This window comes from Colobus angolensis, unplaced genomic scaffold (assembly GCF_000951035.1).
Source record: "Colobus angolensis palliatus isolate OR3802 unplaced genomic scaffold, Cang.pa_1.0 Scaffold212, whole genome shotgun sequence".
Classification (NCBI taxonomy): domain Eukaryota; kingdom Metazoa; phylum Chordata; class Mammalia; order Primates; family Cercopithecidae; genus Colobus; species Colobus angolensis.
In genome coordinates, this window is record NW_012115289.1 from 2655066 (window position 1) to 2727154 (window position 72089).

Genomic DNA, 72089 nt, shown 5'->3' on the forward strand with positions numbered 1-72089 from the left:
CAAGGCTGAACCATAAGGATCCTCATGGACAACTTCCACAGTCAAATATAATCATCTCAGTAGTTAGGACGCAAGTGATTGACTTCTTTCATTAGCGTTCCTCATTATATATTCATATTTGCACCACTCATTTCTGCTCATGTTTCAGTTTGTTCTGAATAAAGCACCCAGCCTTAATTTCCACTGCTACAACTTGAAATTAAATATTTTCCCTTTCAAAACATCATTTAATATTCTTTATTTTTACTCTCCAAATTCTCATACATGGCTGGCACTGAATTATATGATTAAATAATTGGAGTGGGAGATGTGAAAAGATTGCCTGTAGAGAACACTTCAAAATTCATAGCAGGGTTTATAGTTGTACACACTGAATAATTATGGCTTTTCTCCAGGTCTGAAGCAGGAGGATTCTTGAAGGATTTCTTTTTCAGTGTGTAGATGAGTTAAGGGAGTTTTTTTGTTCACTCCTCTTATCAGATTTATTTCATTCCTCTTTTTCTTGAACTCTAGCTTAGTAAGAACGTAAAGGTAATCAAATAGCAAAGTAAAGTTTGTTGTTGTTGTTTTTAATCAGAGTCTTGCTCTGTCGCCCAGGCTGGAGTGCAAGTGGTGTGATGTTGGCTCACTGCAACCTTTGTCTCCCAGGTTCAAGTGATTCTTGTGCCTCAGTTTCCCAAGTACTTGGGACTACAGGAGTGCACCAACACTCCAAGTTAATATTTGTATTTTCAGTAAATATGGGGTTTCACCATGATGGTCGGGCTGGTCTCGAACTCCTGACCTCAAGTGATCTGCCCACCTTAGCCTCCCAAAATGCTGGGATCACAGTTGCCACTGCACCCAGCTTGCAGGAAGTTTTGATAGAAAATAGAAATGCTAATAACTAAATTTAGTTGTTTATATTACTTAGAAATTATCTTTTTTGTATTTATTAATGTGTTAATCCCATCTAGAGATCAGTAGAATGCAAATACAGCATTAAATGTACACATATGGAACAAATATATTGATGATGCTAATAGGAAAAGGGAGGGAGAAAAATGATGGCTTGTGCTCGTGTGTGAATTTGAGAAAAACTAACAAGATAAAGTGGCAAGGCGATTGTATTTAGAATCAGAAAATCTGGGTATGCACCCTATCTCTTTTAGTTACTAACAATTTAGCAGCAGTTAAACGAAGGCACTTGAATTCTCTAAACATCAGTTTATTTAGGTTAAAGAGGAGCCTCAAATCCCTAGCTGTATAATTAGGTCACTATGAAAAATGGAATAAAATAAATGAAAGTACTTTTAAAATTCAAAGGCATGAGAATGTGAAGTAGTGCTATTAGAGTGCCTCAGTAGAAAGTAATGTGTCCCTTTTAGCTAGAAGAAACACACAGGACCTGCATGTGAAGAATGCCATCCCATGTCTACTTTAGATGCTCATCAGCCTCCTTTATATGATTAGAATTCATCCAACTCAAAATGCAATAAGTGGACCCTTGGGTTTCACTTGTAACTCTTCCATTAATTCAGGAATAAACGTTGTCAAGTTATTTGACCTCCTGGGATTATTAGAACCAGTTACCTGATATCGTCCAGATTTGCTCACTCTGTCTTACCTTTAGTCAGTGGGGAGAGTTCTTTCCATAAACCACATACAGAGCTAGATAACTATCTTAGGCTGGGTTCTCCAAGAAAGCAGACTCTGAGACAAGAACTCAAGTCTTAGTAGTTTATTTGGGAGGTGATTCCCAAGAAGTGCTGAAGTCAGTACAGAGTTGCATTCATGAGGAAATTAACACTGCAGACAGCTGGGGCTCAGTCCATCTGGGGACCTCTGGGAGACTGTATAGAACATAAACTGTCCCATCGGAGGAGGGAGGAAGTTGGTTATTTTTCTTCCAATTCCCTTCATAGTCACTGGCTGAAGGCTACTGTGGGGGCAGCAACTTCCTCACCCTCTGGCCTGCCATGCATGCTGGCCAAACATGTCAGAGATATCATGCAGTGATGTGTCACAGGTGCCTACATAAGAAAGCCGTTGGCACACATGGAGAGAGTGAGTAGAGAGGAGACATGGTGGAGCCTTGACAGCATATGCTACAATGCAGTGGCTGACAGGGGGAGGAACTGCTCAGATGCCCCTTAAAGACCAGATAGCTTCTCAGCTTAAGAATAGTTAGCTGACAGCTTCCAACTGTTAGTGCCTTCAGAATCCTTCTCAGGTTTGTAGCTGAGCTGTTGCTATTCTTGGGGGCAACCCCCAGCCAATGATTGAACAAGGCAGGGGTATAAGGGCTTGTCTGTTTCTGCTCAAAGAAAGATTCCAATAGGCAATCTTTACTCCATGGCCCCTATGGTAAAGACTTGCCTAGGTACATCTCAGCCTGACAGATCTCTACATAGTCCAGCTTCATGCCCTTTCTCAGGGTTACTACCTAGTAAACCTTTTGCCACCTTAGCTCCATCTTGATTGGCATCTGCTTCCTGGAGAACTCAACCTGCAACAGATACCAATTCTAAGGGAAGGTTTGGAAAATGTCAGTCTCTGGGCTTAAAGAAGGATCTACGTTACATAGATCAACAGGAAAGCTGGACTGAAATTTTTCTTTCTATAGTAGGAATAGATAAAACAAAGTCGCCTCTATATCATTGGAAGTCAGCCAGACAAAAACACAATCGACAAAAACAGTATGGAAAATGTATTGAACTTATGGAATAAATGGTGAATCTACACTGGAGGTTTGTTAGACATTGAATAAATAGTTGAGGGGACTGATGGATTTTTTTTTTCTTTCTTTCTCTCTCTTTCTTTCTTTCTCTCTCTCTTTTCTCTTTCTTTCTTTCTCTCTCTTTCTTTCTTTCTCTCTCTCTTTTCTCTTTCTTTCTTTCTCTTTCTTTCTCTCTCTTTCTCTCTTTCTTTCTTTCTTTCTTTCTTTCTTTCTTTCTTTCTTTCTTTCTTTCTTTCTTTCTTTCTTTCTTTCTTTCTTTCTTTCTTTCTTTCTCTTTCCCTTCCTTCCTCTTTCTCTCTCTCTCTCCTTCCTTCCTATTTCTTTCTTTCTTTCTTTTCTTGGTTTTTGAGACAAAGTCTCACTTTGTCGCCCAGGCTGGAGTGCAGTGGCGCCATCTCGGCTCACTACAACCGCTGCCTCCTGGGTTCAAATGATTCTTGTGCCTCAGCCTCCCAAGTAGCTAGGATTATAGGCACCCACCACCACGCCTGGCTAATTTTTGTATTTTTAATTGACACGGGGTTTCACCATGTTGGCCAGGCTGGTCTCAAACTCCTGGCCTCAGGTGATTCACCTGCCTCGGCCTCCCAAACTGCTGGGATTACAGGCGTGAGTCACCACGGCTTGCCTGGAATTTCTTTCTTTAAGCACATTTTAAAGGATGGATTACTTATTCCATTGAGGTAGTGGTCATCTTCAAAAGTTTTATTACAAATAATATATTTTTAAAAATCTTGCAGATGACTGTACCTCTTAAAGAAAATAGCAGAAGCATTCAGGACTGAATTGCATTAGTCATTGAAATTGTCCACTTAGCAGTATAATAGGGTGAAAGGCTTGAGCAAATATCTGTATTTAGATTCAGCTGCTTAAAGGGAAAGAAAGGGAAGTAATATGTTTGAGAGCTTATTATATGTAAGAGATTCTAACAGCTTCTTTTATTTATTCATTCACATAATATTATTTTGAACATGCACTATTTTCCAGGCACAGTTCTAGGTACTGGAATGTATCAGTGAATGAACATACTATGATTTCCCACCATCATAGATCTTATATTCTAGGGGGAGAAAATAGACAATAAATATTAAAATAAAATAAATATATGATAAATAATCTTGAAGGCAATGCATAATATGCAAAAAGTGAAAAGAATAGGAAAGTAGTTCAAGGTAGGGGTTGGGTTAAAATTTAAATAAGGTGGACAGGATAGGCTTCATTGGGAAGATGATATTTGGGCAAAGACTTCAGTAAGGTGAGGGAATTAACTGTGTGGATAATTACAGAAAGAGGAATCCAAGCATAGGGAATACAGAATTTAGAGATCTTTGATCCTAAAGCACGTCAGAGGAACAAAAAAAGAAATCAATGAGGAAATAGAGGCTTTTATAGAAACTAAATTGCATTTTCAACTTTCATAGCCAGTGACCTTAGGTGCTCATTCAAATCTATCTGCCTTCAAAACCCACCCTCTTCTTGATCCTGGCTATAGCATTTTATAAATTGGAGGAAAATCACCTCCATTTTCAATTTGCTAGAGGTGATCCTTTCTTTTATAACCATCAACTAGATGGAGTTTGATAAGATGATTGCCTAACTACAATCTACGCTGACATCTACAGATGCAAATGTACATTTTCTTTGCTATATCAGAATATTCATAAATACATTGAGCCAGATTAAGCCGGGCACGGTGGCTCAAGCCTGTATTCCTAGCACTTTGGGAGGCCGAGACGGGCGGATCACGAGGTCAGCAGATCGAGACCATCCTGGCTAACCCGGTGAAACCCCGTCTCTACTAAAAAATACAAAAAACTAGCCGGGCGAGGTGGCGGGCGCCTGTAGTCCCCGCTACTCCGTAGACTGAGGCAGGAGAATGGCGTAAACCCGGGAGGCGGAGCTTGCAGTGAGCTGAGATCTGGCCACTGCACTCCAGCCCGGGAGACAGAGCGAGACTCCGTCTCAAAAAAAAAAAAAAAAAATAATAATAATAATACATTGAGCCAGATTAAAGAATAGAGCTTGAGAGGTATCATGTGCAATCACATTGCATCTGTGGTTTTACCTGTTTGCTATTTTTTCCCCTAGAACACTCATTAAGTGGTAAATGGTAAGCATGACTTAAGCAGGTGTCGAGGAAACCAAACAACTGGCCTGAGAGTCAACTTCACTGAACCCATTGGAAGGCCTCACCAGCTGTTTTGGCATTGTGGAGACCAACCTAAATGATCTGCCCTAAGGCCAATCTTCTTTCGACCATCTCAGCCTAGGCTGTTTATTTGAACTGATGTATTTCATGATTGCCCCCAGTGAATAAGGCTTTTCATGGAAACCAGTGCTAGTGACTTTAACTAGAAAACTAGTAACATCTCAGCTTTCTTGTTCAGAAGTGTTCAAAAGACACACATTTCCCAACATAATTAAAAATATACTGGTTGACCATCTTTGCTTGAGCAGAATTTTTATTGCAAGCTGGAGAGCCCCACATCCCCATAAAAAACCCACCATTTAAATATCTTTGATCTTTTTAACCATCTGTCAAATTCCTTTTTTTTTTCCTCTCAATGACTCCAGAATGCAATCTCTCCTGAAGAATATCCCTGGAATTAGAAATGTATTAAATTGAAATTATTAGCATCCCCTTGCTATGAGAATAAAGCTGAAAAGCATCTAGTTATGATATGCATCTTATATAACAGATACAATGGATTTTTTAAAAATGAGATTCATTTTATGCACAAAGTAAAATTTTTGGAGTTTCTTAAAAAATAAGTACTGTGTACTTTGAAATTGCATTATATAATCAATGGAAAAAAGATAAGACATAATTGCATTTCCAAAGCAGCTTTTCCCCAGGAGTTTCAAATGTGCTAATGATATGAACTCATTAATCTTCCTACTCACCTTTTAGTAGTGAAGGGTCAGATATTATTTTCCTGATTTCACAGACAAGGACTCAGCCTCAGCCTCTGGCTGTTCAATGACAGAGAGGTGTCTAGAAATTAAAACTCTGTATCACACATACTGCTTTATCTGGGTTTAAGCAGAAATCTATCTCCTTCATCTTCCAACACTATATTTTTTTTGTCTTTTGAAAAGCATACAAATTCACACACATACATATACACTTTTTTCCATGACTATAAAATATGAATTTGCAGTAGAGGTTACTCTCCTGCTGAAACAAAATTGTTTTGCAAAAATGAATGGAAGCCATTTTTACTCTCAGTTTTTCAGAAAAAAATGATAACTTGATAGTATCTAATGATGGTCATAATATTGAATAATGGGCACACGGATGCATTATGGATGAGGAAATGAATTGCTACAAAATTTTTGGAAGGTTAACTGGAAATTCATATTAAAATAAATATATTCCCATGCTTTTGCTTTGGGGATATATTCTATTCTACACAGAGAAAAGCATCAGTATGTAGCATCCGTATATACAAACATGTTAATTTCAGCATTATTATTATCATTATTATTATTTGAGACAGAGTCTCACACTGTCACCCAGGCTGGAGTGCAATGGCGTGATATCGGCTCAATGCAACCTCTGTCTCCTAGGTTCAAGCGATTCTCCTGCCTCAGCCTCCCGAGTAGCTGGGATTACGGGTGCCTGCCACTACACCCAGCTAATTTTTGTATTTTTAGTAGAGACAGGGTTTCACTATGTTTGCCAGGCTCGTCTCGAACACCTGACCTTGTGATTCACCCACCTCGGCCTCCCAAAGTGCTGGGATGACAGGCGTGAGCCACTGTGCCCGACCTCAGCATGGGCAAATAAACAAACCAAAAACACCTAGGAAAAATGTAAATTCCCATCAATGATTTCATGAATAGATAATTTCTAGTTTATTCATTCTGGGCAGACAATTACATAATCTTTAAAGGAACAAATTCCTTCTGTAAGTATTTACCTGGAGGGATAGCCATGTAAAGTAAATGCAGAGTTCAAATGGAAGATAATATGAAGTTGAGTAGAAGAACAGGTGCCAGGGAGATTTGGGACTTTATTTTAGTCAGCTTCTCTGTATGAGTATGTATTATTTTTGAAATTTGAAATAAATATCTTACAGAAAATATTTTTAAGGGATCAAATAAACAAACAAAAAAAGAAACAGGAGACTGACACAGCATGATGAAGTAGAAGCATGGGGTTTTGGAGACAGCCAGATTGAGTTAATAACTGCAGAGTTTCCTCATGTAAAATAGAGATGATACCTACCTCTACACAAAGCACAAAGGACACTTGTGCTTGGTAGTCATTAGGCAGAAACCAAATGCCACTGGTGTTACTGGAGGAAGAAAGTTTTCTAGGTAGGAGTGGAAGGAAACCGGGGATATAGGATGGGCAGGATGGGAAATCGATTTTCCTTAAAATCTCCAGGTCAATTCACAGAATTAGAAATTTGGAACTGTGGTACCAGAATGGAGCCTGCTGAGACATACTTATGGACACAGTATATTTGAGCCACTGTTCTCTCAGTAACCCTAGAATTTCAGGCTAGCAGCTGAGAGAAACTGATGGACTCTACTTCCGAAGTTTCCATCACTTATCAGCTTTGAGAACCAAGTGGCAAATTGTTGATGTCTCTGAAATTCAAGACTCTCATTGAAAGATTTTTCAGTTTGTGACTTGGAAAAGAGGCCAGTTGTATTGCTTCTAGGGTTACAATGAAAATCAGAAAGCAGAGAAGAAAGGGAGTAGGGAATAACAGAAATGTTTCAATTGGCAAATAACTCTGTTGAGCATCAGGTAGGTAAATTACTGCTGGAAGGAATTCATTCTAATGCTGCTGGGTTCTGTCTCTTGATGGCTTACAGTTTTAATCTCAGAAGCAGCTAACCTCAAGGTAAAACACAGGGCGGAGGTAAAACCAAAGTTGTGCATAAAAAATGCACGAGTGGTCTCAATGCAGAACTAGAAGGAACCAATCTAGAATGATTAGCCAATCAGGCTCAAGACTACTAGGAGGCAACCCAAGAATTGCCAGCAACTACCAGGAGATAGAAGAGAGAAGAAAGGACCCTCCCCTAAAGCCTTCAGAGACAGGAAGACACTGCCAAAACTTGATCAAATGTCTAGCCTCCAGAATTGTAAAAGAATACATTTCTGTTGTTACAAGCCACCAGTGTGTGATGCTTTGTTAGGGCAGCTTTAAGAAATTAATACAGATTTAAATCTAGGAGTTAAAAAAAAACTCTAGCTATGACCTCCTTCTTTCGGAGGTAAGCTTTAGGACTTAAAATTGGAGAGGCTGGTTATTGGTTAAGAAAATAAAGATTTCTCTATCTTATTATAGACAGGACACGCATGTCATTTAAGAGCATAAATGCTGTTCCTCACAAACAGCACATCTTTTTCACCTCAAATACTTTGTAATAATAGTTCCATTTTATTTGGCAAAAGGGCATGCTAACAGAATTCTATACAATAAATGGAAAAATAGAAATTTTTCTTATAGAAAACACGCATTCTCAGAGGAAGTGGGAGAATAGACGTCATCTATTTATATCCCTGTCTTATCGGTTCTAGTTTGTCAAGCTCTGGCAGGGAATTTTTTCAATGCCTTAACTTACATATTTATATATGTAAATATTTAAGATCACAAGATAAACTTGCAGCAAGAATCTGGTAATTCTCCCTAATTGAGTCTGGTGTCCTATACAGTTCTATTGACCTTCTTCTGGGCGAGCCATGGAGGTTTCCTGTCTGACGTAGTTCTGTGACAGAATGCATCTGGCTCATTTTAAAGTTCTCACCATTATTTGCAGACAGCTTTTTGTCTTTCTTTCAGCACACACTCAAAGTACTTTTTGTAAATAGTCTTGCAGAGATTTTGCTTTCCTTCAACATATTCTGCAAAATACTGTATCTTGTCCTATCTGCTTATCTAGATGATAGCATTTTAATCTTTTTTTAAACTTGAACCTCACAGGAGCATAAATACTGTGTTTTCTTTGCCTGATGCAGTATTTCTCACTATTTGCATTTAGATTTTGTCTTTGGTAGACAGAAGGCATCAAGCACCATCATGGGACTTCCTGTGTAACACATTAAATACTCTTTAGCATCCTCAGCTCAATTCATGTCTATTTTACCTGTAGCAAAAGACGATCTGGATTTAGTTAACCCATTTGCCATTTTCCACTGTAACAAATAAATAGAAAAACTGTTTATTCTCATGAAATTATCTCATATTTTGAACGACCCTTATATTTCAAATGGAGGCTGTTATTTCTGCATAATTTGTTCATGTGATTAGTACTTTGAATTCCTTTAGTTTATCATGAAATAATATTCCAGTTAAAGTGCAAACTATTATTTATTCCAATAGAAATACCTGCAGACACAAGCTAACATGTGATCCATGAATAGAGCAGTGAAATGTAACAAATTCCTGGTATCAACAGGGTTATCAGTCACTCTAATTCATAGGCGAAAATGCATTATTATTTACATTCTAAACCTGGAAAAATTTTCATTAGCAAATTTCTATTTTTCCATTTATTGTATAGAATTCTGTTAGCATGCCCTTTTGCCAAATAAAATGGAACTATTATTACAAAGTATTTGAGGTGAAAAAGATGTGCTGTTTGCGAGGAACAGTATTTATGCTCTTAAAAAGCAGAGCTACTTAGTAAAACTGATTTGTTTAACATCTGTTTGTGTATAATTTACAATATAACCATAATATCTAAATATTTAAAGCAATATTGGACAAAACAATGATCAGGGACCAGAATTAATTAGGAAAGGCTTCCTTAAACAGAATTGAACCCAAGTTTGAAGGAAGTGATAAAGTAGATTGGCAGGGAGGAAAGACATCTAGGAAAAAGGAGACCAGAAGTTTTAGCTTAGCTCTAATACATTAAGAAGTCTGCTCTCTGGTAACTCACCTAACCTATATGGGTCCTTGTTTCCCATTGAAAAAAATAAATTGACTGGAGTTCATGACTCCCACAGTTTAAATCTGTTGATATTCTATACAGAAGGATAGAAAGACAAAAGTGACAAAAATGATTTTATTGGAGCAGAATTTATTTATTATCCATTCTAAGTTATTTTCTTGGAGATAGAAAGATACACATTTTTGTTGGTAGGGTTTGAATATCTATTTAATAATATTATAGCTATTTTATTACATCAACTTACCTAAGCTCTTTTTTATAGTTTCCCTTTCTCTATGGTTCTGGGTAAGGGTCAGCCACAAGATAAATGAGCGGGAGATTTGGAAGGAGGAAGGCAAAAGTGAAGCAGCTGCCATTGGAACCGGAAGGTCTATGCAGGGTACCAGGTGCTGCTGCTGATCTGCTGACCACTGACTGTCTTGGGACAGGGGCAGCCTCTGCTGACTGATCTTCTGCAGCATCTCTGAGTCCCAAGCCACTATGTGGAAAAGTTAAAGAAGACACATTTTTCAAATAAAAGTACAGGAAGCCCAAGAAAATCAAATTTAAGATAAACAATAAATAATTTTTTAGTGTGTGTCCAGGCAATATCTGGGACATAATTATACTAAAATTAGTTGTTGTTTATCTTAAATTGAAATTAAATCAGGTGTGCTTATTTTGTCTGGCAATTCCCAAAGGTGTCAACTTCTGTGGATCCACCACATGCATTGTTGAAACTCAGGTCAGCGAGAGCTGAATGTAGATTTCAGTTTGCTTTTGTAGGTCCTATTAGTCTTCACTCTTTCCCACTTCACATTTACCTTGGCTTCCGGCTAGCTCTGCTGACCTACAGTGACTTGCAGAAGCAGGAATAAGCACCTTCCATATGCTTGTTCACCAGCTCTCCAACTAGACTGTGATCCTTGGCATCAAGGCTAAAAATCAGAATTTGTGGATCTCTTTATTCCTAGCACGTATGTTAGTTTTCCAGGGCTTCTGTAACAAACTACCGCAAACTGGGTGACTTAAAACAACAGTACTGGAGCCTAGAAGTCTGAAATCAAGGTACTGGCAGGGCTGTGTTCCATCCGAAGGCTTTAGGAAAGAATTTTCTTTGCCATTCTAGCTTCCTTGGCTTGTAGGTCTGTAACTCCAATCTCTGTGTCTTCACATGGCCTTCTCCTTTATACCTCTGTCATTTCCTGTCAGTCTCTTGTAAGGATACTAGTCATTATGTTTAGGGTCTACCTTGGTAATCCAGGATGATTTCACCTCAAAATAATTAATTATATCTGCAAAATTCCATTTTGCAAATAAAATCACATTCACAGGTTCCAGGGGTTAAAACATGGAAATATCTTTTAGGGATCACCATTCAATCCACTACAGCATCTAACATAAGTTTAGTCCTCAATAAATGTATGTTGATTTCATGCTTGAAATTACACTTTCTCTCCCTTTGCTGAAAACTTGCTACCATTTTGGAAGGAACTTTTAACTGGAAACTTAGTTTCTGTATGAATTTGCAAGTCAGGATGATCAGGGTTTTGTTTTGTTTTGTTTTGTTTTTGAGACAGGGTCTCACTCTGTTGCCTAGGCTGAAGTGCTGTGGTGCCATCTCAGCTCATTGGAACTCTGCCTCTTGGGCTCAAGTGATAGCAAAGCCTCCTGAGTAGCTGGCACTATAGGCATGGACCACCATGCCTCACTAACTTTTGCATTTTTTTTGTTGTTGTTGTTGGTAGGGATGAGGTTTCACCATGTTGCCCAGGCTGGTCTCCAACTCCTGGACTCAAGCAATCCTCCCACTTTGGCCTCTCAAAGTGCTGGGATTACAGCCATGAGCTGCCTTGCCTGGCCAAGATTGTCAGTTTTGAACTTCCATTTTCTCACCTAAAAAAGAAAAAAGCTTTACATTTTTCATTTAGCTTTATGAGAAATACGACTATAAAATAATGAGTAGTAGTAGATCATCATTCTAACTTTTATAGCCTTCTCATATTTAATCCCAGCACCCCCCCTTACTGACAATGGAGTATTTCACAGATGCAGCTGTATTTTCTTCCCCACCCCCTGGCTACATATATACCTCATGTGAACTAACAGCACCTGTGGAGAGATAATTGTGGCACAACAGTCAACACACGGGGGAGAGCAGGAGGGCTCGAATGTGAAGCAACTTAGGTTGTTTCCAAGAACATCTAAAACTGAAAATCTGTCACATTTTCAGTTGTATTTACTTAATGATCTGTTAAGTAGATGGGGAGGTAGGATCCCCATACTAACTTGTCCTTTCTCTCTCTTCTTTTTGTTTTGTTTTGTTTTGTTTTCCATGGTTGGAGGAAATGCCCTGAATACCATGACTCCAAAATTTGAAATTCTGATATGCATGAATTTTTAATGCTGCTTTTTGTTCTTCTCCCTGTGTCTGCCAAACATGACAGTATATTGCATCTTTTAAAGAGTACTGAATGGAAGTGGCTCCTGTGTAGCATGCCAACTTCAAGATGGGAGATGTTGGTTTCTAAACTGGCTCTTCTACATGTTCACATGGGATGTTAAGTATGTCATTTAAATTGTTTGAGCTTTGATTTCCTCATCCATTAATGGATAGTAATCAATATTTCATAGAGTTGGAATGAGAGATAGCAAGATACCACATGTGTAGTAGGTGCCCACTGTGTAATGACGGAAATCTCCGCCCTGTAGGTCACATATATGCAAAATTCTGCTATGCACAATTGCAATGAATGATGCAGTACCCAGTCACCGACACATTCCCAGTGTTTGAACAGAAATGCTCAACGCTACTTTGGCAGAGATTTATCAGAAATTGTTTGCAAATTTGTTTTGAAGTACAAATCTGTTACTATGGTTTTCTGGTAAAGTCTCACACTTCTGGTCTCCCTAGGTATGCAAGAATTGGAGACTTTATTTTTCTTCTCCAAGTATATTTCTTCCCACCTGTTATATGCCCATGCAGTGGCCTGTATTTTCCTTCAATTACACCTGTGTACTTTTAATGACTTGCTTCATGTTGTCTTCAGGGAACACATCTGTTTAGAGCTACATATCCAAAGTCTAGCTCAGAGAGTAACTGCCCTATTCTGATGCTCAGCGTATGTAGGAGTACATATGTACTCCAAATGTACAAGTACATCTTCATGAGTTTACTGTACCAAAACCCGGGTGTTCTAACTAATCAATTATATTTTTAACTTCTCCTAGCCTCAAAGGCATTGAAGGATTACTGGAAAGCACTGCTTCTTCTCTGGGAGTAAACAAAATAGCACCATCTGAAGAGAATAGCCTACACTAGAGTTCCCCAAACTCTGGTTTCCCTGGGATTCTCACGCAGGTCCTCTAAGGGCCCAGCCCTCTCCTTGATTTGATGACTGCTGGGAGTCTTCTGCATTGCCTACTGCACTGACTGACTTTCCAGACTTCTCATTCCATCTTGGTGTTCCTATTCCCACATCCTAATGCGTGAGTCCATCAGATACAAAATGACTGCTCTCGCAGGATGGCAGGGGAAGTGGTTCATGATCGTCATCCATAACATCCGTGTTTCTTCACTTCACATCCTAACAGAGGAAGCTGCTGACTCCCGCGGGTGGGCTAATGAATGCTGGCTAACACTGTGCCCACTCTGTATGTGGATGTGGCCTTAAACTCTTTAAATATCCTTCTCTCTGAATTCACCCATGGCTTCTCATTGCTGTCCCTTGTCCTGAAAGGTAAAGAAGGCGAAAGGTAAAGACACTTCCCGAGACACTAGGGATGGGAGTGGTGAAGAGGCAGATGAAGGGAAGGCAATGCTAAATTTGGCTTTAATATTGCCTTTTAAGGCTGGCACACAATTGGCTGAGGTCCTGAGGAAGAAGCTCTCAGTTTCTGATTTCTGCATGCTACATTGGTCCATCTAATCCTGCCGCTTCTTGGCTTCTTTTCTAAACCTCACTGGCTGTCTCAGCTTTGCTGCTATGTCAGTCCATCAGAGCACAGTAATGACTGCTAATGGGCGAGGGCATGGAAGATGACAACAACAACAACAAGAAAAAAATCACTCCCGATTGACAAAGCACCTTTCAAGGGCCTCAGCACATTCTGCATGAATCACCTCATTCATCTTTACCACGTCCCTGGTGACAGGAGGGGAATTGCAATTATATAATTCTACTTTATAAAATATTCAATCACAATGCAGAAGCTGTGACTTGCCCTAGACAGTAAATTTCAGGAATAGAATCTACACATTCTGTTTGTTATTTCTGTGTATTAGGTATCTTCTTAGTGGAGACTGGAGATAGCAACTACCTCAGAGACATTGCCATTTGGTTCTAGACCACCACAATAAAGGAAATATTGCAATGAAGCTAGCCACACATTTTTTTTTTGTTTCCCAGTGCATACAAAAGTTATGTTTACACTGTACTATGGTCTAATAATGTGCAATAACATGATGTCTGAAAAACAACGTACATACCTTAATTTAAAAATACTTTATTGCTAAAAAATGTTAATGATCATCTGAAGCTTCAGTGAGTCATAATGTTTTTGCTGGTGGAGAGTCTGGTCTCGACAGCGATGACTGTTGACAAATCAGGGTGGGGGTTGCTGAAGGTTGGGGTGGCTGTGACAATCTCTTAAAATAAGACAGTAATGAAGTTTGCCACATCAACTGGCTCTTTCTTTCATGAAATACTTTTCTGTAGCATGTGATGCTATTTGGTTGCATTTTACCCACAGTAGAATGTCTTTCAAATTGAAGTCTATTCTCTCAAACCCTGCTGCTGCTTTATCAACTAAGTTTATGTAATATTCTAAATCCTTCATTATCATTTCAACCGTGTTCATGGCATCTTCACCAGGAATAAATTCTATCTCAATAAATCACTTTCTTTGCTCACCCGTAAGAAGCATCTCCACATCTGTTAAAGTTTAATTATGAGATAGCAGCAATTCAGTCACTTCTTCAAATTCCACTTCTAATTCTAGTTCTTTTGCTATTTCTGCCACATCTACAGTTATTCCTTCACTGACGTCTTGAATCCCTCAAAGTCATTCATGAACGTTCAAATCAATTTCTTACAAGCTCCTGTTAATGTTGATATTTTGACCTCTTTCCATGAATTATGAATGTTCTTAATAGCATCTAGAATGATGACTCTTTTCCAGGAGGTTTTCAACTTACTTTGCTCAGATCCATCAAAGGAGCCACTATCTATGGCAGTTATATGTTTATAAAATGTACTTCTTAAATAATAAGACTTGAAATTCAAAATTACTCCTTGATTCATGGGCTGCCAAATGGACATTGTGTTAGCAGGCATGAAAACAACATTAATCTCCTTGCATATCTCCATCAGAGCTCATGGGTAACCGGGTGCATTGTCAATAAGCAGTAATGTTTTGAAAGGAATTTTTTTTCTAAGAAGCGGGTCTCAACAGTGTGCTAAAAATATTCTGTAAGCTGTACTGCAAACAGATGTGCTTTCATCCAGACTTTGTGTTTCCACTTATAGAGCACAGGCATAGAAGATCTTGCATAATTCTGAAGGGCCCTAGAATTTTGGGAATGGTAAATAAGCATTGACTGAAAGTCACCACCTGTGTTAGTTCCTGGTAAGAGAGCCAACCTTTTCTTTGCAGCTTTGAAGGTAGGCATCGTAGTTCCTGAAAGAAAGTCAGCCTCTCCTTTGCAACTTTGAAGCTAGGCATTGACTTCCCCAGCTAGGAAAGTTGTAGATGTTTCTTCCAATAGAAGGCTGTTTTCTCCACGTTGAAAATCCATCAATATTATTGATGAATATTTAACAAATATTTATTGATTGCTGCCATTACAAGCAGCTGCATTGGAATGTTCACACCAATCATTAGAGGAAATATTTTGGTGCCCAGAGGATACAGTAAGTAGGCGTACTCCTTGGGTCAGAAAAGCACTCAGGAAAGCACTTAGAATAATTCCCATACTTCTAGATCATTATTTGTGTGCTCCAACATCTACAAATGAGTTTCACAAGCCCTGCCACCAAATTATATGCAGACATGAATATGGGAAGAGTGTTTGCAACTTTATTTTAGATTCTTCCATGTTTCCATAATTTCCAAAGGTTAGGAACCACATTCTTAGGATGTTGTCTTTATAAACGTTATTCTTATCTGGCCATGTTGGCTGTTATTTATGCACCAAAGCTTTTCAAGAAGTAGTGGTAAGTAGCTTGGGGATAAGGTAGAGATTTGGGTCACTAGATGCAGCTACTGACAATAGCCATAAGAATATGGCATGGCATGATAGCATAGGAGGAGAAGAAGAAATTTAAAAAGCAGATCTAATAACTTTAAAACACTCTACTCTGGCACATTTCAGAGAGGGGTAAGTGGCCTTCCATACCCCAATAGCTCATCAAGGTGTCACTGTCTGCCAGTACTGAAGAGTCATACATGTTCACAAATATGGCAGTTTCATCTAGAAAACATGAGACTCTATTTTCTATCCTCTTTGTATTGCACGTTTTGGAAACAGTTTACCCCAAAATAGTAATAACAATAAAAGTTGTGATGCTTAAAGGGGAAAACACCAACAGTCTGGAGTGTTTCTATACTTTTAGCAACACATTTTATTCTAAATCTAACCTTGAGACAATGGGTATGCCTGAATTCAAAAGTTTGGTGACCTGAATAGTTTAGTGTGGTTAATAATATAGGTAAAAGTAACAGTTCAGGATTTTTCTTCATTTTTTTTCCCTATGTTTCAATGATAGCAACATATTGAACATCTCATGTGTGGTGTTCTTGTTTGAAAATCATTGACTCATCTTATCATCTTTAAACACATTTGCAATTTGCTTGTTCGCTATGATACCTTCTATTATATGCTTTTCCCTCCTCTTCCCAGTTGAGTTATTCCAATGTGATTATAGCCACATGGTCTTTTTCAGCATGGCATAATTTGGTTCTTTATCATCAGAGTCAAGTCGTGTTTTGTGAAGGGAGGTAGGTGACTTAAGACTGGAAAACGAGGCAGGGTGGTTTCAAGGTTAGCTAGGTTTTCTTGTTCCTTAAATACAGGCATATTCATTTTGTTGTGCTTCACTTTATTGTGCTTCACAGATACTCTATTTTTACAAGTTGAGGGTCTGTGGCAACCCTGCATCAGGCAAGTCTATCAGCATTATTTTTCCAATAGCATGTGCTCATGTTGTGTCTTTGTGTCACATTTCTGTAATCCTATAAATATTTCAAATGTCTTCTTTATTATAATATGTCTTATGGTGGTCTGTGATCAGTGATCTTGGATGTTACTATTATGTTTTGGGGCACCACAAACTGTGCCCATACATGATGGAGAATTTAATTGATATATGTTGTATGTGTTCTGACAGCTCCACTGATCAGCCATTCCCCCGTCTCTCTCCCTCTCCTCCAGCCTCCCTCTTCTCCAGCCTCCCTATTCCCTGATACACAGCAATACTGAAATTAAGCTAATTAATAATGTTACAATGGCCTCTCAGTGTTCAAATGAAAGGAAGGGTCACAAATCAACAACTTGAAGTGATTAAGTTTAGTGAGAAAGTCATGTTGAAGCCAAGATAGGTTGAAAGCTAGATCTTTTGTGTCGAACAGCCAAGTTGTGAAAGCAAAGGAAAAATCTTTGAAGGAAATTTAAAATGCTACTCCAGTGGACACATGACACGAAGAAAGCAAGACAGAATCATTGCTGATATGGAGAAAGTTTTAGTAGATAGAGGATTAAGCCAACCCCAGTATTTCTTTAAGCCCAAGCCTAATCTAGAGCAAAGCTCTAACCCTCTTTCATCCATGAAGGCTTCAATCAGGAAGCTGCAAAAGAAAAGTTTGAAGGTAGCAGAGTTTCGTTCATGAGGTTAAAGGAAATAACCCATTCCTATAACATAAAAGTGCAAGACGAAGCAGCAAGAATGATATAGAAGCTGCAGCAAATTGTCTAGATCTACCTAAGTCAACTGATGAAGGTAGCTACACTGAACAATAATATTACCTGGGATTAGAAAAAACTTGTGAGATTTTATAAACATAGTAAAAGAATTAGAAGTGTCTGAATCTACACTATGGAATGAGAAAAATACACAGTCAACTGAGTCGTGAAACCTATATAATTTATAAATACAATGTAGCATGATTCTTTAATTGTTTTTTGATTTTATTTGAAGCTAAAGTCATGTGTGGCTTGCGCTGGAGTTCCTTCTTCACCTCTCATCCAGATTTGGCTTTGTCTGCCCTACTACTTTTGGAACAGCCACTTCCTCTAACCAGGCCCATGTTGCTTCCACCAGGGATGCTGAACTTGCAATTGTTTGAAGGTAAGAATTATTATAATTTTGTATTTGTTGTTATCTGCATTTCTAAGATCTAGAAAATGTCCAGATTTGCTGCATGCCAAAATTTAAGGTCTCTCCACCTTATAATGTACTTTCTTCCAACTGCAAACTGATGTTATCCAGGGAATGGTTTCATTCAACTTGTGTGACCCTGGATATTCTCTGTTTCTATGAGCACCCTGAAAATTTTGGTTTTGGGTGGGAGAATAGCTTTCTAGATAAATGCAACTTAAAAGTCTTCTCTTTGATGGGAAGAAGTTATAGTTCACATTTCTTCTCTGGCTGTGACCATTTATGGCCACGTTTGTGAAGACTGTTTAGTCAGTCAGTGTAAAATAGGTTATGCTGCAGTAATTAATTATCTCTCAATCTTCAAAGACTTAAGACAACAAAGGTATTTCTTACTCATGCTATATGTCCAATGAACAGGAGCAGAGATACTCCATTTATGGTAGTCATTGAAGTCTCAAGACTTATGAAAGCCTTGTCTTCACATATCTTTTCTTGATATATTCATAGAACTCTCACAATTCACTGGCTAAAGCAAGTCACATGATTGCGCTCAAATTCAAAGAGGGTGGGTGTTGAAGTCCTACCACATTCTAGGAAGTAAGAGGGCTAGAAGATTTGTGAACAATCTTAAAGACCAACACAGCTTTATATACAGATTTGCTGATTCTCATTTCGGTTACTCATAGATTTTTAACATTTTGGATTATTTTCTGGATATGAAAGGTTGCTAGATAATTGGTTTTTTGATCATTGTGCTTTGCTCAAGAATGTCCTGGAGAGATATCATCTTTGTTAAAAGATGTCCTTTAAACATATATCCACTGGACACTATAACTATTTCGGCTCTAACTTCAGTTGACAGTGTGTCACCAACTGTGAATGAACTTTCCCCTTCAACTTTCTCCGCATGGAAAAAGAGATCAGTGGTGGCTCCCTTTCTTTCCTGAGCCTGCCTAATAACTTGACATCTTAGAGATTTTCTTTCTTGCTTTGTAAAGGTTTTCTAGTCTTGCAAGTTGAATCTTTTTAAAGGAGTCCGGTTATTTGTGGAAATAATTGGAGACTTGGGAGACTTTTCTAATTATAAGACTAAATGGACAATTTCAAGAGGCTCTATGGAGGCTGAGCGAAGAGCAGGAGGAGGTGATGGCCCTGTCCAACATGGGTGTGGGCAGTAAGGTGTGCATTGCCTGAAGAGAATGTAAAAACAATGATAAACCCACTGAAATGCTGTCAACTTTTTATTTCCATGGCACAGTGGCAAATCAAAAAGATGTCAGCGATAAAGTACTCCTCTGGGTCAGAGCCTCCCCAGCCTTCCCCATATGTCACTGACTTAACTATCAACCTCAGTAACATTAGTGCTTAAAATCTTTTGTTTTAAGAGGAAAAAATCTGTCACACAATTGTACACAGGATTAATTGCATACTCATGTCACAAAACATGACACAATGGGGAATCACATTTCTAGTTTAACAAAGGTTTGAACTCACACATGCCCAAGACCACGGAAAGAAATTAAAATGGAAGGTGAATCCTAGCATATTATCAAAACCCAATAGGGCTATACCAGAAAACAGAAGATTTAAAGACTCAAGCCAACAGAGATGAACTCTGGAGAATCTGTCTAACTTTTACCTTCTTATATCTATCTTTTCTTCTTTCTCCTTGGACTTATTAAGCAGTTTTAAAAAGTCCTCGTTTGCTAACTCCAATAGCTAGATCATCTGTCTGTCTGCTTTTACTGTCTTTTGCTACCTGTTTATTAACGGTCATATGGTTTTACTTCTAGGAATATCTCATAATTTTAGTTTTCTCTCTGCATATTGTATTTAAACAAATATCAGTGGCCCTAGATAATCTTATCTTCCACTTGAAAAGATCCTCTCTTCCTTCTGAGAGTCATTTAAGGTGAGGAGGAGAAAGGATTAACTCCTCAATTCTATCAGAGACTGAGTGTGATTCCAGTTGGGCTGTAGTTTTATTAAGACTCAGCCAACTTCCAATCTACCCTGTTCTTAGGGCATGTCCCTCCTGAACTTCTATGTGAAAGTCTGATGGGTCTTTGTCTCCTCAGTCCTGAAAGGCTACAGAAGCTTTGTTCATGCCCTTCAGAGATTATTTTGCTTAGCTCCTGCGCCACGTGGCTTTAAATATTTGTTAAATGTCTTGAAGAGAAGACTGATCATAGATTTTCTAAGCGCTACCGACTTTGGGAGTTGTGTTCTGTTTTTCAGAAGTTTGTGTCCTGGCCTCCCATCTTTTCGCGCAACCTCAGGATTCAGCAAATGTCCCATGGAGAAAACTGGAAGCGCTCTAGAGCTTCCATTGCTTCACGCTAGCCCAGCACTAAAAGCTTTGCTGGTTTTGCTATCCCCACAGCAGAGGTTCTCTGGCTGGGCCATATCTGATCATTAGCCTAAGGACAAAATAGGCAAAACCTTCTGGGAGACACTCGATGATCAGCTTTCCTTAAAAAGGTTCTCCTCTCTCTTGAATTTTAGTTCATTTAGTCTTCACTGCTTCCACATCACTCAATTACTTTCAAAATACTATATTTATAATGTATCCAGCTTTTTCTGGCTGTTGCAGCAGGACCATTGACCTGCCTATTCTAATAGCAAGATGGAATTTAAGTACAGTATGTTAAAAAGCAAAAGTAGGTGTGACTTTTGCTCTGAAAGCCTCAGTGACAGGAATGACATTTGCTAGTATCCGGCTATTAGTCCTTGCTTCCTAAAGATCTTAGAAAATAAATTGTACCTGTGCCCACATTTATCTAAAATATTCTTTAACTATTTTCAATAGGAGTACTTAATCACTAAAATATTTTTTAAATTCCTGGAAATGGAATAAATAATAACAATGTACTTAATTAGAGTAAATAAAAAGATGTTTAATTGTCTGAACAAATATACTTTGACAAACAAAACTTATGTAGAAGAAAATAAATGTAGCCTTCAGTTGAAGTTACTGAGTTAAGGAGCACTCTCACTTAGGCAGAATTCATTACTCTTCTAAAGACGGATGAAGTTTTATGAATTTTAGAGTCACAAAGAAAATGGCTCAGTGCTCTCCCACCCAGAAGTATCTTACTTGAAAAGCAGTTATGGAACATTCCAGGCAGAGAGCAGAGGCAAAACTGAGAATGACATAACCAGGACCAGTAGACAATGAACAAATTTCTCGAGGAATTGGAGGAAATAGGAAAGAAAGTTGTGATTTTAAAAATAACAATTTTAGGTTTGTGTTTTTTTTTTTTTTTTTTTTAGTAGAGACAGGGTTTCACCATGTTGGCCAGGCTGGTTTCAAGCTTCTGACCTCAAGTGATCTGTGCACCTCTGCCCTGATTACAGGCATGAGCCACCGCTCCTGAAATTTTAGATTCTTAATAGGACTTACGTAGAAAATTGGTGGTGATATGAAAGTGATTGGGCCACTCCCTAGAGGAACAGCAGAATATGTGGGAGGCAGAGCTAAGCAGCATGGGTATTTTGATAAGCATATTCAGTGTCTCAATAGCTTGAATTTCTTTTAAACTTGGTAGTTAATATATTTTAAATTGTCAAATATCACTAAAAATGTTGAGATTTTATGCATATTAAGATGCATTTTACAGAGGATAAGACCTATTATTTTAGTTAATATAGAAATTGATCTTATGGTATTAATTTTGCAGATGACCAATATGTAAAATAGAACAAACTATAAGATTTCTATAAAAAATGAGCCATAGTTCCACTGGTTTATTTCAATTTTATTTGAGTATTTTAATCTTCTTAACATGTTGTCACACTTTTAATCTACCATACAAAAATTTTAATTACTTGTTGTTTGGTTAGTAGAAAACACCTGTTTTATTGCGTCTAATTAGTGCTGCCAACTTAGAGGGCCAATGTATTCAGTAAAAATAACACCAGCCAAAAACTCATGAGCAATTCTTCCCTCACTAGAGTTTAATGAGAGTAAGATCAGTCAATTTAATCAGAATATTTTCTTCTTTTATTTTAACCAATGTTTTGATATATTCAAATTCATGGTAACAGATCACACTATTAAGAAGCCAAAAATAAAGGTGAAAACAATAACCAAGGTAAATTCCTGGTGAAAAAGAGATGATGGTTCACTAATTTCACCTTGGAAAGAAAGTGAAATGAATTAACTGCTCTGTTCACGTAACTGGAAAAACATTTACTTCTTGAACATTCTCCTCTTTAAATATGACAAAGAGGTTTATAAAAAAGACTTATTAACTGACTGCATTGTGTATGAAACATGTTCTCATCTCTCCCCACAGGATAATGGCCACACAATCTAGAATTGCAAAAAGTGATAAAGTAAGGTAGATATGTGATAAAGAATCAACAGCTTCATAATTTATTCTCAGCATAATAGTGGAGAACAGAAGTTCTGATCATGTGTTTAGTAAGTGAAGAGGTTGTCACCCAAAATACATTATTGTGTAGGGCAATACACTCTAAAGTGGAGTCTGTGTGTGACCACGTGGGGCTGCATTTGGGAGGGGGGGAAGAGAACAGTCCGGGTGATTATGATATATCCCAAACAGTAATCCCCAGTTAAGAACCACTGTTCCAGGATATGTTTGTTGTCATTTTAATATCTAAGGAATTTTTTTTTTTAAATCTACTAGCCTGTTATTTCCAACCCGAATTCCTGGTGACATCTATATTTTTCTATATTCCATATAACTCTCAAAATTTCAAAATTATTTACTTTTTCCATAAGCAGTGTTTCTTCTCTTCCACTTCATTGAAAGATCCAGAGTGAATGATGAGATAAATGGACTGATTGCCTGTGCTGGTGGGTAAGGGTGGAGAGGGTAGCTTGGGGAATGACTTGTATTTAGTTGTACAGTAGAAGACTTTTGGCCATGCCTGATTCACTGCCTGATCATCGGGGCCTTGGGCAATGTTGGGCATATAAAAGTCACTCAATAATTATTTATTGGATAAATGAATGAACCTTCAGATTCTAAGGCAGGGAAAGCATTACTCTCTGAAATAGAATGCATAGATACAACATAAACTATATTCTCTGTTTCAGGCTCTTTTTCTTGTCTGTGTGCTTCCGATGAGAATTATAAATTACAAATGTAGTTGTTGTGACAATTTTGGCAGAGCTCACTGATAAACCTAGGGAAATCTCCTGAAATTTAATCAGAGACTCCCATTCTGAAATATTACCGATAGAAGATGAAAACAATCTGATTGTTTTATGTAAATGTAAATTGTTTGATATTGGCACTTTGTTATGATTGGTAAAGAATTCTGGACGTGCTTGTATTCATTCCCAGGATACTAAGAGCCTATTCTGTGTCTGGCCATGCAAAGCACGGTATTACAAACATTTATGATATAGATCAAGCCCGCACCTCATGGAGCTCAGTCTGGTGAGGGAAATGAACATTAAGCAAATAATCACAAAGTAAATATACAATTTTAAATTGGAAAAAGATGCTACAAAAGAAAAAAACTTACTTAACAGAGGAAATCATAATGTCAGAAAGGTAAAGGATCATGGTATCTTTGAAACTGATGGGGGTCATTGTGGTTGGAGGATGCGGACCTAGCACAAGAGAGAAAAGAGATGCAAAAGGAGAACTGGGTAGCCAACATCCTGTCAAAACGAGGGTTCAACAAATATGGAAAGAGTATTAGGTGAAAGGCCACGGCACCCCCAGCCACTGATCCTGAGATTGATTGGGTACTTCTTCCTGAGAGAAACCCAAAGGAGATAAAAGAATGGAAACAAATTTAGGGAAGGAACACTTTATTAATTAACAAGATATAGTCAGGGAACTGTTTTGCCCAGGGAAATTGAATTCTGCTGACTTAGAACTTAAGCAGATGAAAAAGCCTCTCTGTATATGTTTACCCTTAAAGGACAAGTTTTTAATTTTGCAGATTTTGCCAATTCAATAAAAGAAAAAATACAGTAAAACCAGAGAGAAGAAAACAGAAATGGAGTAGAGAACATTAATCTACTTTGAGGAGGATGACATCCAAGCGTGGGAAGGGTTCTAATCGTTTCTTTAAAAATCAGCCTTCTTCCTTTATCACCATATGTTTCTATGAACTCAATCTGCAAGCAGCCAGGAAAGAAGAGATCAAATGTGCGATTGGGGAAAGGGAAGTACCTGTTTTCAGGTGTATTACCCCATTTGTATGATTTTCTCCATGGTTTTGATAACATCTTAAAATATCTGAAAAATGCGTTGAGCAGTAATTGTGAGAAGACACAGTAGGTGAATTGGAAAATTAGTCTCATGATTAGCAACAAATACTAAGAAGGAGGAAAACGATTATTTAGACATGAAGCTGTCCCATGTAGAATAATTTACAATGTCCTTCTCCACATTTTGTCGCGTCTATTTGTTTGAGTCTATAATGTGCTTATGAAAATGTTGTCTATCTTGGCACACACATCAGAGGGGTCCAGGTAGAACCTAGAAATGTAGTTACCCAAACTAGGTGATGGTCAGCTTAAAAATCACTTTAAATGGCATGCTGATACAGTGACTAAGTTAATGTTCGTGTGTGGCCTTATCCATCTCTTATGATATTTACCCAGTGTGATATTGGGGGAAAGATGAATGCCATCCTAGTCATACTCCTCTTCATCAATATTAGTTCTGATTACTTCAATTGAATTTCTTAATGATTTGATGTTTAATGTTTAAAGTCTAATGGTTTATCAGCTATTGAAAATAATCACATGGCTACTAATTAAAAGTGCTTTAAAATATACCAGTGATTTTTATTTCTTTAAAACAATAGCTGTTAAACTCTAGATAAATACAATTGGAAATTATTACCCAACAGAAACTCCACACCTGATCTCCAACTGACAGGAGCAGGGCTTTATCAGAATGTCTGAGAGGGAGAGACAGAGATTCTGCTCCCTCCATCTCGTTAGCCCTTGCTAAGCCAGAACGTGATTTGAAACAGAAATGGAAGGAAAAGCAGTTCTTGCAATGCCATAGAGACAGAGTGCTCTACCCCATCAGACCATAAGTTGGACGTTCCATGGCGTCACAAAAACTAATTAATACTAAAGTTAGTACTTACTCTTCCTTTCTTATTTTCCCAGGAGGATTATTGTGACTAGGCTTGCCTTCTAGACCACTCAGAATTTGTATGTTGACAAAATATTTCTCCTTTTGACATGTGAGGAGATATAAAATGTATGAAAACCCACATCATATTATTTGATGGGGCATTCCATTTCATCAGTTTATATTTTATACTTCATTATTTTAGGGGTAAACATCTATAAAAACAGGTTCTGGATTGTCACTAGGGTTTGGTTCATGCTTAGAGTTTTCTTAACAGCATTCCTGTTGTTGTATAGCTTTAAAATTAGATGAGAACAAGAATTTCACTCTGAAGCCAGAACAACATGGAACCTGTATTTTGGATTAGATTGCTTAAAAGAATAATTCCCACTTTCTTTTTTTCTGATGATTGTGTTTTGGGGCTACTCCTGTCTTGTCCTCTGAGGCCACCAAGCCATGCACATCTAATCCAATAAAATGAGAATGAGAACATGAGACTCTCCAAGGACTCCAAGTGTCTTAAGGCACTGAAAATATGGACATGATGTTTTCATGTAATTCTACATAGTTATTACAAAGTGATTTGTTTTAACTTTGAATTAGGGAAAAATGTGTATGTAATTTAGTTTTAAAATAATATATGTTAAAAATAATTTAAATAATAAATTAAATTGAATCCTTAAAAGAATAATTGTAGATTTGGAAGAAAAAAGCTTTATCCAAGACTGTGGATACTTTAAGGAGTCTGTTAGCTTACTTTCCCTTTACTTTCAATTTTCAATTGTTGGAAACTATACTGGATATCCACCACTAAAACACAATCAGCATTTGCTTAGATTAAAAGTCCTAAGGCCTTTAGCTTTGATTTCGGTTTTGCAATATGCTGTAACTGCCAGGACAGTGACCCCTGGTGAAGACAAAGGTTTGAGTATCAGATCGCTTGATATGATTAAGCACATTCCTGTTTCATTCCACAGATACCAATATTAAGTCAGACATGAAACTCCCTTTTGATGCCTATCACTAGGCTATGACTCGCTGCCCAGCTTAACCTCTTGGTGACTCCAGTTCCTTATTTGTAGGTGGAGATAAACAGGTCTGCTTTGAGGATTGAATACAATAATACATGTAAAGCATGCATTATTTACTTGATACCCAGCCTGGCACATATGAAGGATTACTAAATAAATTGTTTACATGAACATTATTACTACCTAATTGTTTTTAATTCAGGAAAATATAGAAGGTACAACGTCAGAACATGCTTCTGTAGTAGTACTTTTTCCTCTAGTTCAGTACCCTGTCAACCACCACATGAAGTGGTGTAGCAAGACATAATTGAAACACTATTGTAATGAAAGGAACACTAGACATGCAGTCAGAAATCTGGGCTCAATTTCTGAAATGCATGTAGCATTTACCATATGCCAGGTACTGCTGTGAGTATTTAACATATATTAACCTAAGTTGTCGTAACAATCCAGTAAGGCGGGTGATGTTATTACCCTCATTTTCTGATGAGGAAACTGATACAAAAGAAGTTAAGTAACTTACTTCAAATCATACATATTTGGCAAGCTGTGGAGCCAGAATTTGAACGCAGACAGGCAGCTTCCAGTCCATGCTTCATAACCTTTGAACTCTGTGAGCTTCAGTTTTCCCAATGGCACAATGAGAATAATAATCCTACAGTCATCTCACGGGGTCATTGCAAGAATTTAATATGATAGTAAATCTAAACTGCACTGGAACTGAAAAAGACTGTACAAATATAAAGGATGATTGTTATTAAGATTCTTAACCAAAGTGCATCACTATCTGTATAGACAATGAGACAGGGTGTATTACCACGAAAGATGTGATGTTACAAGCATTCCAGGTGCCAAATGCCAACAAAAATATTTTTCCCGGTGAACCTCAATATCTCAATGTTATTACCTGAAAGAGAAATTAAAATAATTTATCATTTTTTGAAAGTACTATTTGAACACTTAAAATTGTTTACTCTGTAACCTTTCGAGTTAATATTTTTTCAGAATGTCTAAGGAAGCGCTTCTTACATGTTCAGAAATGACTGTAGCAGGGCATGTTTAAATGGGCATGTAAATGTAAGTCCTGTCCTGTGAATGACAAACTCACAGAGTGAGTTCATTTTGCGTTTTGGGTCAGTGTAATGACCTATTGATTTTTAGGAAAGAAAGAAAAAGCGACATTCACAACCTTTGCTCTTTAATTTCTGAACGGAATTGTGGCCTAAATGGAAGAATGATGTTGTTTATCTGTTAGTACCTTTCAGAGACAGGGCTAAGCCTTCTCCTAATTACTTGTGCATAATTGGTGCTCAGTAAACATTTTTGGATTAAAAGCTTAACGCTCTACAGAGAGTTCCGGCTCCGTTAGACAGATTCACATCACATTCCTAATCAAGCCTCCGCTAGGCAATAGGCAAAAAAATAGCGACTCTAGGCCTTTGTATCATTCAAAGTTGTAAAATTATATTCTAAGACATCAATGGACATCAGCATGCAGCAGTTTTTAAAATTATATAAGAAGTCTCAATGTGCTGTGAAGTGTATACACAGAATTAAAAACTATTACCTCAACTGGGCTTGAAATTGCTTCCAGCTAAACAATGAATATTAAATTAAATAATGGTTGTATTGCCTCTTAGAATTTATAAATGCATGGGACTTTGCTTTGGGTAGACCACGTTTTTTAAAAAGAGAGAGAGGAAAAGAAAGAAGGACAGAGAGGAAGAAAAGTAAAACATGTAACAATGTTGGAAATAAAATGTCCCCCATATATTGTTGGTAAATGTCATTGTACCAAACACATTGATAAAAACATTGTTGACCTCCAAATTGCATTACAAAAATCATGCTTTTCAAAATAGTTTTGTAAAAATTTATGAAAATCTTATTAAAGATGTTAGTTATGAAGAATTGGGTAGTTGTTCATTTGAGTCTCCACCTCTTTTCTATTATTTTGATTATATATATATACACACACACACATATATATATTTCTATAGAATTTCTAGGGTGCACTTTATTCAGGCTTTCTAAGGTTATATGTAAAAAAGTGGTTAAATATGAACTAAATAAATCATATGCCCAAATCGTTGAACAATGTAGTCATCATAACTTCTATAAGTGTAGTATCAAAATTAAGGTATAATTGTAGAACTCTTCTACTTCAGTGCTCTAAATATAAAGTTAACTTCATTTTGAAACACAACTTTTGATGAAAAATTCTAAAAGATTTATATAGCTCATTCAAAAATTTCAAATATGCCTATGAAAACTTCTTTATTCCTTAGTGAAGCATTTGTTAGCCATGATGCGTTTATGGACTTATGAATCATTTTGCTTGCAGTTTCCTTGGGATAGTCTAGTCAGATGAATTTGGCACCCACACAGTGGTGCGTTGCTAGTCAAATGCTGTCCGTGAACCTGTGCCTCCTGTCTGTGAATCCTTTGCTAACACATTGCAACAAGATAATCGAGAAGCTTAACCAGAATCTAGGCCAACTATACCAGTAGACTGACACTCCTTTTTAAATAGCATACATTTTCCGGTAAGGCAACCAATGTGTTCATTTATATTCTGGACCAAGTTCTTTCATTTCCTTGGGGATCAGTGACAGGTTATGGACTGGCTACTTTGAGTAGCATTTTCTAGCATGTTTTTGAATACTCCAATGTGATGCTCAAAATCTTGGGTTCAGGAGGCCCGCAGACCTGAGTTTGAATCCTGGCCTAACAGCTTGGTAGTCAACAGCCTGAAAGAAAGAATTGGGTGCCTATCAGAAACAGCAGGCAAGGTAAAATGAACAGGTTAGAGGAAAGAGCCTAGTGTTTGATGTCAGAACATCTTGCATGAACCATGGTCATAATTTTTTTAGGCTGCTTACCTTAAGGTAAATGTCTTAAATGAGAAAATATGCATCAATTATACACACACACACACACACACACACACACACACACACACACACACACTGCATAGTGCCTGACGCAGATAAAGTGCTCAGAGTATTTTGTTTATTTGCTCATTATTAATTGTGTGACACAGTAGAGTGGTTTCCTAGACTGTTTTTTTATACAGATATATATTTGTTACTCTGGAATCTGGTGATCGAAATATTTTAGTCAATATTTGCATTGATATCTTATTGCTTTTCATCACTAATTTTACTAGCCTTATCAACTCATTAATAAGTAAGAGAATCCCCCAAAGTCCTGCCAACCCTAAAATACTTTTAGAGTCACATCAATATTTTCTAAATTGTGAATAAATCCAGTTAATCCCAATATGACTCATGACCTGTCTGTGTAGCCACTGACATTTTTGTAGCACTTAATCACTTGGCTGGCATAGTTCTAAGTAAAGATGGTAAAAATAAAATCTGAATGGAAGAGCAAGCATTGATTTGAGGTTTACTCTTCTCTGTTTACCTACCTACCTCATAAACCAGGTTCTGAGTAGGCAAGTCAGTAAAGGAAGACCCTCGCTAGTTCCTGTCTCCCAAACTCATTTTTTTTAACTTTTATTTTCGTTTCGGGGGTACATGTGCAGGTTTGTTACATAGGTAAACTCACGTCATAGGGGTTTTTTGAACAGATTACTCCATCACCCAGGAATTAAGCCAATAGCCCAGTTATAACCCAGATATAAATGTTGGGTTTTCTTTGAACCCAATAGTTACCTTTTCTGCCCCTCTCCCTCCTCCCACCCTCCAGTGTCTGTTGTTTCCTTCTTTGTGTTCATAAGTTCTCATCATTTAGCTCTCACTTGTAAGTAACAATATGCAGTATTTGGTTTTCTGTTCCTGTATGAGTTTGCTGAGGATAACAGCCTCCAGCTCCATCCATGTTCCCACAGAAGACATGATCTTGTTCTTTCTTATGGCTGCATGGTATTCCATGGTGTATATGTCCCACACTTTCTTTATCCAATGTGTCATTAATTGGTATTTAGGTTGACTCCCTGTCTTTGCTATCATTAGCAGTGCTGCAGTAAACATTCTTGGGCATATGTCTTTGTGGCAGAGTCATTTATATGGAAACTTATGAAACAGCAATAATAATTCATTATCAAGTCTCTACAGCAACAATTGGGGTCATGGGTATGTTTAAAAGATGCATGAAAATGAGTAACTTATGTCTATTAGTACAAATACATCTCTTTAAAAAGTGCATTAATGTAATGTGTGCAAGTTCTTATTGCACCTTGCACACGTTCTTCTTGCTCCATGATTATTCACACAATCATGTATGTGCTGTTGTTGCTGAGCTAACTCAAACTGACCTAATTCCTTTTTATGTTTCTTCTTCTAACTATTACCACCTCCTAACTATCTTGTTCTGCCTCCAAGATTATCGCCCTGCAATTTATCCTCCCTAAGGCTGCCGGAATGAATTTTCTAAACTGCTCATCAGATCATGTCACTTTTCATTAGAATCCTTCGGTGGCTGCCCATTGCCTTAGGATAAAATTCAAACTCCTTAGCATGATCTGGTTCCTGCCTGTTTCCCTGGCCTCGTTTCATATTATTCTCTTGCTCAGTCTAACTAAACTACAGTATTTGCAGGCTCTCTCAGTGCTCCTTTCTTAGCCAAGAATATCCTCCACTTTCTCCACATCATATCTGGTGAATTCTTACTGTATAGTTAGTTACCTAATCCAGAGGCCTTCCCTACTGATCTTCTCAAGCTAAGGCTCCTGTGTTACGAGCTCTTACCTCTCAGGTGACTTGAAATCCTGTAATAAAATGATCAGTATTCATCTCTAAACCTCCCATTAAACTGTGAGCTCCCCAAGGGCATGAAGAGTTTTCCTCTTTGACTTTCTATTTTCAATGCCTATAACAGACCTGGCACATAGCAGGTGTTCAATCGATGAGAAATTAACACATATTCAAAGTGCTGAGCTAAATTGCACAACTGCACATCTGAAAAATACCCTAGCAAAACGTAACATATTCCATCTCTGGAATCCTTAACTTTCAAAGCCTAAAATAGCCAATATTTATTCATCCACAATTCCAGGTGGTTTTAATGTGCAGGAAGCAGAGTCACCGTAGTAGTTATCACCAGCCCAGGGCAGTTTCTTTGCTACATCCTTACCCTGCATCTTAAATAGTGTTCAGATCAGCTTGGTTTCCTGGCTGTATTGTTTTATATCAGGAAGTACATATGCATCGTGTGTGGGCAGGACCCGTAAATAGTCTGCATTATTAAATAACCCTTTACATTAAAGAAAATATTGCATTCTTTTTTAAAGGCCATACAAATAAAAATAGTGATCTAGTTTTTAGGCACTTAAAGTTGTCCAGTTAGTTGCATTAGGGTTTTTCAGTGACTCAGATTGGGAGTTTTAGTTTTAACTGTTAGCTTAATAGTGTCAGTGTTTCCATGATCACAGCTGGACTTTGAGGTGAATACCTGGCCTAAGTAGTTAATTGAATAGTGCCATTTGCTGCTCCCACCTCCCCACTCATGAGGCACTGACTGGACCAGCAGCACTTGAGACTAGACATGGTACAGATGGTGCCTGTCTAAGTTCCTTTCTGACAGTCAGGACATCACGGCCACATATACAGAAAAACTACAACTCAGAGTTTAGACACCAAAGGGGAAGCAGGAACTGTTCAATCCTTTGTGTTACAGGCAGTCACATAACGGAACTCTTGAGAACACAGGGTTCTGTGATGATAGAAGTTAGTGGTTGAATAGACACAAGGGCTCTGCCCACCATTAGCTGTTATGTAGCATCTGAGTGTGCTCCTGAACAGGCTGCACATTCTACTCTTCTATGCATCTGTGGCTTTAAAGACCAGAAATTTGAACCAGAGGCAGCTTTGTCCTTAAAGAGACATATGAGTGTTTTCCAGGTGAAGAATGAGGTGAACTCTATGATTTTTTTCCCTCTTACTTCTGTAATTACAGAGGACACGTGTTCTCCCCATCTTGAACGATGCAAGGCCAATTTTGCATTGCTCTTTCTCTTCTATGTCTCAAAGGATTAGAAAAAGCATTGCATATATCAGAGATTAAGCTAATGATTTTCTAGACAATGTGAGGAAATATCAACCCAAGTTTTCAATTTTATATCCGCAAATATCCTGTGAATCTCTACTTCTCAAAATAAATGGCTTTTCCTACTGGGGCAAATCCAGTTTCTGGTTTACTTGTCTGCTCCCCCAACCCCCTTTTCTCTCTAATTGCCACAAGGAAAATATTTCTGTTTGGTATAAGCTAACTAAGAGCTTTGGCTCCCAAGGAAGTTTTCTTAGAGATTGTAGATAAAGAAATGCAAACAGTCACATTTCTTTAGCACGGAAATTTGTACTTCCTTGGATAATGGTTTCAGCATTTTATAAGTGAGCTACTTGCTGACTGTTCATTATCATTTAGTCAAAAACAACATCTGTCACGGGAAGGCCGGGAGGAAACCTTTTTGGGGTGCTTATTAGTTTTCCTTTCTCTGTTTCACGTTTAGTGACAAGTAACATCTTTTAGACTATCCGTATTTGTGGAGCCAGAAGATATTTGCCCTTTAAAAAGAAGGTTTGATTTTGTGAACTTTTCTGGTCAAGTTGTGGGAAAGCCCTTTTCCTGGATGGGTCAGTCCCTCCTTTAAGGGGAGAGAGCCAGTGCTTCCTTGCCCTAAGCTGTCCTTCTACTTCCCCAGATGCTGGCTCCCTGAAGAAAAGCAGGGTGAAAATGAATCATTTTCTAATGTTAAAAAGGATAGAAAAGTCTTCTAGGGTTTCAAGTACAAAACAAAATAAAATTGCAACATGAGCTCCAGAGCCAGCTTGTTCTTTCATTGGACTTAGCAAAGTGTGAAGAGGAGAGCCATGCCCTGAGGCAATGGACAAGGCACCCACCAATTGGTATTTGGAATATTTGAATCTCAATGCTGAGAGGCCAAATAAACTTACGGCTCATTAACAGGCACATATGTAAGAACACCCACCATATTTGTATTTCATTGTTTGCAATAGTGTTGGCCAAACTCAGAACCTCTTGAGAAAGTTTTTTGAAGTACCTACTACTAAATCAGAATCTCTGGGGCCAGGGAGCTGCAGTTTTCTTAATTTTTTGGTTTTTTTTTTTTTTAACTTTTAAGTTCAAGGGTACATGTGCAGGTTTGTTACATAGGTAAACTTGTGTTATGGGGGTTTGTTGTATAGATTATTTCATCACCTAGGTATTAAGTCTAAATACCCATTAGTTATTTTTCCTAATCCTCTCTCTCCTCCCACCCTCCCTGTCCCCAATAAGCCCCAGTGTGTGTTGTTCCCCTCTATTTGCCCATGTGTTTTCACCATTTAGCTCCCACTTATAAGTGAAAACATGTGGTATCGGGCTTCCTATTCCTGTGTTAGTTTGCTGAGGATAATGTCCTCCAGGTCCAACCATGTTCCTGCAAATGACATGATCTTGTTCTTTTTTATAGGTGAATACTATTCCACAGTGTATATGTACCACATTTTCTTTATCCAGTCTATGATTGACGGGCATTTGGGTAGATTCCATGTCTTTGCTAACGTGAGTTGTTGCTGCAGTGAACATGCATGTGCATGTGTCTTTATTATAGGACAATTTATATTCCTTTGGTATATATCCAGTAATAGGATTGCATTTCTCATAACCACTCAAAAGAGTTTTATGAACTCTGTTGTTCTAAAACCCCAGTTTATATGTCATACAGTGGTACACTTTTAGTTATATGAAATAAGCTACTGTATTTTCTCTCTGAAGTCATTGTAGGATTGGAGAGTGAAACACTGAGAGTACATGTTCTTAATTCCCCTGAAAATATCAGTTTCTAGTCGTTGAGACACTTGGGCCATGTTGTCTTGAGATTTTTTTTATTTTTGTTATACTTTATGAAAAATACAACTATAAAAAGAAGCTATTCACTTGTTTAAGGAGAAAATGAAGGTTCTGAATTGATCTAAAGCTAACAACATCAGACAACTTAAATACCAAATATACTGGGCCATCAACTGTGAATCAAATCCTTAAGATGATCCCTGTATATAAATGAAGCTAATCATTGACTATTCGACTATCACCTTGATTCAATCAAACTTATCTATTTGAGTTAATTGATTATATATGGACACTAAAATAGATATCATTGTAACAAAAGAAACAGCAACTATGAAATGATGAATTATGGAGCCTGTTTATATATGAACTTTCTCTTTGACATTTACATTGTTTTTTTTTTTTTTTCTGACCTTAAGAATGGAAGGCAAACAGGGAACTTCTAGTGAATATCAAAAACTGAATATCTTGTCCCAAATTCAGCTCAACTTGAAAGTCTTCATCCACAAAGCCACATATGGCATAGCAACCAGCAACTACTGATTTCATTTTTTATAACTCCAGAAAATTAATTTGTGGGTACCCACATCTCTGAAAGTTTTATTGACTAATCTTAGTCACTGAACTTTGTGTAGGGAACCTTCTGGTAAAGGCAGACTGCCTTCTGCCTTTGCTTAGTATTCTTCAAAAGTGAACCTCTTGTTCTATACCACTTAAGATTTTTTAAAATAGTGAACATTATAAACCAAGAGAAACAGCTGAATAAAGCCATATGACACGATTAGGAACAGTTGACAGAAACCATAGTCTCTGTAAATCCACTGCTTGTTCCAAAAGATACTAATTAGTTTTTGCTGTCTTCATTGGTTGGCATCATGTAGACATAGCTGAAGTTCAAAACACTAGAACAACACCAATTAGACCTTATGAAGAAGCAGGAGATGATGGGAAGGGCCAGTCCTTGGATTTTATGTTAATATAAAACATATATTGAAACACTGTTCTGTAAAGCTATAAACTATTCCATATTTAAGCACATAATATGTAATAATGAATATACATTTTTGGCATATTATATCTAGACTAAGAGAACTTCCTTTATTAAATATGCACTACCTATAGTTTATTTTTTATCAGCAGAAATCAAAGTTAATACAGTGCAAAAGTCTATCCTTATAAAATACTCATACAATTATCGAAACTTGATAAACAGGAGTACACTGGAACATGGCAACTCTGAGCTTATTATGGCTTTTAGCAAAAACATTCCTGGGGCAATTTAATATTGATATTGAAGTAATTTATTAAAATTAGGGTAATCATGATGAAAAAGCAAGCAACTTGAATAGTTTTCTTCCCTAGTGAAATAATGCCTATTCTATTGCAGTTACTGACCTTTGAAGGTCTAACTGAATATTGATAAGCAAATAACAGGTATATTTTGATTATATAAAAGTTCAACATAAGAAATATGTTCTATGAGTATTCTCTCCTCTTCCTTTTCTAACCGAGCCCATAGGAAAGACTTTTCTGTTTGGAGGAGGTCATGCAAGCTTTATTCCTTCTCTTTCTACTTCTCCTGTGGGACAAATGGCCTATCTAACTAACGAAGTGGAAGAAGAAACCTAGCGTATATGCCCCAGCCCAATCTGGGATCTTTCAAAAAGTGGCTCATACCTAAAATGCACATATTTATCTCCTGGACGTACAATGGACCGCGTTTGCTGTTTTGGAGAAAGAATTGGTAAACCCATTTGACCACGGATCCATACTTTGTTCTTACTCTTCAATGAACTCAATCCCTCAAAAAGTGATAGTTATTATTTCTACCTGTGTGACCCTATCTCTTTCTTCTGTATTAGTTCAGAATTAGGGAGAGAAAGTTAGAGGTGGATTATGTTACTGCCAATCCCATTTACCCTCACGTCCAAATCTAACATAATGGGAGTTCTGGAAATTCCATATCTTTCTGTTCAGCTGCTCTAGTTTAGCCTTTTCCTGATCCTTTACCACCCATTACATCCTTGCCTTAGACCCTTGTATTACCTACTTCTAATCATTGTCTAGTGTCTCTTCAGAAGGCCATGTAGTTATACTCTCGTACTCTATTTCTCTTAAACTCCTGAACCAAAGAATCCATCTAGGCGTGATCTTTACTACTTATTTGAATAACAAACTCCTTCCAGCCTACCGACCAAATCTTTTCCAGCCTCCCGTCCTAGGTAGGGGTATGGGTTTTCTCTTGTCAATGGATCCCAGAACTATTTTGTCAGTCCTTGGTGATAAAATCTTAGCTCTTTTTGTCCCATTGACAAGAAATTTTAATAATCACTGCTACGACTTGTAGTTCCAACTACAGGTAGCAATGTAATAATGACATAGTATTATTATTAACAGAGTTCATTTGGCCGGGTGCCGTAGCTCACACCTGTAATCCCAGCCCCTTGGGAGGCTGAGGTGGGTGGATTACTTGAAGTCAGGAGTTTGAGACCAGCCTGGCCAACATACTGAAACCCCGTTTCTACTAAAACTACAAAAATTAGCTGGACGTGGTGGCACCAGCCTGTAGTCCCAGCTACCCGGGAGGCTGAGGCACAAGAATCTCTTGAACCCACGAGGCAGCGGTTGCAGGGAGCCGAGATTGTGCAAGACCCTGGCTCAAAAAAAAAAAAAAAAAAAGAAAGAAAAAAAGAGAGAGAGAGAGTTAATCTGCAAGTAATATGAGAAAAATTGATTTTCAACTTAGCTGTGTTTTGCACATATGAGATATGGGAGTTACTTTATGGTAACTCTTTCCATCAATACGTATAAATGTAAGAGAGTTTTCTCAGCATTATAATCAAAGACCTACTCACTGCAAAACTGGTCATAATATGGGCATTTTGGGTAGTGGTATCAATTGAATTCCTGATTTCTCTGTTCGGACACATCATCTTTTCCGAAAGGCTTGCTCTTTGAGAGGCTAGCCACTATCTCTGTTTCCCATACTTCCCCTTGAGAAGCCTACCCTGCTTGCTGATTTGAAGGAGAGGAAATCATCAGGAGTTTTGGAATGAATCTTATCCCAGTTGTCTCATATGTGCAAAAAGTAGCCATGTTTCAAGACATCTTCATTATTCCCATAAGTATGCATTACGAAAAGGAATATCTGCAACAAGAAACTCAAAAGGAAGCAGAAATCTTCATCTGCCAGGACACAAAAATTCTTATTTTACTATCCATTACAAGATATTTAAATGTCACTTACCCTCTTAGCATGTTAATTTTCCTCCATCGTTAAAATGGGTGACAGTTTTCTGGCCAATTTCATTAATCAGCCAGCCCATCAAATAAGTAGTTTTTGAGTAAAAATGTTTAAGCACAATACTACACTCTATGCTGGGGGAAAGAAAATCTATGTAAACTATTGCAGATCTATTTCTTGTTTCCCAGGACCATAAAAAGAAGCCCACGTACATTAAACAACTAGGGAAGGGGACTATACATTGTACATTCTAATATAGGGCTAATAAAGTATCACATAGACAAACTGCATGGAGCAGATATAAGAATAATAAACACACAATACTGTGAAAGTCTAAAAAGATTTAACAAACGCTAATTGTTTTTGAGTGATTCATGAAAAAAGTAATTCAGGAGACTATTTAAAGTCTACATTAGCTAGCTCTGGAGGCAGCATAGAAATTTAAAACACAGGATTTACCCTTCAATAGTTTATAGTTTAATCAATGAATATTAGATATGAGACCCAATATTAATTGTATATACATATATATTTCTTTTTTTTTTTCTTTTTTTTCAAGATGTTTTACTCCTGTTGCTCAGGCTGGAATATAACGGCGCCACCTCGGCTCGCTGCAACCTCTGCCTCCTGGGTTCAGATGATTCTCCTGCCTCAGCCTCCTGAGTAGCTGGGATCACAGGTGCCTGCTATCTGTATTTTTAGTAGAGATGTGGTTTCACCATGTTGGTCAAGCTGGGCTCAAACTCCGGACCTAAGGTTATCCACCCAGCTCAGCCTCAAAAAGTGCTGGGATTACAGGCGTGAGCCACCGTGCCTGGCCAATAGTATTATCTATAATAAACTTTCTGGCCTTTCCAGACTAGATCACTACTCCTTGATGTACAAGGTATTGCCACTTTTTATAAATACATTAAGCTATTAATTTTACATTTATTTGTTTAATCCTTCACTCCCCTATTAGAAAGTAAGCTCACTTAGGATGGTGACCGTGACTCTCCAGTTTGCCACTGTATCATAGCATAGAGTTTTGGATACCATGGGTACTCAATAAATACTTTTAAATTAATTAATAATAAATGAACACACATTTTGTCATCATATTACTTTATTATATTATATTTATTATATAGGTAATGGGCTGAATTGTGTCACTCTCAAAATCTACATGCTGAAGTACTCAGAATGTGGCCTTATCTGGAGATAGGATTTTTACAGAGGTAATCAAATTAAAATGAGGTCGTTAGAGTGGACTAACCCAGTATGACTAGTATTCTCAAAAAAGAAGAAAGAGATACACACAGGGAGAATGTCATGTGAACATCAAGGCAGAGATCATGGTGATGCTTCTATAAGCCAAGGAATGCCAAAGATTACTAACAAATCACCAAAATCTAGGGGAGAAACCTGAAACCAATTCTTCCTCACAGCCCTCAGAAGGAGCTAACCCTGCTAACACCTTGATTTCTGACTTCTAGTCTCCAGAACTGAGAGTAACTTTTTGTTGTTTAAGCCACTCAGTTTGTGGGTTTGTCATGGCAGCCCTAGCAAACTAATACACATTCACTTTAAGCCTCTTAATTGAATGGTTGACGAAAAATAGCCATGTTTTTTTTTTTTAATAACAGCTCACTTAGTGATTTATAGTTTCATAAGATTATTTAACTTTTGATAAATCATGGGGTCTTTGAGAAACAAAAGACATTGAATTTCTCCTTTACCCTGTATTTAACCATGAATTCATTGAAATCCATTTCCTGAAAATTCTGTTTATCTTTAATGTGTTTTATTGAAAGAGAGAAAAAAAGATCCCTTTTATACATAAATCATGTGCTTTCTATGTTCTAGGCTTGTTAAGTCATTTATTTAACAGATACATATTTAGAATCCAGTGTATGCCAGTTATTGTACTGGACCCTTGAGAATAAAGTAGTGACAAGACAAATAACATCTCTGTTTTCATGGACCATATAGTTTAGTGATAGAGACAAATCATAAATATGCAGATAAAAAATAAATATGTTGTCATAATTGTGATAAATATTAAGAAGAAAATCTTTAGTGTGCTGTGATAGAACAGGAAGCTAATTAAGACTTGGGAGTCAGGCAAGACCTTCTTGAGGTCGTGACATTTAACTCGAGAAGTTTCAGTAGGAATCAGCCAAGTAAAGGGTTTTATTCCAGAAAATGCAAAGTTTAAAGTAATAAAAGGATATGATAAAATTTTTATCTTTAAGAGATTACTCTGGGGTGAGCGTAGTGGCTCACGCCTGTAGTCCCAGCACTTTGGGAGGTCAAGATGGGTGAATTGCTTGAGCCCAGGAGTTTGAGACCAGCCTGGGCAACATGGCAAAATCCTGTTGCTACAAAAAAAAAAAAAAAAAAAAAAAAAAAAATTAGCTGCTTGGTGGCACTTGCCTATAGTCCCAGTTACTTGAGAAGCTGAGGTAGAAGAATCGCTTGAGCCCCAGAGGTGGAGGTTTCAGTGAGCTGAGAGCATGTCACTACACTCCAGCCTAAGTGACAGAGCAAGACCCTGGCTCAAAAAAAAAAAAAAGAGAGAGAGAGAGAGAGAAATTATTCTGGCTGGTAAAATAAGGAAAAATTGAAAAAGGACAAGAATGAGAGTAGAAATAGCAAATTACAGTGCTCTCAAGGTGTCCAAAGTCTCAAGGTGTTCAAAGATGATGTCTTAGACAAGGATAGTGGTAGAGATAACACAAAGAAATAGAAAGATTCCAGATATATTTTTGAGCTAGAATCAACATGATTTTTTAATGTGAAGAGGGAGGAAAAAGGACATATAAAGTCTGATACCAAAATCCTGGTAGAAGAAGTAGAATGAGTGGAGGGCCCACTTACTGAGATAGGAAGCCCTGAAGGAGGGTTAGACTTATTTAGGATGAAGGTTGTACTTTATCCTCTATTTTTAAAATTTAATCTTCATAGCAGCTCTGAACTTTAGAAATTATTATCACCTGGTTTACTGATGAAAAGGTAACTTTCATCAGTCTCTGTAAGTAATATATCCTGAGGTTTTGTATTCTTCCAACTAAGCTCCATGACTTGTTAAAGACTAAATTTAAGCAACACTGAGAGGGCATTTATCTTGTGCCAGGCATTCTGTAAAACACAAGGATGAATGTTTTAGCTTCAGCCTTCTAATGAGGGAAACAAAACAGAAATTATAATTCCATGTAGAAAATACAATATTAGAGATATTTAAGGAATATTTTGGAAACCCAGAGGAAGATATTTACATTAGTTCAGAGTGTGAGTGAGAATGACACAAAACTTCCTAGCAAAGGTTACATCTGAGTTGAGGCTTAAGGGGTCTGCTTAGAAATTAGGTTCATGGATCAGGACTAGGACTAGTGGAGGAAGAGACAAGAGGATTGAGCAACCAATATGATCAATAAAATACACAAAGTTTTTGTGAACTGAAAAAGAAGGTAAGTACTATACCATAAGGTCTTTTAAGGAATATTAAAGAGCTTTGTTTTTATTATATAATGCATAGTAAGGGAACATAGTTGTATTCTCAATTCAGGAGTGACATTACCAGTTATCTAATATCTCTTTCTGTTGGCTGCATTGAAGATGAACTTGAGGGTACTAAGTCTGGAGAGGGGAAACCAATTCAGACATGAGCAGAGTAGTCCAATAGAGAGACAATAAGAGTTCCAATTAGGTTGATGGCTGTTCATATGGAGGGAATTAAATGGACTGGAGAGCTAAGTAAAAAGTAAAATCAATAAGAAATAATGACGCATAGATGTGTTAAATTCGAAGATCAAGAAAGAGTAAGGAGTAAGGGATAAACCCAGGTTTCTAACTTGGGTTAGTAGGTAGCAGTTACAAGAAGAAAAGCCAGGTAGGGAGAAGAACATGAGTTTAGGTTCAGACTTTTTGAATCTGAGGTTCTACATGAAATAGAACTGAAAATGTATTCTCAGATTAGTGTTTTTCAAGAGTAGCCGTGAAAATAGCCATTTGTCCATTATTGAGGTTCAATCAAGATTTGTGGTGAATAAAAAAGCAGAATTTCTTTATAATTTTTCATTTTCATATATTCAAATAGAAGCAGACAGTAATACAGTTCCGTAATTGGTTACATTTTTGGCACTTCTTTACAAGATTGAAGGAGTTCATTGGATGTGACTCATGGATAAGGTTTCAGAGTTAATCTATGATAGGAGATCATACAGACTGCTTCCTGTAGTCTTTATCTGGGAAAGAGAAAGAAGATTGTAGAGGAAAATGTCGTGTCTTGGTGCCTATGTTCTTTCCTCTAGCGAGACTCTTTTTGGGTGTCCTACCACCTAATCTTGTCTGGAAACAAAGATACTTTTTCTCCTTTGGGAAGCAGGCAGATCACGAGGTCAAGAGATCAAGATCATCCTGGCCAATATGGTGAAGCCCGTCTCTACTAAAAATACAAAAAAAAAAAAAAAAAATTAGCTGGGCGTAGTGGCGGGTGCCTGTAGTCCCAGCTACTCTGGAGGCTGAGGCAGGAGAATCGCTTGAACCCAGGAGGCAGAGGTTGCAGTGAGCCCAGATTGTACCACTCCACTCCATCTTGGCGACAGAGTGAGACTACGTCTCAAAAGAAAAAAGATATTTTTTCTCTACAGCAAATGAATTACATCCTGAATTCACTCCTTGATGCAGAAGAACTTTGTTTTCCTAAGGAAATTCTAGATAAGCATACCACAATTCAAAGACAGACGGTCTATAGACCAGACAAATTTATAGAATTCTGTCTTTAGAGAAGAGAAAGAGACAGTTGGTGCAGATCTCATGACTAGCAAACACAAGAGAAAGCCAAAATAAAAAATGATATAAGCCCAAGCCCAATTCTTCCCATGCAATTACTATTCAACAAATCCAGAATGTTTTTAGAAAAACATAAAATACAACCTTAAATTAAATACAGAATATCCCTTGAAAAATATAGGATACAGTTTCAAATGAAATGCCATATGACTTTCATATACAAAGCATGTGTTTTTGTGAAACATGGTGCTTTGAAAGAAATCCACCCTATGTAAAATTGATTTACGTGTATTAAAATTGGGATATGATTGTAGAACATAGAAAATATTTTCTAAATATAGTAAGAATGTACTGTGTTTTAAATCTATACCTCATTAATTAAATAGGTTTAGGTAACATAAAACATGCCCTGGATTGATCAAGAGGGAGGTGATTGAAACTATTTTTTTGTTCCACCAACAATCAGTGAGGCAAATTTTCTCTCTAGTTCACTATAAAACAGAACTTGTTAATGGGAAACTGCTTATTAAGAAGGAAGTCCAGAGTCTATGTCTTTCCCAAGGGTGATATTCAGCCAAAAGACCTGAATAATGGCATTGGACATTCTTATTTATGACTTTAGTGAACACACAACAGTATGAATATACTTCAGTTCTTTGTAGAGGGCTGCCAAAAAGAAACTTGTACTGCAGTGCACTGTTGTGTTGCTGCACACAACCAATTTTTTAGCATTTCTCACTGTAGTTTTGGTACTAACTAAACTAATTGTCACAGAATTTGGTTGCTGCTTTTTAAATTTTGTTGTTGTTGTTGTTATTGTTTGATTTTGTATATTTATTTGCTTGTTATTTTTGGTGACAGAATTATTCCAGGGAAACTACAGCCATTTGTTTTGGGGAAGGAGAATTTAGTAGTCATTTATGGCCTTTCATTTTACATTTAACCTAGTTTATTTTTAAATGAACCAGTAGTCTTTTCCTGGTACCTTATGAATAATGACCAAACCTCCTATTTTTGCTTCCATATTAAGACAAGCTACTGAATTGTTGATTTTCTTAAGATAAACAATAGTAATTCTAGTCCACATAGGCAGCACTTTTCATCATATTCTTTCAAATGATATTATGGTTGATGAATTTTGATATTAAAAATTGTTTTATGTACCTAACATTTATTCCTAGCATTTATTTTTCTCCCTTTATTTCTCAGTTGTCTTATAAAAAACTATCTGTGTACAAAGACCCATCCAATATCTTGGTCAGTCCAATGATACTATGGTTATATAGTATATATATAGAAAATGAAATACACTGTTAACTGCTATAAATTTCTCCATTGTAAAATACCGATCACTTATATTTGGTAGTAATAAAAGACAGTTCACCATGGATATGTGATGTTTATTTATTAAATGTAAGTAAATTGGAATAAAAAAATAAAAACTATAAGTCAGTTTATGGAATAGTTGGCGCTGTTGGAAAACTTTCCTTTAAAACAAGAAATCATGGCACTTAGGACCAAAACCTAATCTTATAAAACTATTATTCTAATAAATAATAATATTTATATATTTTACTAAGTAAGAGCCCATATAAAATGGATATGGTTGACAATGTTGACATGTTTGGGAAGAAAGTACCTGGAGTTATTTCTACCTGTTTAATCTGAAATTTTTCTTGAAACTTGAATTTAAAAGCTGAACAACTTCTGTTCTCTTCCTTTCCTGTACAAATGTCTCTATTTTTCAATTGTATGAAAACGGTTAATGATGCAAAGTCATGTGTTTTGAGTAAAAATTAAAGTTATTTTACAAGTCCAAATAATTAAATTAAAACAGAATTGAAAGAGAAAAGTATGTTTAGCATAAATTTGAATGGATGCTCCTCAGGGAAACAAACAGTAACCCCTTCACTCCCTCCAAATCTCAAACACTCCCCTCTGCACACAAACACAGGCACATGCACACATGCATACATGCACAGGCACATGTAACACATGTGTACACGCACACAGGCACAGGCGCACAACATACCACCACAACTGCATGAGACCTTAGGGTTGAGATGGGAGAGGGAAAGTGCCAGGGAACATTTTTCAAACATTTACCTCTTGAACTTGAGCATTGAAAAGATGATTAGAAATTCACCATACTAATTAAAATACAATACAGTTAAGTACTGAGGGATTTTAACCAAAGGAAAAAGGTGTAAACAAACAGCATATTAAGATTTCATGTCTAGGAGTAGTGGTCGAGAGTACCCCAATGGTCTAATTTGCTCAAGCCATGAAAATCAGTGCTGTGATGTGAAAATTGAATTTGATTTAGATTCGTTTGTATCTTACACTTGACTTTTTACCTCATTTAATGTGATCATCTGCAAAGACATTATTGCCAAATAAAGTCACCTTCACAGGTACTGGGAGTTAGGACTTCAATGTCTTTTGAGGGAACACAACTCAACACATGATAACAGTACAAAAATATTTATTTTACTTTATCCTGCTACAGGTGTTAAAGATATGAAAAGAATAGGATTCAAATAGAAAGAATACAAACTGAGTCGTCCACTATCCAAATGTCCCATCCTGTGTTTCTAAACTCCGTGGTAGTTAAAGGGCCTGGCCTTTTTATAAGATGCCCCATGGAAAAATAAAAAATTAAGGATTTTTAAAAATCAAACCCATTTAAATTAGCAGTTACTGCTTCCTGACTCAAAAGAGAACATAATATCTATCCTAATTAATAAAGACACTTCAGTGTATTTTGCTTTGACCTAAGAAGGAGTACCAGATATTGAGAAAGAAAAGCATTAAGGAATTAATTTTATTTTTGTACATAAAGATACAAAGATTGTAATTAAAGACTAAAAACTAAAGTTGAACCAGTTTCAGGGGCTTTATGATTCAGAGGCTTCCTGCCAGGCTATGTAATTTGCAAGACCCAGTGAAACATGAAAATGAGGGGACCTTTATTAGAAATCTATTAAGAATTTCAAGACCATGACAGTAGAATATATCTATATATATATTTTTTTTTGAGACAGAGTCTGACTCTGTCACCCAGGCTGGAGTGCAGTGGTGCAATCTCGGCTCACTGCAAGCTCCGCCTCCTGGGTTCACATCATTCTCCTGCCTCAGCCTCCCGGGTAGCTGGGACTACAGGGGCCCACCACCATGCCCAGTTAATTTTTTGTATTTTTAGTGGAGATGGGATTTCACCGTGTTAACCAGGATGGTCTTGATCTCCTGACCTCGTGATCCACCTGCTTCGGCCTCCCAAAGTGCTGGGATTACAGGCATGAGTCACCACGCCTGGCCGACAGTAGAACATTAAACCAGACATGGGGCCACTGCAAGCATGAGTGCTTTGTGTGACCACATATGTTGTACATCTATGAAGCCAGCCACACTTCCTGCTCTGGGGCATAAATAGGCATATCTGGTAGGTATAGCCTAGGATGGCCTTAGCCTAGAATGGCAAAGAGATTTCAAGGACTGGACTAATCCTAATGGCCCATGGTGCCTGCCTGGAGCACTGCGTTTGCATGCCTGGAAAGCTGAAAAGTACATCGTAATTGATGAGCAATGTCTACCATGCACATAGGATATGTTTTTCTATCTCTAGAATTAAAATCTGACTTCAGAAGAATATTTTTAAAAATCTACTTATTTACTGAGGTAGAATTTATATACACTACATCACACATTTTAAAGGTACAATATGACCTTTTAATTTGACAAATATGCTTCTGTATAATCACCAACCCATTCCAAATATAGAACATTGGCATTTTCCCAGAAAGTTTCCCTTTGCCTCTGTGCATTCTCAATTTCTCTCCCCTCCTTCCCATCCACCTGCAAATGACCACTGACATGTTTTCATGCCTATTGGTTAGTTTTGCCTGTTATAGAATTTCACGTAAGTGTAATCACACCGTCTTTACTGTGGGTATGGCTTCTTTGGCTCAGCATAATGACTGTGAGATTCATCCATGTCACGGACTAAATCAGTAGTTCATGTTACTTTACTGCTTAATAGAATTTATGGTAAGAACATACTAAAATTTGTTTATGCACTTGCTAGTTGGTGTACCTTTGGACTGTTTCCAGTTTGGGAGTTCTGGTGTGAACATTGGTACACAAGTCTTTTTATTAACATATGTTTTCAGTTCTCATGGGTAAGTACTGAAGAGTGGAATTGCTGAGTATGCGCATGGTTTAACTTTACCAGAAACAGTGGGTGTGTCATTTTACACAAGTAATGTGTGAAGGACCCAGATGCTCCACGTCCTTGCCAACACTGCAGTATTGATGGTCTTTTTAATGTTGGCCATTTTAGTGGCTGCATGGTGGTATTTCATTGTATTTTGCATTTGCTTTCCCAAAGAGTTAACAAAGTCGAAGATTTTTTTTTTCCTGTTCTCATTGACAAGTCATTATAAAGTATCTGTTCAAGTCTTTCATCAAATTTTTAAAGACAGGTACTTTATATTTTGGAGAAATTTTAGGCTCATGGCAAATTAAATATAAAGTACAAATTTCCCATATACCACTCACCTTCCCCCACCCCACAGACAGCTCCCCCTACCATCAACATCTCACACTAATGTGGTTTGTTTGTTACAACTGATGAACCAATCTTGTTATATTATTGTCAGTCAAAATCTATAGTTTACATTAGGGTTCACTCTTGTTCTGTGAGTTTTCCCAAATGTATAACAACATGTATTTATCATTACAGTATTATATAGAATAGTCTCACTGCCGCAAAATCTCAATGTTCCACCTGTTGATCTCCCATTCCCCTAAATTCCTGGAAATCACTGATCTTTTTATTGTCTCCATAGTTTTGCTTCTTCCACAATGTTATATAGTTGGAATCATATAGTATATAGCCATTACAGACAGGCTTATTTCACTTAGTAATAAGCATTTAAGTTTCCTCCATGTCTTTCATGGCTTGATAGCTCATTTCTTTTTAGTGCTGAACAATATGTCACTATCTGGACATACCACATTGTAATTTTTTTAATTAACTATTTGGTTCCATCTTTTGGCAATTAGGAATAAAGCTGCTATAAACATCTATGTGGAGGTTTTGTTATGAACTGAAATTTTTAGCTCATTGGTTTTTACCCATTTTTTAAATTACACTGTTTGTCTTCTTTTTTACTCAGTTTTGCCCAGAAAGAAATTTAACTTGAGTAGAAAACTTTCCTTTCTCTTTAACTTTGGTAAGAGAACAGTGATTACTAAAAATAAATTTTAATTAGTAAATGAAACTTTTAAGAAATTTTTCTAAAATATCGTCAAATTATTTCTAATTACAACTAACAAATTAATGACAGCTAGGCATACAAGTATTAATAATAATATACTTTACTTACATACCTAGGATTTTTTCAGTACCAGGATCCTTTCAGACATTGGTGAAATGTGACAAATCTTTCTATACCGTACAGCCTGAAGTGTAATTTCTACTTACCAGACTTGCAAACTCAAACTCAATATAGAATTTTAAAAATGTAAAAGCTCACACTCTCCACTGGGCACAGTGGCTCACAGCTGTAAGCCGGCATTGGGAGGCCGAGGCAGGAGGATTGGTTGAGCCCAGGAGTTTGAGACCAGCTTGGAAAATATAGGAAGAACTCATCTCTAGCAAAAATAAAATAAAATAAAAAAATATTAAATTAGCCAGATGTGGTTGTGCATGCCTGAAATCCCAGCTACTTGGGAGGCTAAGGCAAGAGGATCCCTTGAGCCCTGGAGTTCAAGCCAGCAGTGAGCTGTGTTTGTGCCACTGTATTCCTGCCTGGCTGAGAGTGAGACTCTGTCTCAAAGAAAAAAAAAAAAAAAAAAAACCCCATAAATAAATAAAAAGCTCATGATCTTTTCCTAATACAATTATTGTTGCATCATGGGAATCCACCAAACAAAATGGAGATTTAGCATGGGAGCAGGTTTCTGGAGGACCTCAGTCACACCAGTTGATACCCTTTTAAATGCCGGATTGTTGGGATATTATTTATTTCTGTGTACATAATATTATAAATTATGTATAATATTACAAATGTATAATAAATATGTCTACATAAGAAACTATCCCTAAACCCAGAGGCTTAAAACAATAACCATCTAGTTAGCTCATAAATCTGAGAATCAGAAATTTATGTCAGGTTCAACTGGTTCTCCTGATCTTAGCTGGGCTTACTCCTGTATCTTTGGTGAGCTGCCAGTTCAGTCTGGTCTGAGGCAGCCTCAGTTGGGATGGCTCATCTCTGTTCCACTTGGTTTTTCATGCCTCATCAGGGTATCATGGGCTTGTTCTTACAACTGTGGAGAATGTTTTCGAGAGAGAGCACAAGGCTTGTTTAGGCTGAGGCTTATTATTTGAATAAACTAATATATATGCATTCTATTCACCAAGTCATGTCTCAAGGTCAGCCCAAATTCAGGGGCTGAACAAAGACACTGCCTCTTGATAGAAAAAAACCACAAGTCATGCAAAGGGATGTGGAGATAGAGAAGGAAGTGATGTGATCACTTTTACAAACTGTAATGGGGAGATTGGTGAGGGAAGGAACCAGAAGAGAGATCTGGGCCAGCCAAGGTTCTGAGCGGGCATTAGGGGAACTGGAGGCAGTGACAATGATCCAATCTCTATGAAACTATTTCAGTATTTTAACATGCAGCTATATGAGTATGCACAGACCAAATCCAAACCCTGGGAACATTACAATTTTATGTTTTAAAACACAGAAAGGGGTGGCTGGCAATATGGCCGAATAGAAACAGCTCTGGTCTGCAACTCCCAGCAAGATCAACGTAGAAGGCGGGTGATTTCTGCACTTCCAACTGAGGTACCCAGCTCATCTCACTGGGACTGGTCAGACAGTAGGTGCAGCCCACGGACGGCGAGCCAAGCAGGGTGGGGCATTGTCTCACTCGGGAAGCTTAAGGGGTTGGGGAACTCCCTCCTCTAGCCAAGGGAAGCCATGAGGGACTGCGCTGTGAGGAACTGTGCACTCTGGCCCAAATACTACGCTTTCCTCACAGTCTGCACAACCCGCAGACCAGGAGATTCCCTTGGAATCTCCACCAGGGCCCTGGGTTTCAAGCACAAAACTAGGCAGCCATTTGGGCAGACATGGAACTAAGTGCAGGAGTTTTTTCATACCACAGTGACACCTGGAGCACCAGCGAGACAGAACCATTCACTCCCCTGGAAAGGGAGCTGAAGCCAGGGAGCCAAGTGGTCTAGCTCAGCGGATCCCACCCCCATGGAGTCCAGCAATCTAAGATCCACTGGCTTGAAATTCTCCCTGCTAGCACAGCAGTCTGAAGTCGACCTGGGATGCTTGAGCTCGGTGGGAGGAGGGGTGTCCACCATTACTGAGTCTTGAATAGGGGGTTTTCCCCTCACAGTGTAAACAAAGCAACCACTGGGAAGTTCAAACTGGGCGGAGTCCACCGCAGCCAGCAAAGTCACTGTAGTCAGACTGCCTCCCTAGATTCCTCCTCTTTGGGCAGGGCATCTCTGAAAAAAAGGCAGCAGCCCCAGTCAGGGGCTTATAGATAAAACTCCCATCTCCATGTGACAGACCACCTGGAGGAAGGGGTGGCTGTGAACGCAGCTTCAGTGGACTTAAACGTTACTGCCTACCAGCTCTGAAGAGGGCAGAGGATCTCCCAGCACAGCACTTGAGCTTTGCTAAGGGACAGACTACCTCAAGTGGGTCCTGACCCCCATGCCTCCTGGGAGATACCTCCCCAAATAACAGTTTGGGAGACTGGGAGATACCTCCCCAAATAACAGTTCCCCAAGGCTGCTGCCATGGGCTGCAATCAGTACCCATTTCCCCTTCTGGATCTAGGGGACAATTTCTTCATTCCAAAAGGGCAGAGCTCTGGCAGTAGTGTCCTTCAGACTCACAGGTGGGTAGCTGATCTTCAGTGAGATCTGCATACTTGCAGTCCTTACCGATACTGCTGTAGAAGGGACGGTCTGGCTCCTCCGGAGGTGGTAGGACAGCATAGGAGCACCTCCAGATCTTTACCTGAGCCTCACTGTGCTTGGCAGCAGTTTGTGCTTTATTGCGTTGATCAGACCACCATAGTGCAGGTCACCGAGGTGCCAAGTCCTCACTACAAGCAGCCACCTCTGGCCCATGGCATCCAGCACTGCCCAGAGGGTCCAGGTCACTTTCTTCTGCACTGAGGTAAAGAAGATATCGAACTCATAGCCAACATCTCACAGCACCTTTTCGCCATGCTATGCCTGCTCATGGCTTGCCAGGCTCAAGGTTGGCATGTTACCAGCCACAGAAGAGGGATTCCAGACACTCTCATCCTGCCGGGTCAACACCAGCTTATACACGGCCTTGGCGGTAGGGTGGGGATGTGGCACTGACTAGGGCTCACAGAGATTCCAGAGCCCTCTGTTTCCTTTAAACAACACAAAACTTCTCCTCTCAGATCAAAGAAGCTTCTTTCGTCTTGTAACAATGTTGAAGTTTTGCTTCTAAAATATAATTCTCACAGTAACTAATTTAGTAACAGGATCCTTGCAGATCCCTGCTGAAATGTGACCAGTCTTCCTTTCACACTCTATAGCCTGAAGTATAATTTCTACTTACTGGCCTTTGTAGACTTAATACAGATTTTTTAAAATGTCAAAGCTCACATTCTCCTGCTACTGAAAGTATTTCTGAAGTAACCTTACTTCCGTAGCTCCCCTGTTGTAGGGTCAATCATAATGCTACATCTTTGTACAGACTAAGGGAAAGCTGGGCTGGAATATGTCAATAATTATTTGCTAACAGGGGCCCATCAACATGTTTCCCCTTTAGTCACTGAACCATAATTATTCACAGGAATAAACCCTTGAAAGTGGAGAAATCATGACTTTTTATTTTTTATTTTTTATTTTTATTTTTTAATTTTTATTATACTTTAAGTTCTAGGGTACATGTGCATAATGTGCAGGTTTGTTACATATGTATACTTGTGCCATGTTGGTGTGCTGCACCCATCAACTCGTCAGCACCCATCAATTCATCATTTATATCAGGTATAACTCCCTAATGCAATCCCTCCCGAAATCATGACTTTTTAATCTTGGAGTCTTAATTCCTCCTGGTCTTTCTTCAGCATTTCCCACTCAGTACAACGCTGTGCATATGGTAGTAGCTAAACAATAGTGGAAAGACTGTTCCGATATATTTTAATGACCAGTATAAAAACCTGGCTCACTTGCACAATGAAACACAATTATTATATTTACTTTTCTTCCTCTCGTCCTCAATTGGAAATCAACAGGTCAAGATAATCTTATGAGGCTAGCTGCTGAGGCTAAGAGCCAAAGACTGTTTGTGTGCTTTGAATCTTTCACCCTTTACATTCAACTGGTAGACCAATGGTGACTATTAGCTCAGGGCCAGAGAAGCAGGATCTGAAATATACTTAATTTTTTTTTTTTTTTTTTTTTTTTTTTAGACAGTCTCACTCTGTCACTAGGCTGGAGTGCAGTGGCATGATCTCAGCTCACTGGAATCCCCACCTCCCAGGTTCAACCAATTCTCCTGCCTCAGCCTCCCAAGTAGCTGGGACTACAGGCACTTGCCACCACGTCCAGCTAATTTTTGTATTTTTAGTAGATATGGGGTTTCACCATGTTGGCCAGGAAGGTCTCAATCTCTTGACCTCGTGATCTGCCCACCTCGGCCTCCCAAAATGCCTGCTGGAATTACAAATGTGAGCCACTGCTCCCGGCCTTAAAATGGTTTAAAATCAATTAGGCTGCAGGCAACACACACATACCTGCCCTCATGTAAACAGCAAAAGCAATGCAAAGTATAGAAAATATGGTCTACCACATGAGCATTGCATAAGAGTCTCACTGGACAGTGACATCTCCCATGATAATTATAGGAAGATGAGTGAAAATGTCACCGGGTTGATTGCAGTTTTTAACCTCTTTCAAGGCTGCAGTTCAGCCATGGTTGCACAATGCTGCTAATAATTGTTCTCAAAGGAAAGGTACAGGGTCAGTGAAACTCTAGTGGAGAAGAATCAAAGGGGACAACTTGCACTGATCCACTCGCATGGGTGGTCTTATCTTCCAAGATGTGGCTGACTAGGGAGAGCCCTTGGAGGTCTGCAGCCCTGTGTTCAAGAGTCTGAGATTCTCATAAGTCAAGGATTCTCATAAGTCAAGATTCTCATAAGTCTGAGTGACATTTCTAGTTTCTTAATTTTTCACCAGGTGGAAATAGCAACTAGGAAATTCTGCTCTCATTAAGATTTCTGAGGTCATTTTCATGTTTTAGTCACAGGACTTTAGGATAATAATAAAGGAACCTGGAGTAGAGGGAGTGGATGCAGGTTATCACATTGTCACAAAAATTCTGGTGAAAATTAGCTTAGTTCCTATTTTTCAAATGGATACACTGTTATTGAGTATCCATTGTGTGTTCAAGATTATGCTAGTGCGTTATCTTATTTAGTAGTTGCTAGAGTCTGAGGAAGTTAGTGCTATTGTCTCCGTCTAAATAAGAGAAAACCAGGCTCAGATTGACTAAGTAACTTATTTTGACCACATAGCTGAGAAGTAGCAGGGTGACGATATCACCAAGGTTTGCTTTTTCTATATCCACTCACTGTCCACCACCCCTCACTGTTTACTGCAGGACAGTCCAAGGGTAGGAGTGTATGGCTCTGAATGAATCCCACCCCATAAACGTATCTTCTTTATATTTTCCACTTACCAAAACCTAGGCTCAAAAAATCATCAAAGCAACTGGAATTCTCACCCATTGCTGTTGGGAATGCAAAACAGTATAGCCACTTTGGAAGACAGTTTGGTAGTTTCCTAAAAAACTGAACATACCATATGATCCAGCAGTTGCACTTTTTGGTATCTATCCAAATGAGTTGAAAACTTATGTCCATACAAAAGCTTGCATATGGATGTTTATAGTAGCTTTATTCATAATTGCCAAAATAAAGAAGTAACAAAAATGTCCTCCAATAGGTGAATAGATAAACTGTAGTAATCCAGACAGTGGAATATTATTCAGCAATAAAAAGAGATGAGTTGTCAAGCCACAAAGACATGGGAGAAGCTTAAATGAATATTGCTAAGTGAAAGAAGCCAATCTGAAAAGGCTACATAGTATGTGATTCTAACCATATGACATTCTGGGAAAAACAAAACTACAGATACAGTAAAACGATAAGTGGTTTCCAGGGGTTTGATATATACATGTGCGTGTTGGGGGACATAAACAGGTGGAGCTCTGGGGATCTGGAGCAGTGAAACTATTCTGTTTGATACTGTGATGGTGGATACATGATATTACATGTTGTCAAAACCCATAGAATGTACCCCACCAAAAGTGAAAATAGCATAAAATATGGACTTAATAATAATGCATCAATACAGGCTTATCAAATGCAACAAATATACCTCACTAATGCAAGATGTCAGTAATAGGGGAAGCTGGGAGGAGCGGACTGGTGGGTTGGGGTGGAGGATATGGGAACTCTGTACTTCCCACTCAATTTTTCATAAATCAAAAACTGCTAAATAAAAAGTTAAAAGGCATTCTCAAACTACCAATATTTCTTAAAGGCCTCCTATATAGGAATCTGTTGTTGCTGCCAGACACTCCTGATTATGTCACTGTGGCCAAGGACTTAGCATGTCATTGAGAAGATAATGTACACCCATCAAACTGTTCAGTAACAACCCAAAGATTCACATAGTTAAGGACACAAATGAATGGCAGAAAGGTAAAATGCTGTAATATCTCAAAGAAGAAAAAAATCAGCATAGGTTAAAGAAGGTGAATAGTAATTCTCCACCTAACACTGACTTTGGAAAGATGGGGGCATTAAAGATACACCTGGTTGTAGATGATGATGATGAGAAAAAGAAGGCTTGCTGTAAGTGATAGAAGAAAACTCCAGCAGTGCAGATTCCTAATATCTGAGGCAGAGGGGATTTCAAGAGGATTGAAGCTCTAATTATAAAGTTTCCTGGAGGTTGTGATATTTTGGAAATGAGTGTCTTCCCTTCTCTTTCTGAAGCTGCTCCTCTCATTGTAGCTTGGGCAAAGCCTCCAGATTAAAAAAAAATAAAAACTGAAACCTTAATAGTCATTGCTTACAGGAATGCCAGCTAAGACAGATGTTGTATGTTGGAATTAAGGGTGAGTGATCTGAAGGAAGCATGTATTTGCATGCTGGTTGTGCCACTCAAAATACTTCACTTGCATGAAAATCCGCAAAAGCTATAGTTTAGAGAGAGAGAAAGAGAGACTGAGTACACACGTGCGTGAGACTCCAAGGCAAACTGTTTATCTGCTCTCTCCAACAAAAAGCAATCACAAACAAGTTCTTTTTAATATGTACTAGTCTAGACGAGGTTTTGCAATGTCACAGGCCCCTAATTGCAGTAATAACTGCCTGAGAACAATTAAGCAGACACCACCAAACATTTCTATAGGGTGAATCCATTGTCCTATTAATAAACAGCCATGAGGTTACCTCTATCTGGAAAAACCTCTTTGGCTGGTTTTATCCTACATAAGGCTCAAGCCGGGTTTGTTCCCACACATTCTGGGTGCGTGAAGCAGCTGTGTCTGCCTGAGCCAGAAATGGTCCCTCTTGTCTCTGAAAGCCCACAGAGGCAGGTTTTGCAGCTGGCGGCTGCTATGACTGTGTTCCTGTTACTAATTAAAGGCAGTACTGTGAATTCAGTGTGAGAGACAATAAGCACCCATCAATTCTAAACAGATGACCTGGATTTGCCTTCTGGAAATCCTCTTTCCTCCAGCTTGGCTACTTGCAAATTGGCTCCCTAAATATCCTTTCTCAAGGGAAGCAATTTCTTTTTAATCTTTAGATCAAAGCCAAATCTGAGAGATGTCTTTTTTTTAAATCACTAATTTCATATCCCAAACTATCACTTCATCCATAACAACCTACTATAGCTCTCCAGCTGCTGCCTGTATTCCTTTTTTACTTCTCTTAGTTTGCCATGATGGATTCATTTTTTCGGAGGGCTTCCTTTAAGCCACATCCTTAGGTCCTCTCGCACCTCTCTTTTTATATCCACACCATGGCACCTTGGGATGGTAAAGCTAGCTGTCAGTCAAAGCATTCCCTACTCCCAGTGTGGCTGAGTCAACTCAGCCAAGAGAGGAAGCTTGAAGGAGGCTGTTAAAATCTATTCATAGATGAAGAGATGTTCCAGCCACAGCAAGAGATTGCCAATGACGCATGCATGCACCAGCAGTGACATAGGAAGAAAATGAGGAGGAGGCTGATGAGGAGGAGGGAGAACAGAGCAGGAGAAAACATAGGATCTCAAAGCCACAGCTGATATCAGCTGCATCACTCTTTGCTATGGGCAGAATTACAAGGACTCATTTTGAACACAGCACTAGCGCTAGCTGCACTGACACAGATTCCATGTCCTCTGTCTGAATTATCATGTGGCGTGCAGGGCCCTGTATATATGTGCAAACACTGTGGGAGTCCTCAGCTTTGTGACATATACAAGCTCTACAAGGAGCAAATGAGGGCCCCTGGAAGTGTGTGGAGAAGAAAGGAAAGGCGAAGATGTGGAAGATGGAGAGGGGAAGATGACGGACAGTTCTTCATTCATTCAATTTGAATATATTAAGTACCAGGTTCTGTTCTAGATCTGAAGAGACAAATAAAACAGTCTGGATCCCAAAAGAGATTATAGCATATTAAACTTTGGAGAGTTGTTGAAGGATTAAAAACAAAATCCCCCAATATGTTATAGCTGTTAAGTGCAAAAAAGATTACCATGGAAACCTCAGTTCATTTTGCTAGTTCAGACAAACTTATCCTAATGAATATGCATGAAAATAGTTCATGAAGCTCACAGAAATTCACATTCTTTATTATTCCATCTATTGTCAACCATTTATTGAGAATCTACTACTGCCAGGAATTATGTTAGCTACTGCTGGGCAGTGGATATCAAGGGTCTTTTGCTGCATTATCAGAATCTCTAAGTGCATTAGAAGCGGCTCCATAAGGATGTGGAGAACTACCTGAGCTGAGTAGATGACTTTGCTATGCAGAAAAGTAGTGTTTTCTCAAAAGTGAAAGATAATGAATTTCCTTTGACCCTATAAGTCATGCCAAGGAAGTCTCAAGGATAATGGAAGGAAATGTAGCAGAAAGACCACTGACCTTAATTGGGTTGGGTTTTAGTTGTAGTTCTGTCATGATCAAAATCCATTTAAGAACTAGTTCTTCTCATCAGGAAATGAGGTTTGATAACCTCTACTGTCTCTTCCAAATTTGAAAGTTATAGTTTTGCAGTATGTTAGGGTTCTTAATTCCCAAATTAAAAAAAAAAAACTTTCATTCACTAGTGCAGGTAATGGAATAGCCACGTGACACTTTAAATTTTTTTTTTATTTTTCTATTTTTCCATAGGTTAGTGGGGTGCAGGTGGTGTTTGGTTACATGAGTAAGCTCTTTATTGGTGATTTGTGAGATTTTGGTGCAACTATCACCTGAGCAGTGTACACTGCACCATATTTGTAGTATTTTATCCCTCGCCCTCCTCCCACAATTTCCCCCAAATTCCCAAAGTCCATTATATCATTTTAATGCCTTTGCATCCTCATATCTTAGCTCCCACATATCAGTGAGAATATATGTTGTTTGGGTTTTCATTCCTGAGTTATTTCACTTAGAATAATAGTCTCCAATCTTATCCAGGTCGCTGCAAATGCTATTAATTCATTCATTTTATTACTGAGAAACTGCAAGATGTATATATAAATCTCAGTTTCTTTATCCAGTCATTGATTGATGGGCATTTGGGTTGGTTCCACAATTTTGCGATTGCAAATTGTGCTGCTATAAACATGCGTGTACAAGTATCCTTTTCATATGACTTCTTTTCTTCTGGGTAGATACCCAGTAGTGGGATTGCTGGATCAAATGGTAGTTCTACTTTTAGTTCTTCAAGGAATCTCTACACTGTTTTCCATAGTGGCTGTACTAGTTTACATTCCCACCAGCAGTATAGAAGTGTGCCTGATCACCACATCCATGGCAACAGCTAGTTTTTGATTTTTTTGATGACGGCCATTCTTGTAGGAGTAAAGTGGTATCACATTGTGGTTTTGATTTGCATTTCCCTGATCATTAGTGACATTGAGCATTTTTTCATGTTTGTTGGCCATTTGTATATCTTCTTTTGAGAATTGTCTATTCATATTCTTAGCCCACTTTTTGATGGGATTGTTTGCCTTTTTCTTACTGATTTATTTGAGTTCATTATAGATTCTGAATATTAGTCCTTTGTCAGATGTATACACTGTGAAGATTTTTCTCCCATTCTGTGGGTTGTCTGTTTACTCTGCTGATGGTACCTTTTGCCATGCAAAAGCTCTTTAGTTTAACTAAGTCCCAGCCATTTATCTTTGTTTTTATTGCATTTGCTGTTGGGTTCTTGGTCATGAAATCCTTTCCTAAGCCAATGTCTAGAAGGGTTATCCCAATGCTATCTTCTAGATTTTTATAGTTTTAGGTCTTAGATTTAAGTGCTTAATCCATTTGAGTTGATTTTTGTATAAGGTGAGAGGTGTGGATCCAGTTTCATTCTCCTACATGAATGGAGATAAGTGGCTAGCCAATTATCCCAGCACTATTTGTTGAAAAGGGTGTCCTTTTCCCACTTTATGTTTTTGTTTGCTTCGTCAAAGATCAGTTGGCTGTAAGTATTTGGGTTTATTTCTGGGTTCTCTATTCTGTTTCATTGGTCTACATGCCTATTTTTATATCAGTACCATGCTGTTTTGGTGACTATGGCCTTATAATATAGTTTGAAATCAGGTAGTATGATGCCTCCAGATTTGTTCTTTTTGCTTAGTCTTGCTTTGGCTATGTGGGCTCTTTTTTGGTTCCATATAATTTTTAGAAATTTTTTTGCTAATTCTGTGGAGAATGATGATGGTATTTTGGTGGGATTGCATTGAATCTGCAGATTGCTTTTGGCAGTATGGCCATTTTTGCAATATTGATTCTACCCATCCATGAGCATGGGATGTGTTTCCATTTGTTTGTGTCGTCTATGATTTCTTTCAGCAGTGTTTTGTAGTTTGCCTGTAGAGGTCTTTCGCCTCCTTGGGTAGGTATGTTCCTTTTGTTTTTTTGCAGCTAATGTAAAAAGGGTTGAGTTCTTTGATTCTTCTCTTACTCACTGTGGGTATATAAAAGAGCTATTGACTTGTGTACATTCATCTTGTATCTGGAAACTTTGCTGAATTCTCTGATCAGTTCTAGTAGCTTTCTGGAGGAGTCTTTAGGGTTTTCGAGGTAACCGAATTTCGAGGTAACAAGTTTTGATCTGCATTTCCCTGATCATTAGTGACACTGAGCATTTTTTCATATGATGTGTCATATCATCAGCAAACAGTGACAGTTTCACTTCCTGTTTACCGATCTAGATGCTCTTTATTTCTTTCTTTTCTCTGATTGCTCTGGCTAGGACTTCCAGTACTACGTTGAAGAGAAGTGGTGAGAGTGGGCATCCTTGTCTTGTTCCAGTTCTCAGAGTGAATGCTTTCAACTTTTCCCCATTCAGTATTATGTTGGCTCTGGGTTTGTCATAGATGGCCTTTGTTACATTGAGCTATGACGCTTGTATGCCTATTGTGCTGAGAATTTTAATCATAGGGGTTGCTGGATTTGCTGAATGCTTTTTCTTCACCTATTGAGATGATCACATAATTTCTGTTTTTAATTCTGTTTATGTGGTGTATCACATTTATTGACTTACGTATGTTAAACCATCCCTGCATCCCTGATATAAAACCCACTTGATCATGGTGGATTATCTTTTCGATATGTTGTTGGATTCAGTTAACCAGTATTCTGTTAAGCATTTTAGCGTCTATGTTCATCAGGGATATCAGTCTGTAGTTTTCTTTTTTGGTTATGTCCTTTCCTGGTTTTAGTATTAGGGTGATGCTGGCTTCATAGAAAGAATTAGGGAGGATTCCCTCTTCCTCTATCTTGTGGAATAGTGTAAAAAGGATTGGTACAAATTCTTCTTTGAATGTCTGGTAGATTTCTGCTGTGAATCCATCTAGTCCTGGACTTTTTTTGTTGTTGATAATTTTTAAATTACCATTTCAATCTCGCTGCTTGTTATTGGTCTATCCGGGGTATCTAATTCTTCCTGATTTAAGCTAGGAGGGTGGTATGCTGGCTGCCTATACTGTAGCCCCCATCTCAGTCCCGACTCTCCACCTACTCCCCACACCTCATTTCCCAATATGCCTAGGTTCCATAGAGGAAACATCTCTTTCTCTTAGCTCATGTTCATGCTTAGAGAAGAAATAGAGTGTGGAATAGTGGGGAAAGTTCTAGAAGGACTCTATCCTTCTTACTTTCTCTGTGGTTTTGAAAAAGTCAGTTTACTTCCATGAACCTCAGTTTCTTCATCTGCATTGGGAGGGGATTTGACAAGATGAGGGTTCAGTAGATTAAAAAGTCAAAGTCAGCCTGGTGCCTGCTTTAGTAACCCTGCAAGGTAAGAATGACTCTCACATTTTGAAATAGTTGAAACAAATAAAAAGATTAATATTTCATGACATAGGAAAACTGTATAAAATTCAAATTTCAGTGTCCCTTAATAAAGTGTTATGAAGACATAACCATACTTATTTATATATCATCCATGGTTGTTTTTGTTTTGTGTTTTATATATCATTCATGGTTGTTTTGTTTTAATTTTATTAAAATTAAAATTATTTGGATTTTAATGTTATTTTAAATAAATTGCATAAATCTTTAATAAATAAATTTTAAAATAAATTTAATATATTTTATTAATAATATAAAATTATTATTTTAAATAACTACCAACTAAAACACTACAAATGTTTTAATGTTTACATATCATTTCTGCAGGTAGGCATATTCAACCTTGAGCAGGGGAAGATACCAAGTGATACAGTTTGGATGACCCAGAAGGGCACTCTCCATTTTGTATCCCCCCTTAGCCCTCCATTACTCGTCATGATCAAGAAGTTGGCATTTGGAGTTACAGAATTGTCTCCAGTAGCCCCTGTCAGAAAGAGATTCTCTTGCTGGAGAAAGTAAATACCCTACCAATGGTGTATCTTGAGGCATTGCTCACTGAATCTCCATCTGCTCCCCAACATCTCAACCCTGGCCCCTGAGTAGGGTGATGTGAGCAGTTCTAGTCAATTAAAAGTCCAACTGCAAATCTCCAGTTCTTTCTCCCCCTGCCTTTGCTAGGTCTGCAGACTCTTGCCGGAGGAAATTGTTGTAAGATGATGGAGCCCCAGGTCATCTGCATACTTTCAGTGATTCCCTCCACCCCTCATCCAGTACAGGTACAGAATATGTGTTGGAAACACATACACCATGAACAAGATATAAATCCTCCAGATTTGAAGATTATTTGCTACAAATGCCTAGTCTATCTTGACAAATACAGTGTGCATAAACATTGCTTGGAGAGTTTGTTCAAATGCATTTCTCAGTTTCCACATTAGCTAAATCAGACTTTCAGGTGCAAGGGAAAAGGCATCACATTAAAAAAAAAATCATTCAGTAAATTTGATGCACACCAGTGATTAAAAACCACAGTGGATAGCCATTTGCATTCCTTGATCATATTGACATATTACCAGGGTCTTTGAAATCTTTTCACACATAGCACTCAGAAAATGATTTTCGTTATATGACTTACTGGGTCCAATTGACCAAGGCATGTGTGCCTAGAAGCTGAATGGGATGGGGATGTAGGAAAGAGTGCTTTCATGTTCCAGGCCCTGCCTGTCCCTAAAGCTGAGAGATGACCATTTCAGATCACCCTTCATGTTTGTAATGCTGTGCAGAGGCACGTGTGTTGAAAAGCTCTGATGTCAGCCTGGCGGTCTAGCTAGAGAAGGATGCAGAGGACGTGGGACATGGGAAAATGCAACGAGTATCACCCAGGGAGGGCTCTGGGAGATAGCAGTCTGGAGGCCAAAGTGGTGGATTCTGCCACGTGAGAGAACTGCATCAAGTCCTAGAGAGTTGGATGAGGAGTTAGATGAAAACAAAGTAGGCTGGGCGAAGTCTAGGGGTTAATAAGAACAATTCTAAAGGGTTTGTGAAACTTATAATCCTGCTTAATTCTGGCCCCAGCTACAGGCTCATTATAAATGAGAATTCAATGCCAGAGAGCTGAAAGGCTTCTTTACCCAACCTGCAAACACCTATTCTGTGCCAGGAATCGTGTTTAGAAACAAAGCAGGATGTATATGCAGGGCCGGGACATATTCCCAGGTGCCTACCCCTGTTGTGTGGGGTTTTCTGCAAGCCTTATATTGGCCCAAGGGCCAGCTTTTGATCAAGGGCTACTTCCTTCTTCCCCATATCACATCACATTATCTGCTTTTCCAAGCCTTAGCTGGGCCAATTCACCTAAAGCAGTAGGACCTAGGGGACAGCCCCATGAGTCAGCTCCTCCCCTGCAGTTCACACAGATTCCAGGAGGGCTTTTTATCTGTCTCCCAGAAACTGCTGAACACAAAGCACCTGAGTGTATGAAAAATATGATGTTTGGGTGCATCTGTGCCCTTCTGGACAAGGCACACATTTGGAATACTTTATGCTAGGGGATGTTCTGGTCTAAGAAATGATATGTTAGTGCATCGGTAACAAAACACATCATCTGTCTGCACTGAAGAGCTCTTGTAAACCTTAATTATTATCATTAAACACAAGTGTAAGTGCTCTGGAATTTCATACCAGGGCAGGGCTCTGTGAAGTAGCACTTGAGTTTCCCCAAAGGGCTGGCTGAGAGCAGGGAGCAGGCCCACAGAGATTTGGACATAACCACAACCACTCCTTTGAGTGGAATTATTTGGAATTATTTTAGTGGCAACTGGTTGGGTGTTGAAATGATGTAAATGCTGTGGTTGGAGGCATTGGTATTCTCCTGGCTACACTGTTGCAGCTAGATGACTCGCTGACCCACGTTACCATAGTTATCTTTCCAAAACCAGTGAAGGGAATTCCCAAAATGTTCCTACCCTACTGAGCATCCTCACAGGCACAGAATAAAACCTTTTGAAACAGGTTCCTCAACTTGCTGTGCAAATGCTTCACTCATGCAATGAACCAAAGCTGGGGCAACTTACATTGCATATAGCATCCTTCTGCTTCAAGTTCATATTTGTGTCAAATTCAGTGCTACTATGGGGCTCCTGCAGTATAGCTAAGTCTGTCTTAGGTGCTGTGGGCATTTCAGAAAAATTATAAGGGAGTCCCATTGTGGAGAAGCTTATAATCTGAGAATAAAGCAAGTATCGTCTGAAGCACCAAACTCATGTCAGACGATTTTGGGTTCAAATAATATGTATTTATCTACTTTCTGGCTTGTGAACTTGGGCCGCAGATTTGATCTTCTGAGTCTACATTTCATCTTCTGCAAGTTAAAGATAATGATAACTACCCTGAGAGGCATTTATGAGAATTAAGTCGGATAATCCTTATCAGGCACTGAGTGCAGAAACTGACCTATCATGAGGGCTTAATAAATGAGAGCAATGATGGTGACAATGATGATGAGACAATAGTAAGCAATAGAATGGAGTACCTAATTGAAAGCAAAATTATAAAATACGTACCATACATCTGATAGGAGTTTGGAAAAGGGAGAACCTCTTGCGGTTAAAATACTAAAAAAGGTTTTATGATAAAAAGGGGCCTGTGTTGAGCCTGGAAGGATACATAGAATTCCAATGGGGGAGGTTAAAAGAGTTGACATTCCAATTGGGCAAAATAACTACAGTTGGTGAAAACATTCAAAGTTGGCAGCAAGACCTGCTGTGATACTCCATTCAATGGATCTCATTTCAATGTATTACTTCATTGTGTGATTAATGAACTCCAAGGAGCTCCACAGGAGAGGCATCCACTGAAGAGGCATCCAGGCTTAGTCTCCTAATGACCACTCCTAATTGTTTGGATTCTATTATATTTCTAGAGGCCACACCCTCCAATATTGCTAGTAGTATGCTTTAAAATGGAAGATTATGGATGGAATTGAATTTGCTAATCCACTGACCTTAAAATAGAGGGATTATACTGGATTACTTAGGCGGGCCCAAGAGCATTACAGGTGTTTTTCAGTGTGGAAGAGGGAGACAGAATAGGGAGAACAAGAGCAATGACAAGCTGAGGAGACTGGCTGACTTTGAAGGTGGAGGAGAGGGGTCATGAGCCATAGGATAATCTCTAGAAGCTTGATAAGGCAAGGAAACTGATTTTCCCCCATAGCCTCCGGAAATGACTGATGACATCCTGAGTTTAGCCTAATGAGACTCCTGTTGGACAACTGACCTTCAGAACTGTAAAATAATATGTCTGGGTTGGTTTAACCCACCAAATTTTGGTAATTTGTTATAGCAGTGATAGAAAACTTACACAACAGCAGAAACTTTTGATGCAAATCGTCCAGATATTTATTATATGTTTAAATCTCAGCTTTCATGTTAAAATTTTCAAGAACTCTTTCTCATACAAAGAAGTTTTTTTGTCTCAAATCATACTAGTCTTGTTTAGTGTATAAAATAAGCGTCAGATGGCAATGGCATACTATCTTTTATTTGCTTTGAAGAAAATAAATCTCATCCTAGGATTCAACATTGAGGGTGGAAGAAAGAGGGAAGGAAGAGGGAAGGAAGAAAGAAACAAAAGTAAAGACCAGTTGTTTGTGAAAATGCCCCTCAATTTGGATCTTTCTGATGTTTTACAATGAGTCCTAATTGTATCACATTATGAGGTGTACAATATCAGATTGGTCCATCACTGGTGATGTTGGCTATGGTGGCGTCCTTCAAGCTTTAATATGATAAAGTTACTATCTTTAACTCTTTGTAATTGATAAGTAATTTATGAGACAGTAAAGGTTTTCCTTTCTATTCATCCACTGATGATTCTTGCCTGAATCAGTTATTACTATTGGTTGCAAAGTGGGGTTTTTTTAACTGTATCATTCTTTCTTCCTACATTATTAGTTGGCATTTTATGTAACGCGGAGCTTTTCCATCTCTCCCACTTATTTACTCATTTATTTATTTTTATTTTTGACTAATCTACTCTTATTTTATACCAGTTACACCATATTGCTATGATTATTTGTTGGCCAGTGGGATAGAAAATCCATTGTAAATCTCAGTCACCCAGTTTTGATATTGTGCGTATCAAGCACTTAAAGAGAGAATGGCCTACTTGTATTTGTTGCTATAGGGAAAATATTAAAATATCAAAGTAGCCAAGCACTTTCTTCTAAACATCTTTTATTATTTTCCCCCCAAATAAGGTAACTTTCAAAAGCAATTGCACAAGCAAAAGATGCATCACAGTAGCCCCAGTCTCTGACCGGGTCTCAAATTTCTACAGGTACTTCTTCCTATTACCACCTCATCCTCCAGCTCTTATTCTTTAGAAAAGAGGTTCTAATATAAAATCCTTTAAACCTCTGGGTGAACTTGAGCAGGAAAAAAGTATGTATTTATTTTTGTTGAACTCTAAGAACAAAATTAGCATTTCTTCCATATATGAAGGTAGGCACCATATCACATGGTTACTAGCAGTACATGCAACTTTCTCACCAAGAGAAATCACATATTTTTTTCATATCTCATTACAGTTATTGCAGATCTTTCAATACATTTTGCATTCACCCCTACTTCAAATGCAAGCAGTTATTATACCCGCCACAGATCTCGTTACTTAACACATTAATAGAAAAGGTCATATATCACTGTACTACATTAAAAAAAAAATCTTGATGACTAAATTTCAATACAATTGGTTTCCTTAGGAATTCTATGTATATTATTTTATGCATTTATAAACATCATTCTGAGAAGAGTTCCAAAGCTTCTTCAGACTACAGAGGGATTCATGACACAAAAGGTTATGGAACACTCATATTAAGGCCTGTCACTAGCCTCTTTTATCCAAGGCTGTTATATCAGAAATGGGAATTCTTTCTCCTTGCCTTATGTTTCAGTAATACACAGTAAAGGATTTGGTGGCTTAAATCCACATTCACAAAGACTGACTACCAAGAGAAATTAAAAACAAAAAGTTTTCTGTGATCAGGTTGCAGTGTCTACTATTAGTTGTTCATTATTTATTGTACATTTTAAGTCAAAACATGCTCATATTCTGTACCCCAAGCACGACTAGTCTAATGCTGGTTCTTTTTTGTCAAGTGGAAAAAAATTATAACCACATTGTGTCAGAAAAGTCACAGCACATGGCTTAAAACCTAGTTTGTTTTCTCATTTAAGATTATATTCTTACATATAAAGTTTTAAGAAGCCCCTTTTACTCATTGTAAGTGATTTAGAATATGGGCTTTGGGTTTGACAGATAAAGATTTGAATTGTGATCTCACTACCTGCTCGTTCTGGAGAGTTGGAAAATTATTTTTTAATCCCTATTAACTTTAAGTTTTCTCGTTTTTAAAATAATGATAATATGTCACAATATTGTTGGGTAAATTAAAGGAGAATATATATGTAAAACAACGAGCACACTACTTGAGCCATATTTGATGCCTATTTAGTGTATTCACGCAAAATTTGCATTCACTCTATGTAGACAAGCAACAAATTAGTCAAACATCTCTGGAAGGGGCCTAACACTTTAAAGAATAATGACTAAATAGTATTGTGATATTATCCACCCAGTGTTCACATTTTTTTTTTTAATTCCTCCTGTGGGATTCAAGCCCTACTCACAGACTGAAACGTGAACATTTTGCTTCTGTTTTTGATGTGTTTCATCACTTTGAGTGATGAAGATTATTTATCCAGTCAATAGGAATAAAGTTGTCGATGTGTTTCTACCTTACTACTTCACCACTCCTGTCACTTTGATAGACTGCTGAAAACTTCTTCTGAAATGATTTACTTGGTTTTAGGCAGATGAATAGATGCTGGCAGCATACTCATTTCCATTTCAAGTTCAGAGAAATTTGTGTCTCTACTTTGATCCTTTTTTGATTTTATAGATTCAGACAGCTTCTACGCCAACCTTTTCACTGTACAGATGAAGGGGATAGGATCATGTTAAGCACAGCTTAATTAACTTTACATTTAGTGTTAGACATTATACTCAATTTAGTAAGACATAAAACCTGGTGGTCTGCTTTAAAAAAAGAAAAGCTCCTTTAAGATCTACCTTCCATGAAATAAGTACAAAGGAGTAATTTAAAGAGGCATCCCCAAGTAGCTGATGCCCATTAGTTTGATAGAAACAGCACCATCTGCCAGTAATGGGCATCAAAAGTCTTAATATTGGAGAAACCCAGAACAGTCTAGAACAGCTACAACTGCTCCAACTAAAAATAATAATAAAGGTCCAAGGGCAGTGGCTCACACCTGTAATTCCAGCACTTTGGGAGGCTGAGGCGGGTGGATTGCTTGAGGCTTTGCCTGGCCAACATGGCAAAGCCTCATCTCTACTAAAAATACAAAAATTAGCTGGGTGTAGTGGCGCATGCCTATAATCCCAGCTACTTGGGAGGCTGAGGCAAGAGAATTGCTTGAACCTGGGAGGCAGAGGTTGCAGCAAGCCGAGATCACACCACTACACGCCAGCCTGAGCAACAGAGTAAGACTCCATCTCAAAATAAATAAATAAACAAATAATAATAATAATAATAATAACGAAGAACAGAATGTTCGTCTGATCAATGAATGAAGAAAAAAAACTAAAGAAGAAAAGAAGAAAATAACTAAAAAAATAAACCAAATAAAGAAGAAAATAATGAAATAAACAAGAAAAAACGCAATGTTCCTCCTACTTCACATTTTCTCCAAAGTAATTTTCCAATTGGTGTCAAGCCCTGCAGACAGTGTAGTATTAAATTTTTGCTCCAGGAAAATAACAGATACTATCATCTTCTGATAAGTCCACAGTGACAAAACTAAACATACTGAGATTCTGGTTTTTTATAGGTTGGAGTAAAAAGTTGGAGTAGAAAGTAGAAAGTTTCTCACTAAAGTTTGAGAACCACTTTTACGATATGCAGGATGATGTGACAAGGAGCAATGAACCCTTCCTAGTGGATGAGGTAGGCTTTACGGACCAGTGTTTACTGTTTAAAGTATATTTAAAATAGTGACTGATATTTCTTAATGAAAAGTGACAGTAATCCCTGTAGTAAATACTGACATAGATAAACGAAAGAGGTTGTGGAATTATTTTAAAGGAGACAAATGCTTAAGACAAGGAGATGCGCAAGTCGAACCTTCAAGGTCCTTTTTGTTTTGAACACCTATGATTTAGTAAATAAATACCAGAGAAAAAGTGCAGCAGCTGTTATCAGCATTTTACTTAGGCTTTCTCCTGTCATCTGATACACTTTGTAAAAGCCAGAAAAAATATTATCTTGTAGTCGTAGTAACAAGAATAAACAAGTTTCTTGGGTGGTCATGTCATAGTCTTCATAAAGGTGTTGTATCGCCACTGCACCATCTCTCAGCCACGTTTCCAAATTATTTCTATATGATTTATGGATGTCATGCGTGCATGCAATCCAAAGCAATGTGAGCTTTTTGCTATTGAAGCCTTTTCTTGGCAGAAGGGAGAAAGCCTCCGATAATGGCTTTCTAGACAGCTATTCAGTGCCTGAATGAGCAGAAAAAAAATCAGGCTGAAGAGGTGAGACCAATCAAGTGGGGAAATTGAAAGGAGTTCAGCAGAGGGAGAAGGAGCTAAATCTAGGCAGCTGTGAAAGTCTGTAGGCTGCATATGATTCTTAGTAGACATGACCAGTGATTTTGAAGACTATGGAAGAGTGACCTATTGCAAGTGACCCTAGTAAATAATTTCTCATTTCTTTAATTCCCAATCTCTCCCAAAACTGAGTTCTGACTCTTAAAAACTAAGAAAATTCCTAATCATAGACAACAGAAAAGGAGATACATTGAAGATAAAATATAGCTTTATGGCAAGTGCTGATAACAATAAATAGAAAAAGGCAAATAGAGAATGTCATGCTTTATAGAGAAATTAGTTCCCCACTAAGCTCCTTTATTGACGTTTTCTATAAGTCTTCCTCACCATAATGACATCATGCTAATAACAGGAGTCTTCATTTTACTCCATGATGTAGAGCCCATGCTTGGAGGCAGACTGCTTGACTTCCATTCCAGCAATTCCAGTGTGAACTTGAATAAGTTGTTTAACTTCTCAAAACTTCAGTTTTCTGACATGTGAAATGAGAAACCTAAGGTACTATATATTTCACAAGCTAACCCCCTTGGACATGCTTAGCAGTGTCGTGTCATTTATAAACACGCTGTATATGTTTACTGTCGTAATAAGGGCTGCTTCAGTGGTGATTATGCCATGCAAATGAACAGTAAAAATCAATAACTGTCACTAATCTTTTAGCATCTATTATGTTTCAGACAGTGAGCTAAGAATTTTACATGTATTGTTGTTAGCCCTCCCCAGAACTAAAGGCAGGATGGAGAAAAAGCTGTGCTGAGGTTCCATGTTCTGGGGAAAGTTAATGTCCAGCAATTCGTTAGTAAGATGGACACAATTAGTATCTAGTCAAATGAGGAAAACGTACCCATTTGAGAATTATGCAGCATCCTACAAAAGGAAAGCTACTGGAGATGAGATGTGACTCTTCCCACCAGGAACCTAGAATGGAACAGGAATATCAAAAAAAAGTTCAGTTTTATTTGGAGTTTCAACAAACTACAGCACTTTTTCTCAATATAAAAGATCATGTTAAGGCATTTCAGATGAGAGGAAAGCCAATTCATCCAACTGGACTTTGTCAGCATACCATGGATTTCTAAAGAATTGCTAGATCAAACGTTAAAACTGTCCGTGATGATCAGTTTTCAAACATCTGGGTGGTCATAGAGGACAAGAAAACAATGACATGGAACTCAACTTAATTTCATCTTTCCCTGCTGGAGTCATCACGGCAATATTGAAGCTCTCAGTCAAATGCTGCCTGTATAGTTAGCATGCTAGGTTGTGGGCCTTTCAGAAGCGCATTAGAATAGTGTTGACAATTTTTTTCTGTTGTTGTTATGACAAAAAGGGGGAAAAATAAGAAACATATTGTTTGACAAGATTTGGCCAGACAACCCATTAATTAGAGATTGTACTGGGGGGTAACACACTCCTTTTTTAATGCAAATGTCACCGGTGATGTGTCGGTTTTCACATCTTATTGGTATTTCAATTAGATAAGATTTTAATATAATAGTAAGAACAGACAGAACTAGTTAAAAGGGAATGTTGACTGGGAAAGTTGAAATCTTCAGGTAAAGCAGAACCGGGTTGAAGTCATCTGTGGGTTGTGAGGAGTTACAATATTATAGGGTTCAGAAATTGTAAAGAAAGAACATTATGGATGAAGAAAGTTTCCAAAAAAAAAAAAAAAGAGAGAGAGAGAGAGAGAGAAAGAATGAAAAAAAAAAAAAAATAGAAGAAGCTGAAAAGAGCCAAAGATAAATTTGTGACTATAATGCCAGTAAACAGAAAATTTCCTTGCAAAATTATCTTGCTACTTAGGGCAAGCAAATTTCTGATGACTTTTCTGTATTTTATGTGTAATAAAGTGATTCGAGATTAAACTATAGCCTATGCAGTCTCTGACCACTTCTTCATCCACACCGGCCTTACCCAGGGAGCAGGGCTCATCCCATTGCTGCAGGAAATTTGGCTGGTTTAATGCAGTGATTAACAATCAGGATTCTCAAGCGTGGTCCAGGGATTCATACAGACAGTTGTGAGATGTTCCTAGTTGTGAGTTGTCGTTGGTTCTATATTTAATAAATTAAACATAGTTAATAAATAAATTTATTATGGTTGTAAAAGATAAACATATGTATGTATGGAATATGCATATGTAATCTGCCACCCTAATCTTACTCCCTTTTCTCAACATAAGCATATGCTCACTGCTTCATGTTTTTCTTTTTGATACTTGAGATTTATGTCTACCCCCCAAAAACCAATAATAAAGAAAAACTATCGTGTTGTCTTCTAATACTTTTATAGTTTTATTTGTAAAAGTAGTTTTTGTTTCCTACGTAATATAAAACATTTATATATGGCATGAAGTGAATTTTTTTTTTAAACAATAGATCACTCATTGCCCCAACATGATTTACAGATGGTTCTTTCCTCTACTGGGGAGGAATGCTTCTTTGCTCATATAAGTCATAACCATACTTGGGCCTGTCATTGGACTCCATTCCATTGATCTGATTATCTATTTGTGTGTCATTATCACTCTCATAATTTCTACAATTTTATCTATATTTTGTCCTCTGTAGGGAAAGTTCTCTTCTGCGTTCCTTTGGGGAAAGAACAGTCAGCTAGTCTTGCACCTATCTATCACATAAACTCAAGAACAACCTTCTCAGGTTTCAGTATTTTAAATCTTCATGGAATTTTTGTGAATTTGTAAGATTAATCCTGGAAAAACTAACATTTGTGTGATTGCTTATTCCCGTGTAGTAATGTGTTTTTTTCCTAATGTATTCAAATCTACTTTCATGCTAAGTACTGTGGTTCTTATTATATGTCTATCTACTTTTTGTAAAATCCTCTTTAAGTTATTTTGAAATTGTATAGCTATTGTAATGAAAATACTTTCATTGAATTTTTTCATGTAAGCATCATGATCAAGGAATTATCTTACTAATAATTTACTAGTTTTCTCTAACATACGTTGTAAAACAAGAAGAAAAACAAAAACAAAGATCAAACTTAATAGAATAAAACGCAACCATCTCCTGCTCTCATTGGGTACTCAGTTATCCTAGTGCTCGTTACCACAAGTTTCAATAATATGCTTTTGGCTCTGGTTTTGGTTTATCAGTTTTGGATACTATCCATTATCTCCTGCTTTAAGAATGATATAATCCTGCCTCCTGTTTCATGTTGGTATCTAAGAAACTCTGTTCGTCCATCAGTGAGTGCCAGCTGATTGCAGACCTTGCCTCTGGTGATTGTGGATGGCCTTGCTGATCTTGTTGGGATATTCTGAGGACTCATCTTCAGGCCGTGGCAGCGTCATTTCTTACTGGGATCACTGGCTATCTATAGCACTCCTCTATTTTCTGTGCTCATGGTCACCATTTCAATACAGGAAAAAATTCTACTGCTTCTGCGAGGACTCACACAGATGCTAACCCTTTTCTAGTGCCCCTGAAAAACCCTCCTGCTCTTTATACTGGTTGATTTTCAATTCTGATCACTCCCCAAAGCAGCTTGCCAGTCGTCTCCTGTATGCGTTTTGGGCGATGATGCCCTCTAGTCCTGTGTCTCTGTCATTCCAATTCTATTTAACTTCTATACTTCAGGAACTTCTTAAGGCTTCCAGTTTGCTAGGAAGATTCCCTTTTCAACAGTTCGTTTCCTTTTAAAAATATAGATAACATTTCTCATTTCAAGGCATCCGAGGAGGAGGGGGGCACAGATACATGTACACCCAGATAGCTCTCTTAATCCAATCTTAAAGTAACTAAGGTTATTTTAATATATATTTTCTTTAACACAGAACCACATGAGAGCCTTCTGGAAGCTACTAAATAGGGTAAGATGGAGGAGAGTTCTGGTGATTGTAACCACGACTCAGCTGAACACCTTTTTTTCCATCTCCAATCACACAGGTTTTAATGATCTTGCTTTATAGTCACCAGTTGTTTAATTTAAACTTATAACTGACCATTGCTGAAAGACAGGAAGCACAAGGAACATTGACCTTGGAATATGAATGTTAAGGGCAAACATAGAAGCAATAACAATTCTACAAATTTGCCTCAGTGATCTTTGCCTTATCTATAGGTTGTATTCCTTTAGTAAAAAATCTTTTGCATAATGATAAGATGGTTTTACAGCTTCCAAAAAATAACCACTTTTTAAGGCAAAATACAGTATTATATCCAATCTGGTTTTCATTTATTGGCAATAAAGAGTAGCTACATCAAAGTGGGATGGGGTAAAGAAATTTTTGCATTCTCTCACACGTGATATTTTAGAAAATATAAGACATCAATATAAGCCTCCAAAATTAAAAAA

General features: G+C 37.9%; 1 pseudogene; it reads right to left on the reverse strand.

The window, feature by feature from the left end:
* Nucleotides 1–10007: 10007 nt before the first annotated feature.
* LOC105512463 lies at nt 10008–50238 on the reverse strand (annotated as a pseudogene).
* Nucleotides 50239–72089: the final 21851 nt, after the last annotated feature.